The 70,548-nt window shown below is 45.7% G+C and overlaps 6 protein-coding genes across 7 annotated transcripts in view; 3 read left to right on the forward strand and 3 right to left on the reverse strand.

The window, feature by feature from the left end:
* Positions 1-3,553, reverse strand: part of LOC133890760 (myosin-1-like) — a 10,589-nt gene extending 7,036 nt beyond the window's left edge. The window contains exons 1-9 of one of the 2 annotated variants that reach the window (XM_062331284.1): positions 2,169-3,553; positions 1,419-1,520; positions 1,194-1,337; positions 868-1,018; positions 763-790; positions 516-681; positions 361-424; positions 235-248; positions 68-152 (exon numbers count right to left, since the gene is read on the reverse strand). In XM_062331284.1, coding sequence (XP_062187268.1) covers positions 68-152; positions 235-248; positions 361-424; positions 516-681; positions 763-790; positions 868-1,018; positions 1,194-1,337; positions 1,419-1,520; positions 2,169-2,663 — 1,249 coding nt within the window. In that variant the 5' untranslated portion in view covers positions 2,664-3,553. Of the gene's footprint in view, positions 1-67; positions 153-234; positions 249-360; positions 425-515; positions 682-762; positions 791-867; positions 1,019-1,193; positions 1,338-1,418; positions 1,521-2,161 lie in introns of both variants that reach the window. The other variant, XM_062331285.1, reaches the window with a different exon arrangement.
* Positions 3,554-12,364: 8,811 nt separating this feature from the next.
* Positions 12,365-17,839, forward strand: LOC133891712 (uncharacterized). Its single transcript, XM_062332450.1, has 3 exons — positions 12,365-12,578; positions 12,671-12,734; positions 17,576-17,839. Exons 1-3 carry the CDS (start codon positions 12,467-12,469, stop codon positions 17,733-17,735), a joined length of 336 nt encoding a protein of 111 aa, XP_062188434.1. The 5' UTR covers positions 12,365-12,466; the 3' UTR covers positions 17,736-17,839.
* Positions 17,840-30,100: 12,261 nt separating this feature from the next.
* On the forward strand, positions 30,101-31,709 carry LOC133890340 (uncharacterized). Its single transcript, XM_062330742.1, has 3 exons — positions 30,101-30,726; positions 30,805-31,042; positions 31,131-31,709. Exons 1-3 carry the CDS (start codon positions 30,101-30,103, stop codon positions 31,707-31,709), a joined length of 1,443 nt encoding a protein of 480 aa, XP_062186726.1.
* Positions 31,710-32,190: 481 nt separating this feature from the next.
* Positions 32,191-33,948, reverse strand: LOC133890101 (uncharacterized). The gene is made up of 2 exons (XM_062330551.1): positions 32,877-33,948; positions 32,191-32,803 (listed from the first exon to the last, which is right to left on the reverse strand). The coding sequence occupies exons 1-2, from the start codon at positions 33,213-33,215 to the stop codon at positions 32,249-32,251; spliced, it is 894 nt and encodes a 297-aa protein (XP_062186535.1). The 5' UTR covers positions 33,216-33,948; the 3' UTR covers positions 32,191-32,248.
* Positions 33,948-34,576, reverse strand: LOC133890102 (uncharacterized). Its single transcript, XM_062330552.1, has 2 exons — positions 34,230-34,576; positions 33,948-34,147 (listed from the first exon to the last, which is right to left on the reverse strand). Exons 1-2 carry the CDS (start codon positions 34,520-34,522, stop codon positions 33,973-33,975), a joined length of 468 nt encoding a protein of 155 aa, XP_062186536.1. The 5' UTR covers positions 34,523-34,576; the 3' UTR covers positions 33,948-33,972.
* A 3,759-nt stretch (positions 34,577-38,335) lies between these two features.
* On the forward strand, positions 38,336-45,787 carry LOC133891081 (sphingosine kinase 1-like). The gene is made up of 10 exons (XM_062331775.1): positions 38,336-38,821; positions 42,790-42,912; positions 43,006-43,106; positions 43,264-43,336; positions 43,577-43,663; positions 43,789-43,866; positions 44,014-44,084; positions 44,581-44,883; positions 45,036-45,158; positions 45,263-45,787. Exons 1-10 carry the CDS (start codon positions 38,473-38,475, stop codon positions 45,458-45,460), a joined length of 1,506 nt encoding a protein of 501 aa, XP_062187759.1. The 5' UTR covers positions 38,336-38,472; the 3' UTR covers positions 45,461-45,787.
* Positions 45,788-70,548: the final 24,761 nt, after the last annotated feature.

Here is a 70,548-nt window from a genome sequence, read left to right on the forward strand (position 1 = left end):
ATATCAGCAGAATGTGACATGCGTCCTCCTTGTAATATAGGCAGATCAAACATGACTGTATGATTACTTTTAAGAAGGGAAGGAGCTCCAGAGCACAGTTGATAGAAAATATGGTATGATCTCTCTCCTTGTGCCCTTTGAACCACCCTCGACTGCATGGGCAAGGAATAATATATTATACCTTTCAGAAATAATAAAATTTGGAGTTTTTAGCAATGCATGAAACTATTGTACCTTCTCAAGCAGGACTGCTCCATGAGATTCAGTCAGAGGTACATACATGCCCAAGGAAACAAGTTACAGGAAGTTTAAAGATATCATGACAAGCCATCCCAATAATACATGGTACAAAATGCTTACAGGTCTGGATTTTAGCACCACACATCTTCCCAGTTTCAGAAAAGTGTATTTCAATAAGTTTTCCCTACATCAAAATCGTCATGCATCTAAGAGCTACTCAAGAATAATTAACTGAAGAACAATAGTATAACAATTCTACATGAAGATAAACTCACGAATCGGCTCGAGTTATGGTTTCGTGATGTTTTTGCATTCCCTAATGCTTCCAGAATGACATTGGTCTGAAGAACCTCAGACTCCATTCCGCTAGCACCCCCTAGAGCAGCCAAATATTGCATTGCAATTTTAGCCGTCTCAGTTTTTCCTGCTCCACTTTCACCACTGAAATATGACAAGGGACAAAGAGAACATATTAAAAATTAGGAAACCCAGAGTTTAAAAATGTGGATGGGACATGCTAACCTTATTATTATAGATTGGTTTATGCCATCTGCAGAGTATCAGCACTTGCATTAGAAGGAAAATTTAGCAAAACAGTATAAACCCTCTATTCTCTTTAGCACCTACCTCGCAACATCTCATTAAAAGCCAAATCAGCAACTGCATACACATGTGGATCATCCTTGACCTTTTGCTTGTATTGCATAATGGAAGTTTTCCCATAGAGTGGAATTTCTTTCAATGGATTGACAGCAATCAGAACAGGTCCTGCTTTTGTCTACAAATAGAAAAGAATACAAATGAGGAGACATACAGTAGGCCATATATAGCATAGTAAGATTCCTATATTTTTTTTAGATACTGGAAACATCAATCTGGCCTCTACATCCGACTATGCACACAGCCACAAATTATTACAGAAACACATAGTGAGATTCCTGCATAGTGCTTACATAGATAACATCACGAGAATATCGCAACTGCAGATTGTAAAGAACTGAAGGTTCATTCAAGTAACTCATTTGGATCAAATCATCCACTCCATCAAGAATATCAGGGTTTGCAGGCAATAATCTTTCTGGTGACACTGTCAAAACCTATGCAAAGAAATCTTGAGTAAGAATGTTACATGAGTTTCCCCAAATAATTATACCATTATGGCAACATAAGACACTCACTTTTCCATTAGCCAGGAGTATTTCAGCATCATCTCCAGATATTGATTGAATCTGTCCAAGTTCCCACTTTGCATTTGGTGAAGAACACCAAACTCGCAGCTTCTGAAATAAAACGTTCAGAACTTAGGATTTTGAATGGTTTTTTCAACCAAGGTGGAAACTTAAAGGCATCATACTCAAATCATCAAAAGAAAGGATTTATAAGAGAACTAGTTCCTTGGGACCCATACTGTTGTAAGAAACAACACATTATGATTGTCCAGTATCCATACTTCTAAGGTTGCAAAACAACAAGCTCTGGTTATCCAATATCCATACTACTAAGGATTACAGTAACATGCAAAAGTATCCATTCATGTACTTGACAAACTGGCCAAAGAAAGTATGAAGTCTAAATCCCCTGACCAGGAAAAAGCATTAAGCAACAACTAACTGCATCTACAGCCAAATGCTAAACAATAATGAGTTCAGAATAAACCCAAAAATAACAGTGACTTGACATAAAAGTCTTAAGATACCATATAGAAGCGACCTTTAAGCAAGCAGGTGTATAATTTCAGCATATAAGCAAACACGTCTAAGCTTTAATTAGATTTACATTTCTTGTTCTAACTCATGAGTCATCTTTCCCCATAATGTCACAGCAAGAAGTCAGCCCACCTATATCCAAGTATGCAACCTACTTCCATTCGTTCACATGGCAATAAGATAAAGAAATCTTACAAATTCAAAAAGGAACAAACCTCTCACCTTCTGAAGCACATAATCCAAGATATCTGTACACCCTGTCTTCCCATTCATCTTAGCCGTTGCTGAGGAAACAGAAGGGGGACCCTTACACACTGTCGTCTCCTTCCTCTCCTCGTGAAATTTCTCAACATACGGCGACTCCTCCAGCACTTCTGCATTAGGGTACTTCCTCTTAGTACCAAAGATGCAAGCTTTCACCGACTTTTCCTCCTTGGCCTCCAGCCCAGCAATCTCCTTCTCAACATCTGGCTTCTTGCCAACCGCCATCATATCTGTGGCAGCGCCTTTCACCACATCATTCTCAAGCTTGAACCCGGAAGGCAGTGACGGTCGTCTTGTGGTGGGCAGTCGGCCACGGCATGTCGGTCGGGCTGGCAATGCCGGAGGCGCATCCTTGGGCTGCTCATCACGCTTCTTTATCGTCTCGAGCAAGACCTCGAGGGAGCTCTTCGGAGCGGCTAGTGCTGGTGCCATCACGGCTGCTGCAGACAGCATTACCACCGGGAAATCAACAAGCCACCAGCCCAAACCGGTGACCTACACCAAGGCTCACACGCCAACACGCCAAATCCAACAGCAGAATAGCATAGGGGCCAGAAATTTCCCCATTTCGCATCCAAAGTAGGCGTGAGAGACCCCAACTCACCAAAGGCTCGAAAGTGGCACCCCCCCCCCCCCCAAAACCCCAAATTCCACACCCAAAAATCTCAAAATTTCACAGTGGGAAGACTCAAAATTTACCCAAAAATCTCTGGAAATTTCACGCTCCCAGCTTCAACTGAGCACCAATCACAGGCGCGAACGAAAAAAATTGGTGCTGCCCGCACGAAGGGACGGGGTAAAAACCCAGACTTTGCGTGATTTTTGAAGGGGAAATAGCCGGGCCAAGCTTGGAATCGGCAAAGCGACTGCGAAAGCTGCAATCTTTGGCGAAAGAAAAAGGTGAAAGAACCCTAAACGAAAGCAAAGCCTGATCCCCCGAATCAAAGGGCCGGCGTACGCACTAGCAGCAGCACGCAGGAGGCCAAGAAATCATGAAACGAAACGCGTCAAGACGCGAGCACTAGAGAAACAGGATAATTCCTCCTCCCCCTCAAGCCGCCCCGCCGCAAGAGAAGCGAGCCCACTGCGAGCCGCTCCCAAATCGAAAAGGCAAAAACAAAGAACACGAAATTATTTTCCAGGGACTTTCGCTTCTCCCTCACATTTCAAACCTCCGCTCCCCCATATCTCCGTGTCCTTTTCCCCTCCCCTGGGCCCTTGATCCGTTACTTAGGGAGTGGGAAAAACATATTTAGGCCAAAGCAAGCGAAATGCCATGAATACCCTCGAGCTTAGTCGCTAATTACGTTGCCTCGACAGTGGCGTTTTGGTTAAATCCTGCGGTAATGGGGGGCTTACGGACGAGCGTTGCGGATTAGGGTCTTCGGTTTAAGACCGTTGGGTGCGAGCGGCTGCGGCTTCCGCTCCACGACTTCGCTTGAGGGTGAGAAGTTACGCAACTGCCCCTCGAGGTTAGTGCTCTGGCACCAAGCCATTTCTGTCCCTGTGTGTTCTTGGGAAAAGGGTGCTGGTTCTTAGTCCATTTTGTTATTGTTGTTGTTATCTTGTTTTGTTGTGATATAAGAAAAAAATTAGTAGGTTGTTATCTAGAAAAAAAATCATATGCGTGGACCTACTTGTGTCCGTATGACACCAGTTAAATTTTTATTTTTCAATAATCCATCAAATATAATAATAATACATGTGATAGCTTTTAACTCAACAAGTAGGATAATATGTGATAACTTTTAACTGTTAGTGGTGGGAGAAGTTTCGGTTTTTTTATGGAAGAGAAGCTTCAAGTCTTTCTTGTGTTGTGTGTGGTGTGGTCCATGGGAAGACCCATGATATCATGTTTTCCACAAATGACTTCCCCCTCTCCCCAAAAAAAGCAATGTTTTGTGTCATGGTCAATGAGGGTGGTAGTAGTATAATATTTATGGTTGGCGTCTTTTACGGGGTTTTGTTTTAATGGCTTTTGTTTAGCGAGAGTTTGGAAAGTTCTATGGACTTGGATGAGTGTGCTTATTGGTGGGCGTAAAATAAGAGTTGTTCCTATCATCTTAGCTAAAACTATGTATAGAGATCTCAAGCAGCAGCTGTAGTTACTCTGTTGTACTCTTGCCTCAACTTTGTGCTAGAAGTAGCCTTGTGAGGTCTAAAGTCTGCTGCCATTCTTAAGATCCTATGAGTGCACTCACTATTTTCAATGGAAAGTGTTTGTCAATCACATGGATCCTGAACCTACTTAACGCGTAGGATTCTCACATGAGTTTCACAGGTAACAACAGATCGATTTGTTCTTACGTGACTCGTTGATCTTTTTCCTAAGTTCCAAACTAGCCCTAGCTTATGTTGGAGTTGTTTTTTTTTTTCCCCTTTTTGCAGACAATGTATATCCTGACATCCTGTGAATGCACTGCCTGATACCAATCAAGGTGTGCGTACCGCACCGCGTTGCAAAATTCTATGGCCAACACAGGGACGTTCCATAAAGAAGTCACGGATTTTATAGGACCCTAACAGGAGCACGGCAGCACGGCTTATCTCCAACGCAAAAGAAAACGAAGCACGCGATGATCACTCGGATTAATGGCGTGATGCCAGTTTCTGGCTGGGTTAACATAGCAGTACGGCCTGAATTTTCATGGCCATCAAACAAACGAACGAAAAGGAGCCGAAACATCCCTGGCAAGCAGCAGTAACGCTGAAATTCCTGCTGGTGGCAGTACAATATCTTCCACCATGTCGAACATCAAACTGCCATATCACCGTCATCTAACTTCACTCCTGTAAAATTATGGCATGATTTTACTAACCGTCCAATCTATAATCGATCTATAATTGACATTTAAGGTTGAATCTCAAGTGTAACATTTTTTAATTAATTAGGTAATACTTTCTAGTTTCGTAACTAATTATGTAACATTTTTCTATTTGTAGTGAAATCACGCAAACTTTAAACGGTAAAATCATAGGATCCTATCCCAAACTACCCTCGCGGCCGGCCGGCCAACCGGCTCTCGTTCCCGGTGCAGAATATAAATTCTTGGCAGCTGGGAGATCGAAGCGGAGAACATGGCGTTCAGAGTACACTGGTAGGAGCACCCACATGAAGATGCGGGGTCTACGTATGTGTACGCATCTCCATCTCGTAATGGCCACCGTATTATGCTAGGCCCACGCGTACGTACGGTGGCGCCGGGCGGGCCCATATGCAGTGAGTGACCCGTGGCCGTTACGGGACGCGTATGCACACCAGACAGGCAAGGCGGCATGGGTGCGGCAGAGGCGCTAAAAGATGCGGCTGGAGACACTGATTAGGCTTCTTCAGCTTTGTGCGTCTTCCTTTTCTTTGCTTTTTTTTTCATTCATAATTCTTAGAATTACATTCTCGTATTACATCTAAACCCCAACAACAACTGAAAATTATAAAACAGGACTTCAAGGATCTTTCTGCAATCTTCACCATCTTCCTCGCCTTCCGCTGCCACTAGTGCTAGCAACTAAGAGTCATTAGCTCAACATGACAAGATGGCAACCAACCCGTCACTAGAATCCACGCATAGACCCAATCATTGTGAAGCCACAAAAGCCAATGACCAAAAACCATCGCTTAGTCGCATCTATACCACTGAATGAGAACCGGCAGCCTCGACATGGAATACCAGTAGGAAATAACACGGACTGGCACCACTGACCACTGGCTTGGTGGAGTCGAGGGTCCACTAACCTTGTCCGGAGCCGTCAAACAAAGATTCGACGATACAGAGATCCAGAGCAACAGCAAGGGGATTTGAGAAATCCCCCCCCCCCCCTCACACGCAACTTCAAACTACACACCCTCCTTGACCTTCGTCGAAAAAAACGTCCGCTGCCAACTCCAGAGAATCCAAGAAGGAAACAAAAGCCGTAGAAACTTTACTTACAGATTATGAAAAGACAGCACGGAACAAAAGATGCCAGTGACAATGAAACCAGCAACGTGAACGACGACCGCCTGTAACACAGTGGCGGTGACGAGCGCTCTCATGGCTAGCATCCTCCGCAACGAGGCACCTGCAACACATCACACGAAGAACACCTCATGCTCTCGCAGAAGCCACCCAATACGCTCCTTGGGGCCTCCACAGCAGCCTCCAGGACCACAGACAAGCCCAGCAGTCGGCCACCGGCACGAAAGTGGCCACACCCAGTCATCGGCGTCATGTGCGGAGGCCGAACTTAAACACTAAAAAACTAAACCCTACACTAGAAGAAAACTAGCTACAGGACTGCAGGACACAAGGGCCGCCCCGCCTCCCTCTCGCCGCCAATGACGAGGCCGGCGAGCGAGAGAGAAGGGGCCAGTTATGACCAGATTCAACGAACACCTACTTAGTCGCCTCTCTGCACTGTAGCAAATGGAAAGTTCTCATCTCTTACTTGACTTTGCTTTGTTACGGAGGCAAAGTAGTATGTAAATAGCTCCGGTGATTAGATTACGCGCTAGGACTCCTGTTGTCTTCTCCTGTCAAAAAAATCACTGTTTTATATTGCACGTGGTTAATACGTTTAAACTTTGATTATTAATATCTATTTAAATATTTCAATTATATTACATATTTGCTATTTTTTACATATACTTTATATGACTAATTTGTAGTTAAAGTAGCACGTCGGTGACCATGTCAATATCCAAATCACAATCTTTTGTGACTTGGGAGTACTTTTCTTGACGTGAACTAAGTACCAGCTGGAGCACTGCTCCTCTGGACACTCCCTGTGCCCAATGCAGAGCAGCGTCGTGATGGCGCGGGTGTGCGCACTCGCAGCTGCTTTTCTATTGGCTGCTCGGCGACGAGGAAACACACGAGCGCGGATCTGCTGGCCGCTGTCCCGTAGTTCAGGCCCGATGCCATGATGCGTGACTTGTGCTCTTCGGTTGCAGATCTCGAGGCAGATGTTGTATTCCGCAGCAACAAAAAGTCCAGGTGAGGTCCGCCGTTGGATTCATACGGTGGTGCGCGCGTGAGCTGAGCTCTCCTGTCCCGGCCGAGCAACATATCCTCATTGAGATAAAGCATGGTGAGCTCGCTCTTGATGCAATCTCGGCCAAACGTTAGTTCTCGCAGTGTCCCACCATGGATAGGGTGGTCCAAAGCATCCGTAATCCCAACGGCAAATCAGGTGTGTGTATAAATCAAGGTCCCTTCTACTTCAGGTGAACGGTCGATGACATGACCATTTTTTAAAGTTCACTATAACAGAAATAGTTATTCGAATCGGGTTATTAATATCGGCTAAGATAAAATCGTTATTGATGAAGTATCAATATCGGTTCATAACTTTTCACACTTGATGAAGCATCAATACCGGTTCGTAACTAAGTATCATTATCGGCTCTTGTCGAAGTATTGAGTAAGTGGTGTCCTGGCTAACAGGCCCCACTAGGGGTATGATGACCGGCGAGAGATATTTACTGAACCTTGACCCATCACGTGATCAGGTCAAAGCTCGCTCGACCAGTACGAGGCTTGCGCGATCAGCCTCCTTGCGATATATTATGATCCTACGAACAACCCTTGTTGATCGTGGGATTTCTATACATAACCTGTCTAATCATATTTATTGATTTCTACTCAAATATTTTTCTTCTCAAGACACCTCCCTTCAACGAACAAAGTCGTGATCGGTATAGATAGATAATGCCCCGTCCTATAGCATTAATTGCTATGGAGTGAGGTTTTGCAGACCGATTTGGCGTCGTGCGACGGATAGGATAGAGTCTGCAGAACGACCAAACAAGTAGACGAGTTCGCAGGTGGGCTCATGGAGGGCTGGGACATAACTGCTTAGTAGATAAGCTTGTAGCTCACTACGAGGGGATATACGGGGCTACTTAGGTAAAATAAAAAGTGAAGGCATCCGTGGGGATAAGATGGGCACCATAGTACCACCAGCGTAAGTATATCGCAAGCTCCGCGTGGTGATGACCTAAGAAAATAATATCCAACTAGATATAGGTCTATGGGAAGGGAACTATTTGTAAGTTCTCATTCTCTTATATATAAATAGGAGAATATGTCTTGGATTAGGAGGAGGATCTTATTTATAACCAGTTCAGAAAACGCTTATAACAAAATACATAGGACATATATTTATTATCCTTCGGGAGGTTTAAATCTGAATAACCCTTAGTATTCATAAGTTCTAACAGATATACACCTGTTTAAGACGCTGATCACGCATCCATCGACCGGTACATCCCAGAATTATTGTCAGGACTAACCCTCGACAACTCTTGATATATATCGGCATTGATACTATCAATATCAGTTTTTGATTCGAACTAACACTGATGGGAGAATTGGACTCGAAATTTTCATTGAAGCGGTTTTTGCTCACCCTCGTATCCGCTGATTTTTACTAAGTCCTCACGCATTCACGGTTCACTCTCAGCCCCTCACATCCTCTCCCCACCTCCTTCATGCGTGTGCGCGAGGCAACTTCTTGCTCATGCGCCCTGTGCTGGGCCACCCAGGCCCTATCTTGCCCTGGCACGTTGTTGGCTCCTTTGCCTGCCTCCATTGCCACTCGCTGTCGTCATCGGCGCTCGCGGTCTCCAGCCGATCCAGCCACACCCGGCACCTCTGCACCTGTAGCTCCTCCGCCCGCGCGCCCTTCTACATGTTGCAAAGTTGGATTTATTTTTGTTCTCCATTCTATTGTGTTGTGAAATTAATCCCCTATCTCTCTCTCATCGTTTAAGATTACTGATGTGATTGGATGAGCAGAGCAGGGCCACGGATGCGCTGGCGTCAATGCAAATATTTGTTTGTGTAAATGTTTGTGATTACCGATGAGATTCTCCTCGTTTAGGATTATTGGTCCGTGCAATTGTTTGTGATAATCGGAACTCATCTGTGCAAATGTTTGTTCTGTGTTTGATTTGTGCAAGTGTTTGTGATAATCATAACTCATATGTGCAATTGTTTGTGCAAAGTGTTCGTGATAATCAAAACTCATCTGTGCAAGTGCATCCGATTTGTGTTTGTAATATTTTCTGTTTTAGAACCGGCATTGATACTTGTTTCCTATAGATTTTTTTTTCCTCTGAAAAACAATAACACTGTCGGCTAAACTTATGGATTGACACTGATATTCATTATCAGTGTCGGTTTTTATAAACCGACATTGATAGTCATAGACTATCAGTACTAAGTAATTAATATCGGTTAAAAAACAACAGTGATAGCGTATTGAGCTGACACTGATAAAACTTTATGTACTACTAGTGGTTAGTGCTCCGAACCTTTTGATCACTCTACTAGATGCAAGCCTTTAGATCCAGCGGAGGATGCAAAGCAACCACTTAGGTCTTATCCACCTCTCTATTTTCTCTTCCTCTTTCTCTTCTTTTTCATCTCTCATATCTATGACAAAAAAATATATTGGAAGACCATTAATTTCTTTCTCTTAATTAAAAATTATTGGGTGCGAAGCATAAGGGGATCCTTGGATCCGCCCCTGTTTTGATCATTTCTTTCTCTTAAAAAGATTAATACAATACTGGGCTCAACTAATAGAGAATTTGAGCCACCACTAGCAAGCTTAATGATCAACAGATCATAGTGGCCACGTCATGATGAAGATCCACCTCGTATGGGCATTGAACCCAATTGCCATCTTGAACAGATGATTAGGCGTAGCAAAGCTCGGTCAGGATCATGAGGGGCACGCCATCATTGCAGGCCTTGCTTGCAAGCGAGGGCGCACTGGGACGGCAAGGGCAGGGGAGGGGAAGGGGACAGCCAATGAGCCAACCAACCATGCATCCAATGCGCCAGTCCTACTTCACTTCTACAGCTCTGCAACCATCGTAAGTCAGAAAAAGAAAAATGCTAGTACTATATTCTGGCGATTTTTTTATTACTCCTACATACTTTGCTGGTTCCTTGACTCCAGAAGGTTTTCTATTTTGTAAATCTTGAAATAAAGAGTTTCTGTACATGTTGATAAAGGAGAGTTGTTAGTTTTCCATCGTAGCAGAGTTGAAAATACACCATAAACTAACAAATCATACTGGCGACGAATGAGCGAGAGAAAGCTAAAGAGCCTCATTTAGAGTACAGGAAATCAACTAAAAATATACTTTTCAAAAATAAAAAACCTTTATATCACTGTATAAGAAAAGAGAAAACTGATATATCAATAAAAACAAGGCCTAAAATATATTACCATTTGCGTTTTGGTTTTATACATGATTAGCAATCAATAAGAGTGTCTAACAAAGAAACGTGCTCGGGAAAACCAAAAGGTACTTCTATCTGGCAGGCGAAACAAACTCTCAGCTTAATGATATCCGTGTTGGACCTGAGTTGACACGTAAACTTGATTATAAATAATTAAAAATTCCTATAAATTCAGCTTTGCATTTTCCTACAATCTTGATCCACTAAATTATCTTCCAAAATCCTCTCCTGCAATGCAAGATATCTATCCTACACAGTGGCGAAGCCACATTGAGTCAAAGAGTCAAAGTGGTACATCCTCTCCTGCAATGCAAGCTAGAAATTTTTTAGCACCAAATAATTTATTTTGACCACTACAATAACTAAAATCGATAATATTACTTTAAAATTATATATCTGTGCACCACCGTCAATTTTCTTCTAGCTTCTCCCGTGGCAGAAAGAAAGACGTGCGTACGCTCAAACGAAAACGACGGGAGATCTCCCTATCACGCGCCCTGCCGCCGCGGTTTTTCTATGGCTTTTATCACATGCGTTGCTGCTCGGACGACACAGGTGCATCCGTGCATGCTTAGCTTTGCCGGTTACCCTTGTCGCGGCCGGCCGGCCGGCCGGCCAGCGGCGCGCCCCGGAATGCGCGCCACGTCGCGTGCTACGTATCCATCCTTCTCCTGCAGCAGCTGCAGGTTTGGTGAAGCCGGCCGATCAAGACGCGCCGGTCCTCAGCGAAAGCGGCGCGGCGTGCGCTGCTTGGCGGTGGAAGAGCAGCGCAGTCACTGGTCCAGAACGAAAGGCAGGTGGATCACTCGCTGCAGACTTGCAGAGCAGTTGTCTGAAAGACTGCACTGGATGGCACCAAGTGGACGGAAGGGCTGCTGCACGTTCGACGACTCTGATCGAGCCATGCCGTGGCTGCGGTTTTCGTCGGGGCATGTGGTGGAGGGAGTTGATTGAGACACATGGCTTGGATTTGTCAGCCATGGACGTCGGATCTTGCTGATCCGTCGTTATTTTTTTTCCTGGTGATGTATCGATGCAACAGCGCCGTTCTGGGTGCTGAAAATTCAGAAAACGTTGTGGCGTGCGTTGGAGCTCGGACGGGGCAGCTGCGCGGCCAACATGTCTGACCTCGATGGTTGTCCGGGGCGCCGCCTGGATGATTGTTTCTCCCAGTCTCCCTTTTTTCTGGTTCAGATTTCACAACCTTTTGCCATGTGGACATCTATGGAGAGGAGTCAGCCACCAACTGAAAATATTTTTCATGTTTCCCGTGGAATCGTGTAACGCGATCCACGGTATACGAGTGGCGGCAGAATTGCTCAGGTCTCTTTGGAACACAACTAGAAAACGCAGTGACAGAATGGCCTGTACAATTGAATCCGACAGTATATTCCAGAATCCACCGCCTTCAGTTCGGTGGTACAGTTGTGAGACCATCCTCCGTTAGATTCAGGTGGTACAGTTGTGACACCAGGTTTCACATTCTTTGCATTTTTTAGAAACATGGGGTCATCGTCCGTTAGATTTAAGAAACAATTGTTCAGGCGTTCAGATTCATACATGCTCACGTGTTAAATTCTTAATATATTATTTCTTTTAGATAATAGGAGTACAACTTTTAACCTTTACATCAACTAGACGTCCTTGACATTCATGATGCACACAATTATAATCTTAAGTAAGTATAATTTTAAACGTGTTCTAGAGCACACCACCAGATACGTGATTGGGTGCGTGTCTTCAATCTATCATAGTAAGTTTCAGACACATTCGAAGTACTGACACACTCTTTTTTTAAGTACAAGAAGGGGAAAAAAGAAAAGGAAAATAAAAGGAAATGGTTTGGCACATGCCCAATCTATAGTATATCCGGACGCTATCGGCCCATGGGCCAAAACCTCATTATACGCACCAACTCCTGATCGCAAGACGCAGCTTCCGGCCTCCCGCTTCCTAGACCACCAGAGCCCCGGGAAACCCTAGGAGTGCGGAAGAGGAGAAGGGCGAGCCGGCGGCGCAGCCATGGCGAAGAACCGGAACAAGAAGAACAAGGCCAATAACGGCGGCGCCGCCGCAGCCATGGACACTTCCGAGGGCGGCCCCGCTGCCTCCACGGCCGCGGAAGCTCCACAGCGTAATTTTTGCCTTCCAGTGGTTTCTTGGTGTTTGCCTCTTTGGCTTCTAAGATGGCTCGGTTCCATGTTTTGTCTCCTCTTTGCTCCGCAGCGATGGATACGTCCGTGGGGGAGCAGCCTTCGTCGACGTCGGCGGCGCTCAGTTCGATCAGTAGGTAAGCAAAAGGACTACATCTGCTGCTACTCTTCTTTTCTTTGGGAGTGCCTAGTCTTAATTAACTTGCTCGGTTATTATGGTAATTGAATAAGAAGAATTCGACCTAACACGAGTAACATGCTGCCGTGGGATGGGATGATAATTTGTATCCTGCCGTTTTATGCTGACTAGTAATGTGCCGTGCGTTGCTACGGTCCTCAAATCGTGCACCCAATATTGTATTTTTATGCCCACTAATCTATGCAGCTTCCAACTGATTTAATTTAGATGAGTGAAACATGCCAAATAACACAAGCCCATATGCATATAGGGACAAAATTATAAAAAAATGTTTTCCCATAAACTACAACACCATAAGTCCATAACTTATGTCTTGAAGAGAATAGACCACAAGCACAAGTTTATCCAACTTGTACTGCTCAAACCTAAAAAATCTTTACCTAGCAGAACCCCTGGAGAAATATATAGTCTGGCGTCCCAACAGTCGAGAAAGCCTGTGTGACAACATAAATTTGAAGTAAGAAAAGCTGCCACGAAAGGTTGAGGTTGTACAGTATAAACACATGATACTATATGTTCTAACAAGTGTCTGTGCAAGATATTATGCAAGCAGAAGAAAAATTATACTAGATCGATATGACGCCCAATATGTAAAATGTAAAGCAAATATACAAATTTTCTCCTGTTTATCTGCCAGTGCTGAAGCTGTTCGTGTTGACTTCTCCATCTTCTACCCTTTGTAGTTTCAGTCAAATAACTATCAACATCCATTGATTCCCTCAAGTTGTCTTCACCCATAGGTTCATCTTCATTCAAGGTTGAGAGCTTTGAACTATCGATTTGCCTGCATAGCCCAAAGTTTGACAGCTTCATATGACCATTCTTGTCTAGAGACAGGTTGTCAGGCTTAATATCTCTGCAAATGATAACAAACCGGATACATAAATAAGCAAAATAAAGAACTAAAATCTATTAGATGTTTTAAACAAAGATACGTAACATGTGGATGTAGTTATGTTTATGAATGAATTCAATAGCAATAATTGTCTTAGCAATGTAGAATTGAGCCACATGTTCTGTTAAGGTATCCTCCGAGGCTTCCAACGAGAGAGACTGGGACATATGCAACTATTAGAAAGGACCGTCAGATATGCATAACCATGGTATGCTCTGACTTAGAAAAGAGAAATTGTTTTACCTGGAGCATAGCAAATTGTTTTTTGATGCCCTGAAATTCCAACTCTAGTAATGTATCCTGCATTCATATATCAATAGCCAATAGGATCAAACAAACTTAAGCAAAAAAAGAAGAAGAAAGAAATGAAGCAGAAAAGCAACAAGTCTTTGCACAATATATCTACTAACATGCAAACTGTACTGACAAGCAAGGGCAATGTAGCTTATTTTCCCCATAGAACCAGGAGGAAGGTCAACATGGTGTTGCATCAGTGCATTTTCAAGTACAGTGTGCAAAATAGTCGCCAATATAAAGTTGTGTACACTAACTATAGACTATGGATGGCAGAATCAGAAAGCTTCAGCAAGATATTAAACAAATTGAGATGCAACAAAAAAAAGTAAATCACACATGCAAAAAATCTACAGAAGTATTACCCCAAAAATTAAATAGCACAACTATTTGCAAGTTTTGTTCGTATAGTCCTAAACAACACTATTGTTGCTTTAGTAAATAAGATACCTTCTTCTCTATCCTAAAATGTGTAATAAGAATTTATTTGACTTAAAAATAAAGATGAGTTAAGGTACATGTTTCAACTTTAGATGCACAATCTAAACGCTAGCAAACTTTACTACGATAAGCTACCTATTCTTTTATAGAAGGGTAGGGAAGACCATTCTAATGTGTTTTCTAAGAAGAAAATCTTTAAAGATCTCCTTGCACGTGTAATGGCCAATGGCCACAAGACCTCCAATTTTTTAATGGACGGTCATGAGTACATATTGTTCCTAAGGAAAGGAGATGCTTATACTGAGATACAGAAAAGGAGAAGGATATAAGGCTTACTTCCTATTCAAGATATCATCTCAGTAAATTGCCATTCACCGATGAAAGAAGATGCTGCATATCATTGTCACTTGTTTGATCTAGATAATAATCAAGATCTCCTCCACGATTACTCCTCACCCTGCTTAATCCATAAGCCAATCTTGCATAGATTATCTGCATAGTAAAAGTGCACTTTGTCAGTGAAATGCTAAGCATTCCCTCAAATTACCTTGAGAAACTCTGCTTATGATACTTCTTGTAGAAGCCAAACATATCGATACAAGGCCAGTCCACAGATAAATCAAAATTGCTGCTTAATTAATAGAGAAGATTAGGGATTCTTACCTTTCCATCGAGTTGTATCACTATCCTAATAACATTCAAACTGCAATTTTGGGCCAAACTATGGAATTGCCTCAAATGATAAACCAACAGCTTCATAGGGCTTCTGATAAAAACAAATATACAAAGTAAACAAATCAGATATTCGAGTTTAGTTGGTGTTCGACATAAGTTCATTTTTTTTGGGGCAATGACCAAACCCAGAACCACATATCTTGCATAGTTATGCTGCTTCTTTCTCGGAATTTACGTCGACATAAAAGGTGTAATCGATTGTCAACTTAAACAATTTACATTAATGATACAATACCTTTTCAATATCTTCAACTGAAGAACCATGTTTCTTCAGCGTTGCTTGTGCCTGGTAGTTGTTTTGGGTTTCCCAAAGTGCAAGCCATGGCATCCTGGACAAAAAATGGAAATGCAGACCGTTATATAAAATGTACCTAGCGACATACAAGGCATACATGCGGCTGATGATAAAAAATGAAAATTGAGAAAACCCTGATAATCCACACATTCATGCATCAAAATTCCCAACCAAAACTAGGACAAGAACTATGCATGCATACACCTTCGAGGACCAGCGCACATGCTCACGCACCATCATTGTGAGTATAAGTTGCATGCTCCGGGAGAGCTTTACCATGTTCTGCAGTATGTGACAGGTGAGATGCATCATGCATGAACTCCGTTGCGCTCCATCATCGCCAATGGAACTGTGGGGATGGGTAGTGAGGAGCAAGGGGTGGAGAGGCGGCAGACGCGTGGTTCCAGCGGCGCATCATTGACTCCAAGATTACATGTACAAGATCGCAATATGTCAAATACAAAACCCTCGATAGCAGCAATGCGACCACCCACGGAGCTAGGCAAGACGGCGCAGGATCAGAGAAGCCCACCTGAGGCAGCGAGGAAGGCAGTCACGATGGTCTGGTAGGTAGCGAGTCTCAACGGCAAGGTGCGAGGGATCCCACGAGGGCCTCGAGTTCCATGTGGGCCGTAAGCCTGTGGTGGCGGTGCGCCGACAGTTCCTAGACCTCGGCAACGGCGAGGAGGAGGATGAAATGCATTGAGTTCTCCGCCGCTACCATGGCGAGGGATCTCCAATGAACATTGCGTGGACGTGAGTAGGCCGGCAAGAGTGAGTAGATGGGAGGAGACTGCATGTGCGGGAAAGGGCGGCGAGCAGGGGCATGAGGAGAGGAACGGTGTACCATGAAGACGGCGGTAGCTGGGCGTGGCATGGCGTTGGCTGGGGAAAATCTAGCGCACCCTTCGTTATGGAGGGGATTGGGAATTGCGGGAGGAGATTGAGAGGAGAGACAGGAGGAGATTGTGAGAGGGCACTCTCCGCTATGGAGCACACCCTCGGGCCGACGACATTCGTGGTGCAGGGGAGGGGGTGATGGGGACGAGAGAAGCGGGAGAGGGGGTGATTTGGATAGGGGCACGAGGAGAGGGGGCGTAGAGGAGGGAATGCGGAAGGCCGAGCGGGGTTGGCGTGCGTGTGGATGGGGGAGCGGAACAAGGGATGGGAGCGGAACGGATGCGTGAAGATACGATGCAGTAGAGATTTTTTAAGTAGTAGAGATTAGTTTGATTTCATAGGTAGGGAAACCTTTTGGTATGATTAACGTGATGGATTATGTAAGCATTTATGTGATTGTTCTTGCGATGATCTTTATATACGTGTCGAAGGCGCAATTGATTGCTACAAGGAACACATGGGCAGGAACTACCTCCACATTTGTATGTGGAATCATGTTAGCCACGAATAGTTTCTGAATTCTGAATGTTGTCTTCCCTTGAATGTGATAATATATCTACGAGGGTTGAGAAATTTCAAACTTATCCCTCCAGCAACTGAACTTCTGACCTCTTAGCTTATGGAATATGTTAGTATAATATGTTCCATTCTTTGTTGTCTGGCAGCAGTCATCAGGTTTGATTGTTGGTAATTGTCATCGTCGCAGCCGGCTACATGAAATCTTTTAAGTTATTCGAGTCACATGGTGTTTGGCTATCTTTTCTGCAATAAATGAATTAAATAAATATAGCCAGCTTATTGGAAGTATATGGAAAAGTCAAGCTGTCAGAGGTTAAACAAAAGCAAAATAATTGGCATTCAACAAAGTTTTTTTACCATGGTCATGACTGAGGAGATGTTCAAGCAGTTTCCACGTGTAGGCTTGTACCTAAATGTCATTGATATCATAAAGGTGCCCCCTGCATTACTTATTTCAGGGCTTCTGAGAGCTACTGAAGTTCCATTTAAATGATTATTCATCAGTTTCCTACCCCCTTCCGAAACCGTATGTTAAAGTTTTAGTAGATGTTAACAGAGAATCAGTAAAAGTTTCAAAGTAACGTGGTTGACTTTTGCTATGACTTAGTTGTCTTCCTCGTAATCTGCTTTGTTGCGGCTAGATAAATGTTTTCAGTTTGCGTTGAATATTTCTTTACTCAAGTTCTGCCTCTTTGACCAGGAAAATAAAAAAAGGAGTGCAGGTAAAAAGGTCCAAAAACGTGAGGAAAGTGAAAGCAATTGCCAGGGCCATATCAAAAAATGAAAAGTCTGAGGAGAAGATCCAGAAAGCGAAAAGCAAGAAGACAAGGATTCAATCTGCCAAGTCTTTGTATGATTGAAGGTTCAGCAGTAAGCAGAGTTTTCTGTACCCATAGGTTTCTGTCCTGTATTGGAACCAAATCTATTTATTTCAAAAAAGGAAAAAGGGCATGCTTGACCTGCATAGATTGTTCTGAGCTTCGTTCCATGATCTCTGGAATCGCCTGTGCCATGCTGCCTGGTAATAGCAGCACATATCAAGTTTGTTGGGTGTTTAGGTCGTATTCTTTGAAATTGGTCTTAAAAAAGCGATCAAATGCAAGTCAGTTCGAAAACTCTAATTTCATTTGCCGTAGCAGAAACAGATTTCTGCACCCCACTAAATTATTTTCAGTGCCGAAGCGTCTTTTTTATGTGCCCTGCAACCTGCATAATCGTAGGCAAACCTGGGTCATGGCTCACCATTGAGCTGATTCTGTGAACCTGGAAGGTGATCTGGTGCGTAAGCATATTCCTGATGGGATATGTCATATGCTATTCGCTGAAATCTTAATTTGGTTCCCGGTACAAACAGCTTTGAGCAAAGATATATCTGCTGAAATGGCTTGTTGCGACGAAAAAAGTAAAACAATGATGGGATAAGTCTCTGTGCTGCATATGGTCTTTATGGGGCTGCTTCAGATGGTTCTTGGCTGATCTTTGTGGTCCTTTCTAGGGCTACAGCATCTAGGACAGCATCTTAGCATCTAGGACAGCATCTAAGACAGCATCTTAGCATCTAGGACAGTATCTTAGCATCTAGGACAGCTAGGACAGCATCTAGGACAGTATCTTAGCATCTAGGACAGTTAGGACAGCATCTAGGACAGCATCTTAGCATATGCTTGGCTGGCTAGCAGCCTATAAATATGTATCCCCAACCCCTCAGGTTGGTATGGCATTTGTGTGAGAAATAAACCAGAAAAAATTGCCCCAACTCCTAGTGTCATCCTCTCTCGATGAGAGTAAGAATTCAGCTACTACCAAGAGTAAGAATTCAGCGACTAACAAGTGGTATTAGAGCCGTAGTATCCTGTAGCCTGAGCATCTCCTGCTCACCTCCTTTCCCAGCCGCGCAACAGCCCCAGCTGGGAGCAGCAGCAGCTCCGGCCGCTCCTGCTCACTTCTCTCCCTCTGCGCAGACGAGCAGCAGCTCGTCTGAAGCAGCCCTCTCCCCACGCAGCAGCCCCCGGGTAGCGCGTCATGTCCGCAGGGCAGTCTCAGCGCTCGGTCGCCTCGAGCACGCGGCGTCGGCAGGAGGCCGAACTTGCCGCGGCAGAGGAACGCGAGCGAGCGGCGGCAGAGACCGCTGCAGCGGCGGCAAGGGCGTCGAGGCTGGCAGCGGCGGAGCTGGCAGCAGTCAGAGCGGAGGCGGAAGCAGCGCGTGCGGCGGCAGCAGAGGTCGAGGCTCTGCGCGGCAGCATCAGCAGCTCCGTTTCTGCTAACGACAGCGCCGACGCGGACCTCGAGTTGCTGGGGAGGGAGGCAGCCCGAGCGCGGGCGGCGCAGTGGGCAGCCGCGCACGCCCACGAGCGCGGTGGCAGCCCAGACAGACGTGGACGCGCCGGCGGCGCTCCTGGAGGAGGCGCGCACGGCGGTGACGCTCCTGGAGGAGGCGAGCACGGCGGTGGCGCTCCTGGAGGGGGCGAGCACGGCAACGGTGGCGGACGGGCCGATGGAGAGCGCGGCCTTCACAGGCAGCGTGGCTCTCTCTCCCCGGATCGGTACCGTGGTTACCACGGGCTCCAGGCTGTTGTCAGGGACGTCGGCCCCGGCGGTGGGTGGCCTACCCTCACTAAGACCAACTATGTCGAGTGGGCTGCGGTGATGAGGGTAAAGCTCCAGGTGCGGCACATGTGGGAGGCAGTCCGGTACGGCGACGTCGACTACGACCAGGATCGACGGGCGCTGGATGCCCTCATCGCTGCAGTCCCGTCCGAGATGCAGTTCTCGCTTACCAATAAGCGGACTGCCAAGGAGGCTTGGGATGCCATCGCTGCGGCACGCATCGGCAGCGACCGCGCCCGCAAGTCCACACTGCAGGCACTTCGCAAGGAGTGGGAGAACCTGGCCTTCAAGCCAGGTGAGGACGTTGATGACTTTGCTCTCCATCTCAACACTCTGTTGCAGAAGATGGTGCAGTTCGGCGATGACACCTACGGCGAGGAGAGAGCTGTCGAAAAGCTCTTCCGTTGCGTCCCCGAGAAGTACAAGCAGATGGCTCGCTCGATCGAGTCCCTGCTGGATCTCTCCACGATGTCGATCGAGAGGCGATAGGTCGACTCAAGGTCGTCGACAGCGATGAGCCACAGTCTCTCTCGGGGCCCATCACCACTGGCGGGAAGCTCCTTCTCACTCGGGAGCAGTGGGCTGCCTGCCAAGGTGACCGGAAGAAGGGGGAGCCTTCTTCCGCGACAGGCGGCCGCAAGCGTGGCAAGCCGCGCAAGGCGCGCAGAGACGCCCAGGCCGGGGCGCGAGGACGTGCCGAGGGTGATGCCCGCGGAGGCGCCCAGGGCGGTGCCGCTGGCAAGTACAAGCCAGCACGAGACGACACCTGCCGCAACTGCGGCCAGCTTGGCCATTGGGCCAAGGACTGTCGACAGCCACGACGCGGCCAGGCCCATGTCGCACAGGCGGAGGAGGAGGAGCCGGCTCTGTTCATGGCACATGCAAGCATCGAGCTACCTCCAGCGGCACCGGCCGCAGCGGCTCTCCTCCACCTTGACGAGCCAAAAGCACACGCCCTCCTCGGCGACGGCTCCGGCAACGACAAGACTGACGGGTGGTGCCTCGACACCGGCGCCACCCATCACATGACCGGTCGACGGGAGTTCTTCACCGAGCTTGACTCTAGCGTCCAAGGCTCCGTCAAGTTTGGGGATGCCTCCGGCGTGGAGATCAAAGGCGTCGGCTCCGTCATCTTCACCGCCGTGTCTGGTGAGCACAGGCTGCTCACCGGAGTCTACTACATCCCCGCGTTGAGGAACTCTATCATCAGCTTGGGACAGCTGGATGAGAACGGTTTGCGCGTGGTGGTTAAGGATGGAGTCATGAGGATTTGGGATCGCCGTCGTCGCCTTCTTGTCAAGGTAACCAGAAGCGCAAATCGACTCTACGTCCTTAACGTGCAGGTGGCACAACCCCTCTGTCTCGCTACTCGTCGGGATGACGAGGCGTGGCAGTGGCACGAGCGCTTCGGGCACCTTCACTTCGAGGCCCTGAAGCGGCTCAGTGCCACGGAGATGGTGCGAGGCCTGCCGTGCCTCGACCATGTGGAGCAGCTCTGCGACGTCTGCGTATTAACGAAGCAGAGGCGACTCCCCTTTCCCCAGCGGGCGAGCTTTCGAGCCAAGGAGAGGCTCGAGCTTGTGCACAGGGACTTGTGTGGTCCGGTGACACCGGCCACACCGGGAGGACGACGCTACTTCCTGCTGCTCATCGACGACCTCTCCCGCTACATGTGGGTGATGGTCCTCGGCAGCAAGGGAGAGGCTGCGGACGCCATCAGGCGTGCGCAGGCTGCTGCAGAGGCGGAGTGCGGCCGCAAGCTGCGCATGCTGCGCATCGACAATGGCGGCGAATTCACGGCGGCTGAATTCGCGTCGTACTGCGCTGATAAGGGCATTCAGCGCCACTACTCCGCGCCATACAGCCCGCAGCAGAACGGCGTCGTCGAGCGACGCAACCAGACGGTTGTGGGGATGGCTCGGGCCCTTCTCAAACAGAGGGGGATGCCGGCTGTCTTCTGGGGAGAGGCGGTGGTGTCGGCCGTCTACATCCTCAACCGCTCGCCTACCAAGGCGCTCGACGGCAGGACGCCGTACGAGGCTTGGCATGGGCGCAAGCCGGCGGTCTCCCACTTGCGAGTCTTCGGCTGCCTCGCGTTCGCCAAGGAGCTTGGCCACATCAGCAAGCTCGACGACAGGAGCACTCCGGGAGTGTTCATCGGCTACGCGGAGGGCTCGAAGGCCTACCGCATCCTCGACCCGAAGACACAGCGTGTGCGCACGGCGCGCGACGTTGTGTTCAACGAAGGGCGAGGATGGGCGTGGGACAAGGCGGTGGACGACGGCTCTGCTCCAACGTACGACGACTTCACTGTCGAGTACGTCCACTTCGAGGAAGCTGGGGGAGTAGGCAGCTCTTCTTCGACGAGCACGTCTACCCCAGTCCCCGAGCCTTCACCGACCCCGGCGCCTGCTACTCCGAAGCACCACACTCTCCAGCCAGGACCTCGGCTGCGATGAGTTCTTCGCTGGCTCCACCACAGCTGGCACCAGCACCGACAGGCACCTCTCCGGGCACGTCTACTCCAACACCAGCTCGTGTCGAGCACAACCCGGTTGAGCTCGCTACTCCGCTCTCTCACGACGAGGAGCGCATCGACGCGTACCACGACGGCGAGCCGTTGCGGTACCGTACGATAGAGAACCTTCTCGGCGACCAGCCGGTGCCGGGACTGGTGCCTCACGACCTGGAGGCGCAGTTGCACCTTGCGTGTGACAACGGCGAGCCTCGGTCGTTTGCAGAGGCCGAGAGACACGCGGCATGGCGCGCCGCGATGCAGTTGGAGATGGATGCGGTTGAGAAGAACCGCACCTGGGAGCTTGCTGACCTTCCTCGTGGTCACCGCGCGATCACCCTTAAGTGGGTGTACAAGCTGAAGAGGGATGAAGCCGGCGCCATCGTCAAGCACAAGGCTCGCTTGGTGGCACGAGGCTTCGTGCAACAGGAGGGGGTCGACTTCGACGACGCCTTCGCTCCCGTGGCACGGATGGAGTCCGTGCGACTCCTCCTTGCGCTAGCTGCCCAGGAGGGCTGGCGTGTTCATCACATGGACGTCAAGTCGGCGTTCCTTAACGGCGACTTGAAGGAGGAGGTCTACGTGCACCAGCCGCCGGGATTTGCGATCCCCGGCAAGGAGGGCAAGGTGCTCCGCCTGCGCAAGGCCCTCTACGGCTTGCGGCAGGCGCCGAGGGCGTGGAATGCCAAGTTGGATTCCACGCTAAAGGGGATGGGCTTCGAGCAAAGCCCGCACGAGGCGGCCATCTACCGACGGGGCAGTGGAGGAAATGCTCTGCTGGTGGGTGTCTACGTCGACGACTTGGTGATCACCGGCACTAAGGATGCGGAGGTGGCGGCATTCAAGGAAGAGATGAAGGCCACTTTCCAGATGAGTGACCTGGGGCCTCTCTCCTTCTACCTGGGAATCGAGGTGCACCAGGATGACTCCGGGATCACGCTTCGACAGACCGCCTACGCCAAGCGCGTCGTTGAGCTAGCTGGGCTCACCGACTGCAACCCAGCTCTCACTCCGATGGAGGAGAGGCTGAAGCTGAGCCGCGACAGCACGACGGAGGAGGTGGACGCTACGCAGTACCGGCGTCTTGTGGGGAGCCTTCGCTACCTCGCCCACACACGGCCGGACTTGGCATTCTCCGTCGGCTACGTCAGTCGGTTCATGCAGCGACCGACGACGGAGCACCAGCAGGCTGTGAAGAGAATCACCCGCTACGTTGCGGGGACTCTCGACCACGGCCTCTACTACCCTAGGTGCCCTGGGGCGGCACACTTCGTCGGGTACAGCGACAGTGACCACGCCGGCGACATCGACACCAGCAAGAGCACGAGCGGGATCCTCTTCCTCCTCGGTAAGTGCCTCGTTAGCTGGCAGTCGGTCAAGCAGCAGGTGGTGGCCCTGTCCAGCTGCGAGGCCGAGTACATAGCGGCCTCCACCGCTTCAACTCAGGCGCTCTGGCTCGCTCGACTGCTTGGTGATCTCCTCGGCAGAGACACTAGAGCGGTGGAGCTCAGGATGGACAACAAGTCCGCTCTGGCCCTGGCAAAGAACCCCATTTTCCATGAACGGAGTAAGCACATCCGGGTGAGGTACCACTTCATCCGAGGCTGTTTGGAGGAAGGGAGCATCAAGGCGAGCTACATCAACACCAAGGACCAGCTCGCGGACCTGCTTACCAAGCCTCTTGGGAGGATCAAGTTCCTTGAGCTCTGCTCCAGGACTGGGATGGTTCAACTTTCCCACAAGACGACGCACAAGACTTAGGGGGAGAATGATGGGATAAGTCTCTGTGCTGCATATGGTCTTTGTGGGGCTGCTTCAGATGGTCCTTGGCTGGTCTTTGTGGTCCTTTCTAGGGCTACAGCATCTAGGACAGCATCTTAGCATCTAGGACAGCTAGGACAGCATCTAGGACAGCATCTTAGCATCTAGGACAGCTAGGACAGCATCTAGGACAGCATCTTAGCATCTAGGACAGCATCTTAGCATCTAGGACAGCTAGGACAGCATCTAGGACAGCATCTTAGCATATGCTTGGCTGGCTAGCAGCCTATAAATATGTATCCCCAACCCCTCAGGTTGGCATGGCATTTGTGTGAGAAATAAACCAGAAAAAATTGCCTCAACTCCTAGTGTCATCCTCTCTTGATAAGAGTAAGAATTCAGCTACTACCAAGAGTAAGAATTCAGCGACTAACAAACAAATCTCCTTGTGTTCCCTTTTCCTTTCGGCTAAGAATCCAAAGATTTTTCCGTTGAAGTCGTTGAAGATTTTTATCTGCATCTGGGATAGAAGCACAAGGGGTGGCTTGCTCTTGACGCCAATTTGGTTTTAGTTTATTTATCGACTGTCGACTGCCATTGGCTACGTCATTTGTATGTACTGTATACTGTGCACTTGCTCTGATCGACTTGGATAGTTGGTAGCTCAACTAGTTGGTTCATGAGGAAATGAAGTGAGTGTTCCTCTCGACCTTTTTTCAGATCCAGTTCTTACGCAAAAGAGAACTCACTCTCAAGGCAAACGACCATATATGTACTGCACCTCTAGCAGAGTTCGAAATCATCTATTTTGACAGGCCTGTTTCATTTAGAGGGAAACTATATACATAAAAAAGACGCAAAAGTCAATCGTTTGAAAATCGATTAGTTTCTCATCTATTTACTCCGATCCAGAATCCAAAACAAATGTCATTCTCCGATGCGTCACACGGATCCAAAATAGATGTCCTTACAATTTGGCTCAGAGCCCATGAGGACTCGAACAATCCGGATCAAAAGATTCGTGGAGCGAAAGGTCTTCCGTCATTTGCTTAAATCCTGCGACATGACATCAGGAATCACGTATGGGTCGGCGCATACGAGACGCGCCGTCTCCTTGTTCCCTTGGAGAGCGCCTCGTCGTGTCGCTCGTAGCAAGTTTGTGAAGCTACGGCGGCGGCAACCATGGCGCCGTTTTCGTTATGCTCACGGCGGAGATCGCCGCGTTCGGTTGGTGGAGACAAGAATGAAATAAACGGGGGCTCATTTATTAGTGCTAACCTGAGACAAATAGATCAAATATAACTATAACTATTTTAATGGGCAAACAATTAAGTAACAAATTGAAAGCTATCACAATTCACAACCACACACTCATTCATGTCTATTCTCACTTATTCCTTCTATTTCAGACCAAAATATCTTTAATCATCAATAAAGACCGATGAACTAGAGATATGTGCACAAATATAGAGGGTGACCGCTGCCTGATCCACCCCTGCCTATGGAAGAATGCGACTTCTTTCCTTTCCATCTTGATTTTTTCTTCTGTGAATGATGACAAATTGACAACTGACCGGTGAGTGATTATGCGGCAATGAAAAAAAAATCACTTGACAACCACTAGCTCCACGTCTCGTTTCACCGTTAATCCGCTCGCTTAGAGCAGACTCGATACTGGTGTCTCTTTATCTCGTTTGACGACGGCTGCCTCGCAGTGCGGCTGTGGAGTTTCACGTCGTCGTCGTGTCTCATTTTGGGCACGGGAATTTTCAAATCCTGTGAGTATAGAGTTTAATTTCTGCTTCCAAACAGATTCAAAAAGTTGTTTTTGTCCTCTGAAAATTTATTTGGGAAAAGAGAGGGTCGAGCTCAGTTTTGGATGCAGAGCTGGCGTGCAGTTTACCGGTCCACCACCCGGTGTGCGACTTCTATGGCTCGCCGCGTGCCCAATTAATGTGCTGATCATGCGCGGCTAAGCAGGTTAACCATAGGTCTACTCCCTTCGATCTTTGAGATTAAATCCCAATACGGTGACTTTTGGTCAGCACGGGAGCGGCCCCCACAGCGACTTTTTTTTTTGTCCTTTCCGAGAAACTAAATTGAGATGTGTCTTAATTTATCTTACGTGATGAGTGATTGATATTAATGTGGTTTTTATTGGTTAGCATATGCATGGTTATATACTGTAATATTGATTTTGTCTAATCAAACTTGAAAAGAATTGAAGTTTATATCGTTGTCTCGGTGCAAGAAGCTTACACTCACTGAATAGTCCGGTGTGAGAATTTTTGACCTCATCGGATAGTCCGGTGTGTGGTAGATGTGAGTCCGGAGCTTTTCAGCGTAGAGGCAGAGACAAATTTATTCACCGGAAGGTCCGGTGTGGATGAAAGTGAGCACCTGACTAATTTTTCCATAGAATGGTGCAAATGTGAAAGCCTGATGCGGTAGCCTCACCGGATGGTCCGATGTGTGCACGGGTGATCATTGAAGGTTTCACCGGACAAAGATTTTCAGAGAGGTTGGAAATCTAAGTTCCAGTGATGATGTACTCACCGGATAGTTCGGTGATAGACGTGTGAACACCGGAGAGTATCATTGGAGCCTTTCAGTTCTGAGACAAATATTGAGGTGTTCACCGGATTGTCCGGTGTTGGGATTTTATAATCACTGAACTAATTTTTCCAGAGAGGAATGCAAACCGGGTTCCAGTGGAGTTGTACTCATCGATGGTCCGGTGTTGCACTGGTGTGAACGCCGGACCATCCGGTGTTCACACTTTTGTTACGTCTGATCTTTTTCAACTTGATTTTGATTTGGACTAACATTTGATGATGCTATATGATTCTGGAGATGCATGTTTGCTGGTCTCATGATATACAGATAATGGATGTAACTTGACGGTCAATGGTGGGTGATCGAAGCTAAGCGGGGTGCTTGTTGTCGGACGATCAATGAGGTCAGGCGAAATCAATGATGATCCTAGTAGTACATATGGAGGTCAAGTAAGGCAAGAGATGAAGATTGATGAAGGCGGCGTGTTGATAAAGTAAAAAAAAAAGGATACCAGTGTAAGTGACAAGACGGGCCGAGGGATCGGAAGTGAAAAAGACTTACCGGTGGTCAAGATCGTAAGACGGAAGACACATGTCAATATCGGAAGACTTGCTTGAGATCAAAGCAAGCAGTGGTGAGTCATACCTTAAGAAGCGTGCGAGTCAGTTTCTCGGTTTGGCCACAAAACCGCGGGTGGATGGAGTGCGTGTGGCATCATCACGAAACTTACATCGATACAAACCTAAGTTGTGAAGGCGCCATAGTCATCCGATGGATGAAGGAGAAAATATACCAAAATATCTCCAATGATAAGTAAGAGCGTAATATAAGAGAGGGGTATTTTAGTAACAGCCAAGAAAATTTAGAGGTCAAGTTTACTAGGCTATGAATAAAGGGTATGGCTAGTTGAGAAGAGTCCTCTTGAAACATCCATATAAGAGTTTTGTGCTAGGGTTTTAGAGGAGCGAAAGAGGAATGCTCAGTCTATATAATAGTTGAGAGTTTGAAGAGATAAATCTTTTTAATCGGTTTAAAATAGGCCTGACATCTTTAAGTAATGAAGTATAAGTTTTTGCATATGCTTGAATTCCCATTCTTTTAATTTCTTTCTATTGTTTTTCTTGCTTGTAAGTTCTTGGTGTTTTGTTATGATTTTTATTTTCTTTTTTGAGCTAAAATTTCAACACATTAGAAAGTTGTTTTTCTTAGATGCTAGAGGTATAGAATTCACATACACATGCATATATTATAGGATTTTAAATTCACTTACCTCTAGACTATTATGTTGGAGAGCTTACTTGTTTGGTAATCTTGTCTCGGTTTCATTCATCTTCAAAGTTCTGAGTTTTTGTACATAAAAACACATGAAATGGTTTTAAATAAAACTTATGGTTCATATTCTATCGTAGAGTCATTATTGCTTAAAACTTTCTATCTTACTTTGTCTCTCTGAGTATTTTGCTTCCGCTCAAGATTTAAAGTGCGTTAAGTGATTAAAAATAAGAGAAGATCATCTATTTCGTAAGAAATTATTGAGACACCTATTTACTCATCTAGTTACTACTTTCAATCCTACACTCTTCAAAGTTTTTTTTTTCAAAGAGGTCTAATGGAACCTTTGTTTGGATTGTGTTATGCCTAGCTCCGTCAAAACCCTGGCTTGTTTAAGATTGACGAGCAATTTTATCAGCTCAATTTACCAACGCATGGATACAAAAATAAACTGCGCTTCTCAATGCTGATCTGAGCGAGCCAACAATTGACGCTCAATTATTTGAGCGAGCCAATGAATTGCACATATCCACTTGAAGGGACATACAATATTTCAAGAACAACCATTTCCTACAACTACACAATAACCATCCAAGTAATTTCAATTGGGTCGTATGAGAGTGGCATGCAAATTACTGTATACATGCGTTAGTCTACAATTAAAGGGTAAATTTGGGAATTTAGACAACATACGTGACCGTATTTGCGAAAATAGACAACATGTCGACGTTTTTGCAAATCTAGCACTCATATTCGGTATCTCAAATACCGAAATTTGAATTTCGGAAACTGAAAATCCGAAAACACCGTATTCGGCAACTGAGGTGCCGAATACGGCCCACAGTGCCGTATTCGGCACCTCAGTTGCCGAATACGCCGGCCGACCGATTTGCCACCGATTTTGCTGCGTCGCATCAATCTCTTTTACGTCACATCAATCATTTTTCCCTTCCCTCCCGTGATGCTTTCGGCCGGTGCATGCATTTGTTGTTTTGGCGCCACACGCGGAGAGATCGCTGCTCTGCGGAATAAATTGAGGTCGCAGCAGCAGCAGAGCAGAGAAGGGAGAAGAGAAGGGAGCAGAGGAACGCGAGAAGCATCAGCAGAAGAGGAGCAACGCAAGCACTTAATTAGCTTTCGTACCGGTTAGTCCTTATATTACCTATTTAATACTTAGGTTAGTAATATTATTTAGAGTAATTAGCTTATTTGGTTAGTCCGTTTCGAAGTAGATTAGTTTTTCAAGAGTAGATTGTTTAATCCGTTCAATTACATTTTTTTAATTATATTAATTTGATAAATTAGAGTACTTTGATTATATAAATTAGATTATTTAATTACGTTATTAGAGTACGTAGAGTTTAATTAGAGTACTTAGTTTATTTAATTAGAGTACTTAGATTATACAAATTAGATTATTTAATTACGTTATTAGATTACTTAGATTAATTAATTAGAGTACTTAGTTTATTTAATTAGATTAAATGAATTAAATTATTTGATAAATTAGAGTACTTAGATTAATTAATTACGATGCTTAGTTTGATTATATGAATTTGATTAGTCTATATAATTATATTATTTAATTAGTTTGATATCATGAATTTCTTTCAACATTGTAATTAGATTGTGTCCTTAGTATAATTATATGAATGTCCTTATCCGGTAAAATTAGAAAAAATTACGTGTACCTTTGTTTAGCAGATACAATATTATGAAGCTTGTAATATATTCTAATTTGTTGTTCACCTATTTGTTGAACCATGAAGCCTTAAATTATTATCATGGCTCATGGTGGTCTTCCCGAGCTTCTTCAGCAGCGGTACGACGAGAACCATAGGGGAAGGATGATATTCACAGGACAACAGGTACCACGTTTATATGTGCTATTTCATTGGTACGAGAATTTTGAACTAACGCTGTACATGTATTGGATAACTCATGCAGTTGGGTCCGTTACGAGCCCGGAGTGTGCACAAGATTAAGGAGTTGGACCCTCGATTCCACGAGCCACTCGCACGGGCGGGACTACTACCTTCCGCTCTCATGATGGCCGGAGCTCCCATGGAGGTCGGTGGTAGGACACCTCTCCCGGCAATTGATGAGGCACTGCTCACAGGTCTCGTCGACCGCTGGCGTCCTGAGACACACACTTTCCACTTTCCTTTTGGTGAGATGGCAGTAACACTGCGGGACGTGGCCATGCTGACCGGGCTGCCAATAAGAGGTGCCCCGTTAATAGTTTCGCGACCCGCAAGGGAGCAGTGGAAGGGTTATGTTGCAGATAGGTAATTATTTGTTATGTAATGCATTTAAAATATTACAGTGCTATTAAAGCGTCATTGACCATCTGCATCTTATAGGTTTGGTGTGCAATACGACGGGAAGGATGCTGGCCTCTCCATGTCCTGGGTTCATGGGCTGACACAGTTCGGTCCATGCCCACTGGATGTAGACGAGAATACACTTATGCAACACTATGAGGTGTACTTATACGTCCTGCTCGGGGGCATCATGTTCTGCAACACGGCAGGCGATTATGTCGTCCCACATATTGTATGGTTAGCAGCCCACCTCGCGTCACATCCTTATGAGCCTACATCTTACAGTTGGGGATCTGCAGTGTTGGCTGCAACCTACAGAGGATTGTGTGATGCAACCCAGCGAACAAAGAGGAAGGCAACCATTACAGGGTGCTTACATCTCTTACAGTTATGGAGTTGGGAGTACCTCCCGATTTCCAGACCTTGGGTGCTCAAGTGCTACTACCCAGTTCACATCTCTGATGGCATTGCAGATGACATAAGGCCAACGATGGGGTATCGGTGGATTCATGCCAGGCTAAGATGGAGTCAGCAGCAAGACCATGGTAACTACTCCAGGGTGATAAGTGACCTGGACATCCTTAGCGCTGATCTAGTGGATTGGGATCCATGGCGTATGGCACGAGTAAAAGAAATTGCAGATGGTGGACTCCTGGCATCCTCTTGTAGCCATGACGCAGACTTATGGTTGACCACATGCTTCTTGTTGTACATGAACTGCGTGGAAGTATATTCTCCAGAACGTGTACAGAGGCAGTTCGGGTACCGACAGGTGGTGCCTGTTCCAGCACCACGAGACGCCGGACGGGCGCACGAGTAAGTGTGTTATTGTATGTTGCCTTAGTACATTGGTTATCCATGTTAACAAATTATAACTGTTTATGTCACGTACAGGTGGAGCTCAAAGGGGGGCGGAGGCACGCAGGACTGGGCATCCAAGAATGCCGAGTACATACGGAGGTGGACAGAATCAGCTGCGGTGGATGTCATCATTACTGCTGGACAATACGACGAGGCCACGTACTGGGACTACCTTGCTTGGTACCGTCCGCGCACGCGTGCCACCTTACTCAGCGGACCTGTACAGCCGGGCCCCAGACCCTTCCCCGAGGATCGTGCCCGCCTACTTCATGTTGTGGTAAGTGATGCGTTACTTATATTGGTTTTCTTTGGAAAATCTGTGTATTACTGACATGTCCCTCATCTTATACAGACTGAAGAGGCATATGAGATGCATACGCAAGCGGATCAACCTTTTGGGGGAACCAAGCAGGTCATCATCGCAGAGGGATCGTAACCCTCTCCGGGAGTACATGAGGACAAGAGGATCCCGCTTCCTAAACGCTATACGTGGTCTAGGTGGGTGTGCCCCGCAATGGAGGGGGTACGACCAACATGCTATGGACCCGTCTCGTGCCTCCCACAGCAGGCGGTCCTCCCACAGCAGGCGGTCATCCAGTGCTCGTGAGGAACCCGTCCGGTCAGAATCACGACATACATCTTCAGCTTTGGCGCGTCATGTCTCATGTTCCGGTGCTGAGGCCGAGGAGTGCACGCAGCCTCCTGCGCCCGAGCAGGTTACGCTGGGTTCACTAGCACCTCCGGCTACAATGACACCTCCGGCTGCAGCATCTACTCATCAGGAGGACGTCGTTGACTACACGCAGCAGACCCCTTGCTGGAGCGACCCTAATGCTTTTGACTGGGGTGCTGCAATGCATGCGACCGCCACCTTCACTGATCTACTCGGCGGACAGTCCTCCCATGATCTCAATGAACCTGGAAGTTCACATTGGTAACAGCATGGCGAGCCTTCGGCACACTGGACTCCATCGGAGCACGTTCTAGGGCCGTCCACACTTCCGCACGAGGATCCTTCGGCATGGTACATGCAGAGCCGAGTAAGCGGGGCGGGATACACGTTCGGTGGGGTTCCCACAGGGCAGGCAGATGATGATGAAGACGACCAAGGGCACGCAAGGCAGGGGCCTGCGCAGGCTGCTGGGATGAGAGCCACACACCCGCCAGACGCTTACACGCCTGGAGATTGTGTGAGGCATCGTCGCCGTTGAGTAGCCAGGACAATTTGTCATGACACATGTATTATTGATTTTAATGTCGAGGTCATCCCTATTATGTCTTATTCACTGTATTGTTAATTTAATAAATTCTCAGTACAGAGGAAACAATAGTAGTTGTAAAGCATAAGTAGCATGGAACCCGGTACAGAGGTTACACATAAAGAGCGAACAACAACAAACATTATCATGTACGATACGCCTAAAGAACATAATATCATGCCTTAAGGGAATAAAATATATAGGGTTACAATAGATGCTTAGGGCGAAGGAAAGTGGCGACGCAAATTAGCGTAAGAATTCCAGGTGCGATGGTCAAAGCTATCCGGGTAAGATGGTTGTCGTCTCCGAGGTGGTTCTGGGAAGTTGTAAAAATGAGTACGAGCAAATCCATCATCATTTTCAGGGTCATCGGTGTCCTCCGGAGATGGAAGCCTCGGAGGGCGGGGTCGTTGTGGCATGAAATCGTCGTCGTCGTCATCATCTTGAGGTTTATCCGAGGTGGTACCACGTCCTATTTCCCTATCAGTTGTATGGCATCTCGATGTTGTGCGTGAACGTCCTCTTGCAGTGTTCGTAGAACTTTCTCCTGTATTTCTGTTCGAACGTCTAGGCATGGGGGGCATGAAATCGTCATCGTCTTCATCCTCGTCATTATCTGGATGATTCGTAGAGGTCGCCTCTGTACCCCTTTGATTCGCTGACTGTCGTCGTCTTCTACGCGAACCAGGCATCACACCCCCGCCGAAGAGCATACACATCGTCAAGAAGTGTGAGATTTCTTTGTTGATCAACTGTTCGTCTTCCGGGAAAGCCTGACGCAGAAGAGGACCGTTCGAATCAATGAAAATAAGATAAGTAGGGTGACCAAATGTTTATATGACAAACCTGAATATGGGATGCATACTGGTCTGGCGACATTACTATCGTTCTTTGCCTCCTAGAGAAACCTATCACAGAAGGATGGTCGGCCAGTTCGCGGACCCTCAGATACATTTGACGCCGGTGATACAAGAGGGCCCTAAGGTCCTCGGTGGTTACACATTGGAGTGGCGCGGTTAACCTAGAACATATGGGTCTTGCATGCAATTTCGCCACGGCTTGGATTATGTTGTTCTCCTTTAACGGATCATCGTTTCCTTCGCGCACAACCTGTAAGGAGGCATTAAGTGCTATAGTGATCGTTGCAGGTGTCCATGGAAAGCCTGTACTAGAGGATCCCGCCATAGATTTCTTGCTCACTGACTACCTACGCTCTGTCTCTGCATCAAAACACGGATCCATGAATATTTAAGAAACACGAAATAAATAAATAAAATTACATTTACAATACAATGGTCACTTCTTGTCTAAAGGGGTACAGTGCAAACCACATAATGCACAATAAGTAGTACAACTAACAGGTGAATAACATTTTACAATACAAAGTCTCTAAGACAGTTCAGTTTGACAGTGGGCTGATAGTTTACTGACGGGTCGGGCAAGTCCTCCTGTCATGTCCAGGTTGTTTGCAAAGTTTGCACCTGCGAAGGCCATCAACAGCATCTGCTTCATCCATGTCACCTTGCAGCCTCGTAGATCTAGGCCTTCCAGGATCTGTGCGTCGTGCTCGTGGATAAGGTACCCACTTAGGGCCCTCGATCGATTTGTAGTTGGTTCCGATGTTAAAGGACCGCATCTTTGGAAGCCATGTGCTCCTCAATGCATCGATCGTGAAGTACGGTGATACGTACTGTGATCCGTCATTGCCACCTATGTCCCTGCAAGCGGCTAAGACATGCGAGCACGGGATATGGTGCAGTTTTGGCTTATTGCATGTGCACTTCACCTCGTTAGGTCCAAGTTGACATTGCTGCACGGTGTCCCCGGCGCTATACCCTGAAGCATACCTACGGCGGCACATGACCTCAAAGTCATTGTTGGCCAAGTCGTAGATCCTCGATCGATGAAAGTGTGCCTTGCTCCTCCTTCTTGATATGATTTGCTACACCTTAGGTGAAAACCGTGTGCTGCACTTCATAGCAGCATTACCACGGTCTCGAAAGTAGTCCGCCGTTCTGTAGAATGTGAGCTCAATAATGGCACACAACGGGAGGCCCCGTACTCCCTTCAGGACATTGTTGAACGCCTCCGCTATGTTCGTTGTCATGATGGAGTACCTAACATGGGATACAATAATTTTAGAATGGCTATTTGCATAAGAATCGGTACAATATGATCATTACAATTCTATGCGCTAACCTGGCACCATGAGTGTCATGGATAAGGGCCCAACGCTCCGCCGGCTTCCCCGCTATCCACTGGCTAAATGTACCACGTGAACGACTAACGATAGTTTGGCCCCCAACCATTTGCGCCCGCAGTTGATCCTCCCATGCTTGCTGGTCTGCCATCATCTTGCGAGTGGTCTCATTTAACTCTCTCCATATCTCGTTGAACTTCGCCTGCTGGTTCTGAAGACATAGCCCTTTGAATCTCTTTACAAGCGACTTGCTGCGGTACCTTGTATACAGGTTCGCGCCCAAGTGTCGCATGCACCATCTTCTCTCCACATCAGGCCATGCAATGGAGCAGTTTGTGCTATCATGCAGCACGTCCAACGCATGCAGAAGACCCTTGTTGCGGTCTGAGATAACGCAAACTCGTTCCCTATTTCCCACGACATGTGTCCTTACCAAGGTGAGGAACCACAGCCAATTATCATTGTTTTCACTCTCAACCATTGCAAATGCGAGAGGAATGATCTGATTATTTGCATCCGCCGCCATTGCTGTCATAAGGGTACCATGGAACTTGCCGCTTAGAAATGTGGCATCCACGCATACAATCGGCCTACAATGCCTGAATGCTTCGATGCATTGTCCAAAGGACCAGAATAACCTAATGAGGTATCGGTCAGTGGTGCTATATGACCCATCATCTAGCCTGATCGGCTCATCCGCCATGGCCCACTGAGTCCCTGGATTCGTCATGGCAATCTTCTGCAGCAGTCTCGGAGCATTGTTGTATGACTCTTCGAAGCTTCCAAACAGCATCTTCAACGCCTTCTGCTTCGCTCGCCACGCGGTGTGGTAATTGATAAGCATGCCAGTCTTAGTGTGCACCTCCCCCATAATCGATTTTGGCGACAAACAAATTTCTGTGCCAATAAGCGTGATGAGGAGTTGGGCTACGAACCTCGCATCAACGGCGTGGCTCACATTCCTAATAGCCTCTTCGCTGCATGTATGTGGGGTGTGTCTACTAATCACAAAATAGTTCTCATATTTCGGCTGATGTGCTCGTACGAAGTAAGGGCAATTCGGGTGCTTCGTACACCTGACCTCATACTCCGTAGGGTTAGACCGGACGCACTTGTGGTCCCTTCTTGTTATTACAGCATAGTTGCTAATAAAGTGGATGACCTCCCCTCTGTTACGAAACTGTTGCCCGACCTGAATGTCGCTATTCTGGTATCCCCAGTTAGATAAGGTGTTATACTCAACGACGACACACTCCAGGAGCCCAGTACCACGAAAGTACTGGATCGCCGGGACCGGGTCATCATTGTCAGCAGCTTCTTCATCCCCACTACCACCGTCTTCATTATCCATGCATCCTGCATCGACCTCACCAGGGTCCACTCTACCTCCCTCTCTACTGGAACTGCCCTCCCCGACATGCCCTCCATCCTCTTCATGCATCACCTCCTGGCTTGAGCCTTCCACAGTGGTCACTGCATCACCTTGCACCAGTCGTGACACTATGTTTACGTACACCGCCATATCAAAGTTCTCCTCCAATGCCTTGCGTGAGTACAAAGCCCATGCGTTGTTCCTACTCATCTCGAACAACGTATGGACAATGACCGAGCTATTTGGAACAAGCCGCGGCCGTACACCCTCTAAGACAACAGTATGGGACTGCTGGTTCACACGCAAAAGGCGCATAATATGTGATTTCAGGCCATCTAGATCAATAGGTACCTCAACCGAACTCTCTATGTGCTGGCAGTTCTGAATTGTTACAAGTCTCTCGTGCAAAACTGTGGGACGTTCTCCATAATAAATATGGAAAATCATACCGTATCTCCTAAATAAATATACATGTAATAAATAATAAGTACAAAAATAATACTAATTAAATAGTGCAATATACAACTAATATGCATCTTTGTTGCTACTGGACACTATCTTCTACGGTTCTACCAAACCTAAGCGATTAAACTAATTAATCAAGTTAATTGATTAATTATATTACTTTAATAAAACTAATTACCTAGATTAAATCACGTAAATTCATGTTACTATATTAAGTAAAGAATCTAATCACACTTACTAATAAAAATTATATAACCCAACTAAATCATTAATTTAAATACTCTAATTTACCAAAATAATATAATTAATCAAATGTACTTGAATAAATTTAACAATATACTGACGAAATGACTAATATACTTCTGAACGAACTAAGAAAAATCTAATTATAATTACTAATTAACTACGTAATTATATTACTTTAATAAAACTAATTACCTAGATTAAATCCCGTAAATTCATGTTACTATATTAAGTAAAGAATCTAATCACACTTACTAATAAAAATTATATAACCCAACTAAATCATTAATTTAAATACTCTAATTTACCAAAATAATATAATTAATCAAATGTACTTGAATGAATTTAACAATATACTGACGAAATGATTAATATACTTCTGAACGAACTAAGAAAAATCTAATTATAATTACTAATTAACTACGTAATCTAAAAACTTACCTTAAGGAAATTGAGCGCGGCTGCTGCTCGCGTTGATCCTCTCCGGCTGCCCCCTCTGCTCGAGCTACTTCTCCTAGCGTTGCTCCGCTGTTGCTCTCTTCTCTCCACTGCTGCTCTATTTTCTTCTCCCTTCTCTCCTTTGCTGCTCTCTTCTCTTCTCCCTTCTCTCCTTTGCTGCTCTCTTCTCTTCTCCCTTCTCTCTTCTGCGAGCCAGGGCTTTTATTAAGCGCAAAAGCAGCATCCCGCTGGCACGCACACACCGAAAGCATCGACAGGACGTGAAAGTGACATGATGCACTGAATTCGGCAACTGAGGTGCCGAATACGGCACTGTGAGCCGTATTCGGCACCTCAGTTGCCGAATACAGCAGAGTACAGGGTGTATTCGGCAACTGAGGTGCCGAATACAGCCCACAGTGCCGTATTCGGCACCTCAGTTGCCGAATACGGTGTTTTCGGATTTTCAGTTTCCGAAATTCAAATTTCGGTATTTGAGATACCGAATACGAGTGCTAGATTTGCAAATACGTCGACATGTTGTCTAATTTCGCAAATACGGTCGCGTATGTTGTCTAAATTTCCAAATTTGCCCAATTAAAGAGAAGACAAACGCTACTTTAACAGTCCCATCCGAAGAATTCCACGCAGTAGCCTACGCCGCTACACGTGCTTCTAGAAGCTCTCGGATAATTGTCAAGAAATGCACCCTGTGATCCTACGCACCAATATGCTTAAACAACAGGATCTCTTTACAAAACAACCACATCTCGAATCGATATTACACCTTCCGCATTAGTATCCATATTTTAAAATAAATATACGTACAGGTTTAATATCCTCAAATACTAATATAAATCGGATTGATCGATCCGAATCTGAATCAAATATCTATTTACTTCGATTGAATATAATATCCTATAACTTTTAACAACAAATTCTAGAACAAGTATTTATATAACATGAGCCCGACGATGATTCAAAACCACTTATTTTAGTTGTTCACATATTTTATAAGCCATGGTTAATAAAAAATTAACATTTAATAATATATATAACTATATGTCAAATGATTATTGGCTATTAATATGAACTAATATTTCTTTTTTACCTTTATTATATAACTAAGAAACCACTGACAAGTAAGTAGTACTTCAAACCCACAAAGCAACATGTTGCGATCAGGAGTAGCACCTTTAACCTATGGGAAGTGAAACCTTTAACATATGAGGAGTGAAACATGCAGTGAAGAAACTAGGTGAGAGAACAAGATAAAATAATAGAATATACCAGCTAATTAGATTTCAGTGAGATATTTCTATATATTCAAATACAAATATTATTTAAATTTGTATCCATATTCATCAAGATTTTACATACTACATCCATATATATATAGGGAGGGAAAATTAAGATATATCTATATTCATATTGATTTGTTAATTAGATGTAGATTTTTCTCACTATATTTACATTTTACCAGATACAGATATTAAATTACTGCTACCTATTTTCCACCCTCACAAAAAAAAAACGTACAAATACAACACGTGCACATACATACGTTTGCACGGACCCCACCACAAAAAGGCGCCAATGACAACTTCTTCCTCAGTTACTCCTCCCAAACCTCGGCTGCCTTCGCTTCGCTTCCAACCCCATCGACACTTCCCAGCACGCTAGCTAGATCCTCCTCCGCCCCCGTCTCCTCCATCCATCCATCCATGGCCGATACCCAGTCCCAACCCGAGGTCCTGGCGGAGTCCGTGCGGATCAACGGCGCTGCGGCGGAGGCCACGCTCTCGGGCGGCGAGCTGGCCTGGCGGCCCGGCGATGGCGGAGGGATCCAGCGGCAGCTGGAGCTGGAGTCGGAGGTGCTCGGGTGCCGGGTGGAGGGGAGGAAGCTCAAAGTCGCGATCTTCGCGAGCAGTGGTGGAGATGGAGACGGCGGCGGGGCCAAAGGGGGAGGGGAAGGGACGAGGAGGCGGAGGGGAGAGGTGGTGTTGGAGATGGAGAGCGAGGACGCCGCAGCGCGGTGGGGGGACGCCATGAGAGATCGCCTCGCCTCGCTTGGTAATTCAGTATTCACTACTATGCTAGTAGTAATTCCATTATTTCCCCTGCACTTGGGAGTTGGGAGTAGTGTTTGACTCGTGGTGTGTGTGATCGATTTGGTTACACAAATATTGCTTTTTCAACTCAATCTTGTGGTTGGAGTGTTGGCGGCTTGGTTCTTTTTGTGGTGGTTGCGTCGCGGACTTTGTTGAATTCGTTGACTCGATTGAATTGTTGGGCGAGAAGCCGAGAAATGCTGGGGGTAGCAGAAACCGAGCGTTAGCTTGGTGGGAGGATCCTTCCGGTTCTGGGTTCGATTCCTGAGCTCAGGATTTTTCATTTGGCTTTGCTTGTAGGGTGAAGTGAGTTTATTTATGGTGTTCAATAAAAATGGGGCAGTGACAAATATTAGTTTTTTTTAAAAAAAGCTGGGTAGTGAGGAAAACCCCCAAACCAAAAGTATCTTCCACATGTTTTTGATTCGATTCAATGATGATAACTTGGAGTAATCGATCCAATGGTCGTAGGCATGCACAGTGCTGGCTCAGAATCTTTCTTGGTAAGCGTGCAACTGTGCGGTTGGTGACTGTTCTGGCCTCTGGGATGCACTTGTGAAACATGGAACAAAATTCAAAAATAGACAACATATGACAATAAATTTAACAAAATAAACAATATATTTATATATTTTCAAATTTAGCATATGTATTTGACATCTCGTTTATTGAAAGCCTGATTGCAGAACGTGAGGCACCAAAAAGGGTGTACCCGTTAGATTTCGGCGCCTGAGATGCTGAATATGGTACTATGCACCGTATTTGGCATCTCAGATGTTGAAAATGAGCTGTATTCAATACCTCAGGTGCCGAATATGTGCACAATATCATATTCGGTACGCATGGACAGTGACGGTAGAAAGGATGGGAAGAAAGCTATCAGTCATTGTACACGTGTGTTCATGTTATTTATTTAATTCTTGATTTTATTTAGGAGTATAAAAATAGTCTAAAAATTCTAAACATTTTTATAAGCAAACTAGAGTTCACTAGCAACCCATTTTAATTAGTTTGATCCAAAAAGTCTGAGCTAATATTTAATTACAATTTTGTAAATAAGCCTATTTTTATAAATTTTAGCAATTTTTAATGCCTCTAATAAATTCTCAAAAATCTAGAAAAATTCACTAATATTCTTTTCATGTGATGTACTAATTTATAAAAATATTTTCAACCCTAGGTTATTTGGTGAAAAATTAAATTCCTTTGTAATACTTTATTTATATGTATTTTTATCATTTCATATGATATTCTCTTTTAAATTCAATTTGAATAAAAATAAATTCAAACATGCACAAAACCCACAATCAAGGGGCAAGTTCACCAAAAAATCATCATAACCATGTGTTGTTCCTACTCATCTCGAACAACGTATGGACAACAATCGAGTTGTTTGGAACAAGCCGTGGCCGTACACCTTCCAGGACAATAATATGGGACTGCTGGTTCACACGCAAAAGACTCATAATATATGATTTCAGGCCATCTAGGTCAATAGGCACATCAACCGAACTCTCTATGTGCTGACAATTCTGAATTCTTACGAACTTTTCATGCAAAACTACGGGACGTTCTCCATAATAAATATGGAAAGTCATACTATATATGGTAAACAAACGTACATGTAATAAAATAACTACTTCGATGTATGCACTATACACTTGCTAAATATTTAAGTAATTAACATTCTAATTAAATCATCAATATTGAATTCAAATGAAATAATTAATATTCAATATTGAATTAAAATATTATTTAAACTTACATGAAAGTTATATTGAGCAAATATTCAATCTCATTATAAATTGACAATGCACTATTAACCTATTCATATATTTTTTATACTGAGTGAGCTGAAGGAAGTAATGGACTAGTCTACGGTGAGTAGAAGACACTAAAACATTCCTCTATTTTACTTCATAGCTGCTTCTTTTATTTAACTAAGGTCAGGAGTTCCTGTGCGCACCACTACTTTAATTGAATTAAAATACTAACTTTTCGGTCTACGGTGAGTAGAAGACACTAAAAACATTCCTCTATTTTACTTCATAGCTGTTTCTTTTATTTAACTAAGGCCAGGAGTTCCTGAGCGCACCACTACTTTAATTGAATTAAAATACTAACTTTTCGGTGCATTGTGATTTTAATTGCATCTTTTTGTCCAACCTAAGTTTTTTTTGAATCTTTCTAAAAATTTTCCCCTTTTTTCTTTCTTTTTCCTCTCTTTTCTCTCGTTGCAATGACACCCTACTTATATCTATGGAGACCATGTTATTAAACTACTTACCCTAGGCAATCACCCTACGTCACTACTACAGCATACTGCCACCACTAGGCCATCATGTTATTAAACTAATTATATAATATAATTACACTGACTAATCAAATTCACACTAATTACTATTATACAATCTACTTACCTAAGCAAATAATTACTATTACACAATATCACGCTAATTACTATTACATTGACTAAGCAAATAATCAAATTCATATAATCAAACTAACAAAATAATTGAACAAATGTAATTAAACAGATTAAAAAATCTACTTACTCTAATTACTATTAATGCTGAAAGTATTAATTAAAAACATAATTTAAGTATTTACTGTATCTCGCGCTGCTGCTCCTCCTCGTCTCGGGCTGCTTCTCCTCTCCTCGCGCTGTTGCTACTTCTCATCGCGCGCTGCTTCTCCTCTCCTCTCCACGCGCTGTGCTACTGTTTCTCCTCTCCTCTGCTCCTTTACTCGCGCTTCTGCTCTCTTCTTACGCTGTGCCTTGTGCATGCGCTACTGCTACTCCTCGCGAGCGTGTTCTCATCTTATAGCGAAACACGGCAACGCGGGGCTCTCTAAAACTAGCAAAAGCGAAATGACACGACACAACGTGATCGGGGCCCGCCGAAAGCAAAGACACGACGCGACGGCCGCAACACGCCAGGTCATATTCGGCACCTCAGGTGCCGAATACAGCATTGTGCACCGTATTCGGTACAGGGAATTTTCGGCACCTGAGGCACCGAATATGGTGAACAGTGTCGTATTTCGGCACCTTAGGTGCCGAATACAAGCCGGGCCCATCGTTTTCGGTGCCTCAGGTACCGGATTCTAGTTTTTGGAATTTGAGGTACCGAATATGAGTGCTAGATTTGTAAATACGTCGATATGTTGTCTATTTTGACAAATACGGTGGTGTTTGTTGCCTGTTTTTGGATTTTTGCCGTCAAACTTTCGAATGTACTACAATATGCAACTTTTCTTGCAGAAACATTTTTTCTCCGAGTTGTCCTGGCAAACAATTTTTACTAGAATTTGGAATTGTCCATAGATTTTTTGTTTTCCATGTTTGGTCTGTTCATTTTTTACACTTTCAATCAAAAGGACAAGTTGGTGATGGCATACAATACTTTGCACTTCAACTGTTGTTGTGTCACCGTGAGCTGTCTTTCAGTTTGATGCTTAGGTCAAGGAATCATATCTATCTATATGATGCCTTATGCCCGTTTCATTTAGTGCTAATGCAAGGTGAATATTTTTGTTCTAATGCTATGTGTACCTTTTTATAGCTCCATTTGTGATATTTGTTCAACTGTTGTTCTCAGTGTCATTATTTCCATTCAATGTCACCCTAGAGTTTTAGTAGTTCTCAACGAAAAAAATATTCCTCGTGGGATTGAAATCATTGGTTCGGTTCACCTCTTTTTTAAGCACTTGACCAAGCTGACTCTTTGTGTGCTCATTTATTTATCATAGTTTGATTGTGCTGATCCAACTGTTCCTCGTCCTGCATAAATTCTAGTTTATTGGTAGTAGGTATTCATGCTTCTATACTGTCCTTCAGAAAAGCATATACTAGATTAACAACACAATTAGAACAATAGTTTAACCTATTCATGACTTCTTATCTATTCCTCCTGCTATATGCCAAAGGCCGGCCAAAGAGATTGTTCATTATAGTGAACCCATATGGTGGGAAGAGAAGCGGGAGGAGTATTTTCCAAACCGAGGTCCTGCCTCTCATTGAAGCTGCTGGCATTCTTTACACAATCCAAGGTTGTGATCTATGTTTATTTATCATACGTCTGGAATTATAACTGTGATGCCCCATTAAGCTGCATCTAATTTCAATTTGTGAAATTTGTTTAGAAACCAATCATCGCCTTCATGCTCAAGAGATTTCCCGTTCACTGGATCTTAGGAAATATGATGGGATAATTTGTGTCAGTGGAGATGGTGTCCTAGTAGAGGTTAGCAAAATAAATAATTCCCATATGCAAATGCAATTCAATGCAAATTACACTCTGAAAATCTCCTTTTTCAGAAATTTCGAGGTTTGCTGATTCTATTTGCCTCCTTGATGTATTTTGGTTCGATCTCTTAAATATTATTTGATTTTGACTTTAGGTGGTTAATGGTCTTCTGCAAAGGAAGGACTGGGAAACAGCAATAAAAGTGCCACTTGGGATCATCCCAGCAGGTATATAATCATAGCAATTCTCTTATCCTAGTGATGTAATGTTGCACACTGGTGAGTAGTACTATGTCTTATGTTCATTTCTTTCTGAAATCATTGGAAAAACATTGTGCCCAAGATTAGTTATGCTCCACTAGGAGGTAGCTTGTAATTTTTTCTGTTTTTTGTTCAGATTGTAGCATTTGTGCACTTTATTATCATTAGTACTCTGTGTAGAGTTTTCACATGTTACATGTGCAACAGGTACTGGAAATGGAATGGCAAAATCTCTATTGCATGCCGCTGGTGAACCCTTCTCTATATCTAATGCTGTGTTTGCAATAATCAGAGGTCAGTCCTTTTCTCCTCGATTTTTTTGTCAGTGTCCATCTGGGGATACACGTCATCTATCTTCAGAATCACCTCCGTTTGATTTGTTTGAGCAATTGTTCATGCAGCTTCTTTCTGTTACACAGGTCATAAACGTGCACTTGATGTTACTTCTGTTGTGCAGGGGAAGACAAAGTTTTTCAGTGTCCTGATGCTTACATGGGGTATGTAGTGTATTGGCTTGATGCTAACTCTTTCCAAACCACAGCTGATAACATAGTCCACCTTCCTCAGAGATTGATCTGTCACTTTCTCTTATGTAGTAATAAAAAATTTAATTCACAAGCCTGAAAATGATCTATGAACTGCAGGCCTGCTAGCTGATGTTGATATTGAATCAGAGAAGTATAGGTGGATGGGAAGTGCTCGCCTTGACTTTTATGTATGCCTTCTACCCTAAAAGCTTATGTCAAGCACTTGATTTTGTTTGCGTCTATATGTCCTCTCTTTCTCTCTTCCTTTTGTCATCATGGACTGCTGGCATCGCCGCATAACACATACAGGTGCTTCAGAAATTAGATGCCCTAAAGTAACAGTGTGATGGCATACAAACAGATGCATCTCATACTTTACTACTTAGTTCCATATTCCAACCGTGGAAAATGGCCTTTTCATTCTTGTAAATGGTGTATAAGTATATATACATACATGTGCATGCATTGTCGTCCTAAAAGAAATCATGCATTATATACCTGAAAGAATGAAACTACAGTGATATACTGTTTGAGTTTTAATCTGTACGCAGAATAGACGCAGAGGATGTGAAATCGTATTGCATATGTTGCTGTGTAGCATCTTTATGTTCTCTTTCGCACGGTCTTTTGGATCTGTAAAATTTCACACTGTGGTCTATCATGTGCAATACAACTTCATTTCAGTTCCTGTTCCGCACGCTCAACCTGCGACAGTACAATGGGCGTGTCCTTTTTGTTCCAGCCCCAGGATATGAAGAATTTGGTGATCCTGTAGAGCAACATACCAGCAGTAAATCCAACGGGGTTAAGAATGGTGTCCAAGAAGACAAAGAAAATGACAGTAATGGCGAAACGTGTGGTTATGCAGGCCCATCGATCGAAGAAGCTGATCTACAATGGAGATCACTGAACGGTCCATTTGTTTCAGTTTGGCTCGGCAATGTTTCTTTCGCTAGTGAAGATGCCATGGCAGCACCAAAAGCAGAGGTTAATCTCTCTCCATTTCGGTTTACTTATTTGGCTATTCCTATGTTGTTTATCTAATAACTAAAGGCTGGTAGACTCTTCATGATCAAGTTAGAAATCCGCTTCCGGGTTCCCTTGCTCCATAGCTTGATCCTTCTTCACCCTCCGTGCAGTTTGCAGATGGCTACTTGGATGCAGCTATAATCAGGGACTGCCCGCGGTGGGATGTTCTTGGGCTGATGTTCCAGATGAAGGACGGCGCCTACGTTAACTCGCCATACGTGGAGTACTTCAAGGTGTGTCACTTACCCCCATGCATTCTACGCACTCTGTCCCTGAACTCTGCTAACACATAACGACATGTACTGGAACGCCGCCTCTGCACTTGCTGTAACGACAGGTGAAGGCTTTCCAGATCGAGCCAGGCCTGCGTGTCGGCAGCAGCACCAAAGGCGGCATCATCGATTCCGACGGGGAGGTCATCGCGAGGGGCGACGGGTCCCACGCCGGGCATGAGCTGGAGCATCCGATGGCCTACGGCCCACCGATCCAGCTGACGGTGGATCAGGGGCTGGCAACCATCTTCTCCCCGAGATGACGATTCTTTCTGTTCCGCAAAGCTGCGATTTTACACCCTTGATTTCATCCTGTTCTTGCCTCCTCGCGTCTGAAACCGTCTGAAAATACTCACACCACAATGCAAGAGCCAATGTCTGTCGAGATTCGTTATTTCTACACGTACAGTGTACTGATGGTGTGAGAAATGAGAACTGCGCGATAATCCTGATTAGAATACATGATTTTCTTTTTGCAACCTGCATAAGAATTGAATCTCCTCCTGTTAAATTCGTGTGTAAATTGCATTACTGGGTCCAAAACAGACCTCAGTGCAAATAAACACTTGTGAGCTAGGCTTCTCAAAGAAGAGACTCCACCTATGTTTTGGGAAGTGGGGCTTCTCTTTTTCCTCACGCTCACGCAGCAGTGGGGCACGTGAGGGATAAGTGAAGGGCGCATGGAATTGAATTGCCAGGGCCCAGAACGCATCGCATCGATTGCCTTGGCCTGGTGATGCCAGTGAATGGTGAATTGGTGGTGGCTTGGCGCCACCCTTTCTTTCTCCTGTCGCAGAGGGAAACGAACGGGGGAGCTGGGGCCTCGTGATGCGATGCGGAGGCTTTGGCGTCACGCGGGGTGGCAGCGTTGCGTGCCTTTAGAAGAAAATTGGATTATATGTACAAAAGTTGATTCATTTTTTAACAAACTTTAGCATTCACCTATCATATCCATTTTTGGGGGGGGGGGGGGGGGAGACGGGAATGTTACCATGTTAGCCCTCATTCGTTGACTTCAGTCATAACGGTCAATCCCAAAGTCGAAGTAGCAAAGTATTATCAAGACAAAGATGTTTTACTTTATACTATGCAGGAGTTAAGACTGAGGATGTATAGCTGTAGCGAAGCCTGGGCATGAGAATTGAAGGGTGCAAGTGGCAACAGAGTCCAAAGAACGAAACCTAGAGGCGAGGACCAAATGACAAAGGGATACAACGAAGCCCGGATGATGAAGGGTACAAAGAAGCCTTGAAGACGAAGGGAGGCGACGCAAGGACCTTTGACAAGAGAGCAAAGCCTAATCTAAGAAGGAGCCCGCGGGTTAATCAGAACATGGCCAGAAGATGACTGGAGGGAGCTCGTCAATAGCCCCGAAGGAGGGCTCAATGCAGGTCACTTAAGACACGTATCTGGATTAGATAGAATGGAAAGCCATATGTGTACAATGACTGCATGCTCCGGGGATATCCTAGGATATCCTGGGATATTCCCTAGTGCTAGAGGTAACACTCATATGGATAAGGGGCATAAATATAATGATGATAGGGTGGTTGATGTATGGTTATAAATACTTCCACATGACTAGTATAATAACAAGAAAGAAATAATTATTATACTCACCATTACGAGTACTGCTCATGGTGTTGCCATCACGATCCCAACATTTGGCGCCGGCTGTGGGGATCGAACCCATGACCATGTGATGATCTCATGCCACTGAATACCAGGAAAGAAAAAGCATAATGATCTACAGACACTGAGGGGGGTTCGGAGGCAACGTCATAGCAAGGAGAAGCCATGGCGACCAAAGGAGCCGGGGCTTTAGGTGAGGTCCTTAGGGTTGAGATAGCTGGGCTCGGCATGGCTACAGAAGGCAGAACGAAGGCATTCAGGGTGATCACTTCGAGCACCCAGAAGGGTCGGACAACCGTGTAAGATGTCCAGGAGAATCGCTTGGCCGCCCACATGCCCAAGGGGACCACATTGTAGAAGCTCACGAAGGCAACACTACGTAGTACAAGCATTAGGTGGAGGAGGCCAACAAGCATATTTGAAAGCTATGCGAAGAGCTCAGGTCCCTCCGTAAGTTCATCTCCTCTCAGCAGGGGCCTTCGAGGGGACTTAGTGACAGTAGGGACCCAGAGCTAACTCATCATCGAGGGTCGGAGGAACCCTATTGGCTGCGAATGGTAGATCAAGCTTCTCCGCTATCCGTAGGCCTACAAATGCGGTTGTGGCCACCGGGGTTCAAGATGTCTCAGCTACACTTATACAACAGCGAGACTGATCCGAAGGAGTTCGTGGTGAGCTTTGAGCCCATAGTGGAGTTCGCAAGGGGAGATGAAGCAACTATGGCTAAGGCTTTTGTCCTAGCCATTAAGAGGATTTCACTCTCGTGGTACACCTCCCTCCTAGCGAGGATGATATTCTCATGGGAGTAGCTCCAGGAGGAGCTTTTCTCACACTTCTAGTGGCACTATGTTGCCTCAATCACCGTCAGAGACCTGTTCGTAGTAAAACAGAAGGAGGGCAAGAGCTTGAAGGAGTTCACCCAGTGTTTCGTGCGAGTTCACCCAAGCGAAGGGCCTCAGCAACAACATGGTGATAGACGTTGCGCGACAAGGCCTCCAGACAGGGGCTCTGGCATCATGCCTGGCACAGAAGCTAGCCAAGGACGTGTACGAGTTGTCCACCAAGATGGATGAGTATTCGAGGGCTGAAGAGGATGAGCTTAGGAGGCACGCCAACTGGCCAACCTCAAATACCCAAAGCTACAGGATAGGAGAGGAAAAAACATCTCATGGGAAGGAGAATGAAGGGTGTCCGAGGGAGACCCACTGGTCCTCAGACAAGCACAAGTCCCACTACCGTCATTTTCACCAGTCGTAGCTCATCGAGGAGAGGAGTGCTCCTTGCTTCTGGCCGAGCAAGGAGTTGGTTTGATAATGGTGGTTCATGTGGTGGGATTATGGATACGTTCCAAGAAAAGGTGTTAGGTTTTGTTGGTTATTTCCCTGTTGGATAGTCTTTGCCCAAATGTCACATATAAGGACTGGTTCGAGGAGCGACAACCCAAGAAATACCGTTTGAACATGAGGTCGATATAGGTAAGGCTTAGCATATCAATTAGACATCTGGCTAGCATTCGTTGGGGTACCAGGACCTAATTGATGGACAATGCTTCGTAGTGATCTCCTAGCGGCACACCACTGGCGTGTGTTAAGTGTCTAGCTAACACGGCAACATAGATATCATGACTCGTGGCTAAAAGTTGGACAACCTCTGTAGAGTGTAAAACTGTTATAACAGTCGTGCCCTCGGTTATAGGAGACTTGGATCATCACTTGATTAAATAGTTATGGTATAATACAGGAGTACTAGTTTGTTATGGTTTATGGGATGGTTAACCTTGGAGGGTTTGTTATCGGGTTGTTGGGGTATATTCACTTAATAACTGCTTAATGCTTTTGAATTACACTACTATTTTCTTTACTCGCACTTACACAAATATACCATGTGTTAGCCTATTCTTATTGTAAGCCTACATGTCATTATCTTTCCCACGCTTGCTGAGCGCGTTATCTGCTCACACTTGCTATTTTTTCTATGTCATGCAACATGTGTGTTGCTGCTCAGTGAGAGAAGATGGTGAATACTATCGAGACGAGGTTGTCACGTTATAGGCGCGTGTCCCCCGGTCGGTTGCCTGCAGTGTTGTTAGGCACCAGTTCTTCTGTTCCGCTGCAAATATCTTCATAGAAGATAATATATGTCAATTGCTGTAAGAATTAACGTTTATTCTATAAAAGTATTGCTTTTGTTACTTCACCTGTGATGTCCTTAGATGTGTTAAACATCTTGGGCACACATAAGTCGCATCTGATTTTGGACGTTAAAACCGGGTGTGACAGTTAGGTTGGTGGCGTCTAGGGAAACAATTGGCATGGTTTTCCATTCGGTGGCGACCAGCGCTCGATCCGAATTAAGGCTTACGGTTGGTGCTCACCACATAAGTAAACAGACAAAGTAACTAGCAACATGAAAAAAATAGGAAAAATGGACTACATAATCTAAACTGCCCTAGTCCCCAATCGTCTGGCCGGCAAAAAATCTGCTAACCAAGTGGTCAAGCCTATGAACCGGAAAAACTTACAAATTAGTGGGAGACTGTTCCTTTTTGGGAAATCCTACAAAACAAAGAGTTTGGTTTTTTAATTTGAAAACTTACAAGCTATGTTCCACGCTTGTTCGAAAGATATTACAAAATAGAGAAATAGGTTCGTCTTCGAGTAACCCTACACATAGAACCTGTGCAACTGAGCTATATTCCAGGATTGTGTAATTCATGGTCGTCCTGCATGGCTAACTTGACTGCACCACATCAAGTAATATCAACCACCTTGTAGGGCCCCTCCTACTTTGGGGAGATCTTATTCCGGCTTGCCTTATATTGGATTTGCCTAAGGACAATGTCGCCTACGACCAGTGTCCACTTTTACACCTTGCGGTCATAATAGCTCTGAAGCTTTGCTGATATTGAGCTGCTCGAATTAGAGCATGATCGTGGAACTCTTTGATCAGGTTTATGTCACCCTCTCATCGGACCATCTAGTCATCGTTTGAGTAGCTCATCACTTGAGGAGACTGAAGGGTGATCTTAGAGGGGAGCAATGCTTTTGTGCCAAAGACCAGGAAGAAGGGAGTTTCAGCCATGGCCCTACTGGGGGTTGTTCACAGAGACTAGAGTACTATGGGGAGCTCATCCCCGGTGTTCACTGGAAGTGATTGTTTTTCTTCAGAAAAGTTTGAAGAGCGGTAACCCATTTTATCCTAGCCTCAAGATGAACCTGCTTAAAGCTACTACACATCCTGTTAGTTTCTGGATTTCCTTTAACCTAGTCGGGGATCTCATCTAGTTGATGACCTTGATCTTGTTGGGGTTCACTTCTATTCCTCAGCTAGATACGAGGAAGCCGAGCAATTTCCCCGATGATACCCCGAACGTGCATTTTTCTGGGTTCATCCTCATGTGGTACTTTTGAAGGTTATCGAACGTTTCCTTAAGGCACATGACCAGGTCGTCCTTGGTCCTACTTTTCACGACCACATCATCCACATACGCCTCAACATTTCTACCAAGTTGTGGTCATAGAACGAGATGAATACAATATTGGTAAGTGACACTGGTGCTTTTCAAACTAAAAGATATTTTTACATAGCAAAAGACCCTAAAGGGTGTTACAAAAGCTGTCTTTTCCTCATCTTCCTTATACATGCTAATCTAATGGTACCCAAGCTTAGCAGATTGTTGCCTGCAGTTGAGTTAACTAGCTGGTTAATTCAGGGTAGAGGGAAGAGATCTTTCGGGCACATCTTGTTGAGGTCAGTGAAGTCGACCTACATCCTCCACATACCATTGGGCTTCTGGATCATGACTGGGTTAGCCGACCACTCCACTTACTGCACCTCTCGGCTAGGAGCTTGTCAATCTCCTCACGAAGTGCTTTTCTATTCGATTGGGTGTGAACCAATATGCCTTTTGCTTTATTGGTCGTATGTCAGGTCGCACCAACAACTTGTTCTTGATCACGTCCCTAGGGACTCCAGACACATCAAACGGACTCTAAGAAAAGACATCCGCATTCGTCCGGAGGAAAGTGATGAGCACGAGTTTCTATTTGGGGTCCAGGTCGGCCTCTATCTGGACCGACTTGGATGGGTCGAAGTTGTTTAGCTAAACTGCATTGAGCCGATCGTCTGGACTAGTGACAACACGGACCTTCACCGGGCGACCACTGGGCCCGACATTTTTGGGCTAAGACTCGGGAGTCAGCTCAACCAAGTCAAGGCTCCTCTTATCGTAGTGCAGGGTCATCGTTGTGTTGCCAAAAACGGTGATGGCCCCTGCCGAACCAAGGATCTTGATTGCCTGGTAAGTGTAGTGGGCGATGGCCACGAACTGGGCTATCGTTGGTCGCCCCAGGAGTATGTTGTAAGCGGTTGTGAAGTCTGTCACATCAAACAGGACCCTTTCGGTCTTGAAGTTACTCATCGAGCCGAAGGTGACGAGTAGCTCAATTTGCCCCAATGGCTTAGCTGAGGAGCCAGGGTAATACCGAAGAAGGGAGGAGATGGTTTCAACGTGCTCCTCAGAATCTGCAGGGTATCTAGCGTGTCGGTGAAGAGGATGATGGAGCTCCCTCCATCGACCAGTATGCAACCTAGTTGGATGTTCTGTACCGTGGGTTCGACCACGATGGGATAGCGACCAAGGCGTCTAACACATGAGGGGTGGTTTGCCTGGCTGAAGGCGAGGAGTACCTCTGACCACTTCAGGCGTGGGCTTGGGCCTGGCATGGTCTCCCGTACCTCAAGGACCACCGATTTGTATTCCCTGTTTGAGGAATACGTTGCAGCGCCCCCAAAGATATGGTGGACCATATGATCGACCTGCTGGAAACTCAGCATTGACTGGTTTGGGTCAGCACTCAGCATCGTCGCACTTGGGTTTACGCTCCCCAAGCTCCTTGTCGATCATGCCCCACATGACCTTACATTTAGTCAAGTCGTGGGCGTCTATGTGGTGGATCGGGTAGTAGCCTCGGCCCTTCTTTCCGTCCTTTTTCTCAAAGAGCCAGCACGGTTGACCGGTTTGGTCGACCGCCATGACGTCGGGTGGTCCTGCCTTGTGTTTGGTCTTTTTCTCATTCTGACCAACCCCTTTGAAAGAGACGAGCTAGTTAGAGGTTGGCTGTGGCTTTAGGACACTTTGGCTCTCTCGGGCCTTAGCGGTCTGTGCGCACTTGTCCGTGAGCTCGAAGAGCTTGGTGGTACTCTCTGCTTCCTTGGTGGTCAGCTTTTCGATCATCTTTTGGTTTTTGACCTGCCTCTGTAATGATATGACCATGGACTCACCCTTGATCCTTGGAATGGTATACTGGCATTTGGTGAAACACCGGATGTAGTCTCGCAGTGACTCGCCTTGTCGCTTCCTGACTTGGTACAGGTCGTCCTCGACCCTTGGTCGGGCGTAGGTCTCTTGGAAGTTGGCGACAAACTAGTCGCACAAGTCCTCCCAGGAGTGAACTGACCCGCGAGGAGGTTCATAAGCCAGGACCATGCTGACCAAGCCAAGGTGGTCGGGAAATAGTTGGCCATGACCATGGTGGTGTAAATCTGTAGGAACTCCTCGAGATTGGTCAAGCCATCATATTTTTCAGCTAGGACTGGCCAAAACATGTCCAGCCAGCACACCTCTCGTAGGCGGGCAGACAAGGCGTTGCACGTCGTGCCATAATGGGGAGTCACTCGCTGATGGGTGGTGGCGCGTGCTCGGGGAGAGAGACAGCAGTCTTGTGGCCCTAGTGATTGGGTGGAGGAGTCCGACGCCTCGCTGCGATTGGGGGTGAGTTGTATGGCTGCTTACCCCCTTTTCTGCTCTCGACGAGCATGATCTTCTTGCTCTCGGTCGGCCCTGAAGCCTTGGATCACACCGCAGAGGTCGCGTTGGTGAAGAGAGTTGCGTAGGTCAGTGGGTTGGCCGTCCCGACGTGGCGGAGGTCTCCGAGTACTTCCTGTCATGGAGGGAGCACGGGATCTTTCCTACCGCATGGCCTGCTATGATTCTTGGCAGTCGCAACCTTGACCAGTCCTTGCAACGGACATGGTCTTTTCCATCATGGTTTGGAATTTGGCGGTCTCTACAAATAGGGCGAGATCGCGTAGCCATGGTGCTACCGGAAAACCCTTCAACACGGTCACCGACTGGTGGCTGAGAAGCATTCGTATTGTCTGCAGATTTTTCATGGGCGTCATGGCCTCATAGTTGAGCTGCTGAGCATGGAGCATTGAAATATTGCGAAGAGGAGAGTCTACATCGCTCTCGTGGTGTGACAGTTTCGATGACGATGCCACCAAGGACTGCGCCCTATGCGAGGGCTATATCGGAGGCTCTCCCTATTCGGTGCCATGCTAGTTTCCCTCTGGGTGCAAGGCCTAAGGCTCACCAACAGTGCCTGGGATATGAGGGCCTCCACTGCTCTCTGTTGCATGGTCTACCACGCAAACTTCATATTGAGTCTTGGAGCCTTTGGACTCTGATTCGGTGTCCCAAACTTAGAGCACACGGGTCATCTAGGTTGTACCCCATGACGAACACCTCACGACGACCGAGGTCCTCAGAACGGGACTCAGCGGTTGCTGTGGATCTGACCATGGGTAGCCCAATCGAGTTATCAACACTTATCGGAACATGGAAACACACCCCTACCTGGCTCGCCAACTATCGAGGGTTAATCCCCGATGATGTATCTGGGGTATGCCAGATGATGGTTATATGATCAACGTTTCAAGCCTCCCTCGACATAATAGCCCTGTGCCCTGTGTATTTTCTTATGGGTTGGATGAACTTATCCAGAGTCTCTTCCTTTACAAGCCAGGTCCTCCCCCTTTATATAGTAGGAGACGGGGTGTACCGTGTACATACAGGCAAATGGTGCCACATACGGTGGTTGATCTATATATGAAAAAATAGCTACTCTTGTGCTATCATTATAGGAGGGTGGGCACACCCGACCCGTCCTAGTCATCCTGCACGCCATGTCCTGTCCACAAACACCGTCACGGCCACTACACGCTCGTCATGCTTGCCTACTAGGCCATCCTGTAGCATTAAATAATATAGGACGGGTCACACCGTCTTCGCGTCCGTCCACGACTTTGCTTGTCAAAAGGGTGACTAGGGAAGGAAAATGCATGAGTAGATGGCATTAAATGGATTAGATTGGTTACATCACCGCACGTAGGACGAATCCTAAAGTGACATGTCCTGCCGCATGGGGCCCGTAATGTCCGTGTCATATTTGCATGGTAAAAAATCATGGGACGTGGGAGGGACACGTCACGAAAATGGGGGACCCGCATGGTGCCTAGGAACCTCCCACGTAGTCGTACGATGCCATAACTTTGTGCGGTTGAGGTACTATGATGCCTGAGATTCCGTCGGGAATCACAACTGTTGCCACTTAACTCCAAACGACATGTTACTGTTTGCCTCTTAAAACTGGCATAATCTGCCACCTATATGAAACTCACCGCCATGACTCTCCCATAACATTCACACTCGCTCAGCTTTCCCCTTCCGCCCTTTAGCCACCGGCCTTCAAACTAGCCAAGTCTCGCCAAAGGTAGTCATGGATAGGGATGGAATCGAGCTGAGCAGAGCCGAGCTCAGCTCAGCTCATGTTAACTCAGTGATCTGCAGGCTTGTCTTAGTTCGGCTTGGTTTGCAAACTGAGCTAAAATGCTAGCTCGACTCGGCTTGATTGTTGGCTTGAGCTAGCTTGTGAGCCTGCAGACCATCAATCCATCACTACTGACAACACTGATGTCATGTCCTCTATTCACATGCAGTCAAGCTGAAGCATGCCTATGGGACACAGATTGAACAAGTACCAAATCAAATATTCATAGATTTAACAGGCTAACATCTTGCGAACCAATGCTAATTGCAGTAGCCAGCAGGAACTGACCTACCAATCTACCATGTACCGATAGTACCATGTATGAGTTTTGACAACAAAAACCATCAGTCCATCACCAATAAACAAGATCAACCAATATCAGTACCACACCTAAAACCCCTTCCAAGTTCTAGTAAGGAAGTAAGGATGGACAGATCAACTAAAACAAATAAGATTCAAACCAAACCCTACAAATCTTGCGAGGATAGATGGGAGATCAGAGTGCAAACTACTTTGGGGCTTAGGCTCTGGCTCCTAGACTCCTGGTGGCATGTGGGCGTGTGACTTTTGCTCCTGGACTCCTGGCATGGTGCAACCTACAGGTCCTGGACTCCTAGTGACGTGAGAGCGTGTAGCTCCATCACCTCCGCGTGGGAACTAGGGAGGGAGAGGAATGAGTCACCCAAGGAAGAAGAACCCAATTGCTCTCCACTGGACCAGCGAGAGGAGCGATGCTATGGTCGTGGAATGGGTAGAGATCGAGTGGGGTGCCGTCAAGGGAGGAAGAGGGGGAGGGGATAGGGAGGAGCGGAGTCCAAAGTCCAAATGACAAACGAGCTAGCAATGTGGCTCGGGCTTGGCTCATTTGGACAATGATTTGAGCCGAGCAAAGACGAGCCCGAGCTAGCTCGTGAACCGTGAGCTTTTTGTCCAGCCCTGGTCATGGACTAGGTGGAACTCTCGTTGCCCACCCTTCAATACATTGTCGTTTGTTTTGATGAGTCAAGGTATGCCGTGTCCTTCAGGGCAGTCTACACCTAATGGCACACCAACATCCGTCATAAAGATCATTCGTAGTTTACCCCGTGGGTGCTCCAGAGTGATGAAGTCCACCAGTCGAGCGAGGTCTCCTTCTACTTAATGGCGGAGGAAAAACTTCTCATCATACACGTCCTAGCATTTGCGAGGCGTAGAACGAGGGTTCAAACTTTTGAGGGAATCTACCTCATAGGGTTCAACTACCACGATGACTCCACGAAGATCACAAACTTGCTGACGGGAGAAACCTTCGTTCTAACACAGCTCCCAGAATGGGCTCAGTACCAGTCCCCGAGGGGTATCTTCGTGCGCCAAAAGTTGGCAGCTAAACCGGGAGCCATCGTTGTCATCTACCCGTACCACAACCTCCACCTGACAACGGGGGAACGCTTCAAGGAAGCATTAGGGTGGTAGATTGGCAGCGCAGACGGTTGGGTCTCAGAGCTAACGAAGGACTTATGTGCGCTTCTGGGTGAACATATGGCCCGAAGGGGGAAGGGAGCTACGCAAATCATCCAAGCAGGGGGCCATGTGCTCCTCCTCCAAAGCGACAAGTTGTAGGTTCCACCACCCGAGAATACCCACTAGGTCCCACCTCCGTGAGCACCGCACAACTTCGTAGACCAAAACATGCTTAATGACGGGTATTGGAACCTTGCAAGTCGTGTAGGCTGGCATCAAACCTCAGAGCTTCATGGAAAGGTCATATTGCAAAGTTGGGACGACACATGGTACATTCTCTCAGGAGAAAGAACCTTGCAGGCCTTTGCAAGGACTGCTACTTCCTCACCTGGCTCGATCACCACAGCATGGCTGAGTACCACATCTGGGGATGGGACATCGCAACGAATGTCCTAGCAATCATCAAGACCGTTCTCGTGGCATCTCAGTGGGCACCATGCACTTGGTTCATACCAAGCCTGAAGTAGGATAGTTCATGACAAGGGGACGGTAGTTTAGTATACATATCACACATAGCTATCTTGTATAGGTCATGCGAAGGACATATTTTGGCAATACCCACTAATGACCATATAGTTAAGTTGTCGTGTGAAGGGTGTATTTTGTACTCATTGCATGATGAAGAAAGAGTGTGCTATCGTTCAATATATAATATATATATTGTAGCATCTAAGCCCCTAGGTAAGTGGTAAGAGTTTCGGTGATTAATAACAACCGTATCATTGTGACTAATATATGTGTTTTGAACGGTATCAAAGAAAAAGAAAAACTTAGTTCACAATGATGCTTTGATACTCTTGGTCCTTTAAGCGCTTATATGGACGATCAAAGGACATGTGCATGAAGATTAAGGATCTTCTAGTTCTAAGTGTCACAAGGAGATGAAGGACACTTAGAGTAGTATAGGTTCTATTTCTTTTTATTCTTTTGACCGTACTATAAAGGGGGTTAAGAGTTGTAGCTTGACCTAAGTGAGTCTAGACATAGTTGATGCACACTTGTGAAGTTCTAGAGCTAGGTAGCTCATACAAGCTTTTGGTTGAGTGTCCAAGAAGTTAGAACTCAATATTGTTTGAATTGGATGAATTCAGCGAAAATTCAACACACTGGATGATCCTCTGTATGAAGAGTGTATTCACCGGAGTTTATTTTGGTCGAGGATAGCAAAGATCTTTAGCTTGGTCAGGTTGGTCCGGTGCCAAAATTGTTGTCAGCACCGGAGCAATTTCCTAAGAGTTCTGAGTTGAAAAATTGTTGAAGTCCACGCCGGATGGTTCGGCGTTCGAGTGGTGAGATCGCCGGAGCAATCTTTGCAGTGCAGTCTCGGCGTGATTCTACACGCAGGATGGTCCGACGTACTGAAGAGTATTCGCCGGAGTTTTTTCTTTTACACAGAGAGAGTCGGCGTATATGCACTGGATGGTCCGGCGTATGGTCGGATAAACACTGGATGATTTTATACAGAAAGGTTGCAAACGATCATCTGGCCGATTTCAATACGTTGGATGATCCGGCGTTAGTCCGGATGAAACGCCGGAGCTTTAACGGCTAATGGAACAGTTAACAGCTATTCAGTCGGGGGTATTAGCACCGGATATTCCGGTGTGGAGAGAGTTATTCACACCGGACCTTCCGGCGTTAAGAAAAATTCTGGGTTGTTAGGCAACGGATAATTCTTGATCCTTAGCCTATAAATACCTACTCATTTGGTCTCATATTACGCTCTTGCGACCCTGTAGCAGCTTATACACTTGGTGTGTCATTTAGAAGCAAGAGAGAGCACTTGTGTTAATTCCAAGTTCTTAGTTGAAGATTAAGGATATCTTTAGTGCTTGGAGAGTAACAAGTGTACATCTAGCTGTTGTCTAAGCTTGGTCTTTGTTAAGTAAAGCTTTAAGCTTGTTACTCTTGGTGGTTGGCAACACCTAGACAGTCTTGGTGATTGGAGGTGTTCTCGGTGAGCTCTTGGACGACTTGTGGGAGCCCTGGGAAGAGATGATGTACTTGGTTTGATGCCCGCCAATCTGGAGATGGAGAAGGGGCAATCAAGAGGGAGCACTTGAGTCTTGGTGACTCAAGGGGGAGCTACATCCTTGGTGGATGCTCCAATGAGGACTAGGGGGAAGTGCCAACTTCTCGAAACCTCGGGAAAAAAAATTGGTGTTCTCTTCTCCAACTATTTAAATTCCCGCAATTTACTTTGAGTATCTTTGTTCTTGCAAGTCTTTCTTTACCGCTCTCTCTCTTAGTTATCTTGCTTGTTTAGTTGCCTTGTCCTAGTTTAAATCATATAGTTGCATTTCCTTTTATATAGGCTAAGTTTGTTATTTGTTTTAGAAAGCGGTAGAAGTTTTAATTAGTGCCCAATTCACCCCCCTCTTGGGCCATTCGATTCTTTCAATTGGTATCAGAGTCTCATGCTCTTGATAGGCTTAAAATCCTAGAGAAATGGCCCTGGGGAGTGGAAGTAGCGTGCCAAGGTTCGAGAGAAAAAACTTTGCCTATTGGAAAGTTCGCATGGCGAGCTATCTTGAGGCTATTTCCCCCGAGTGTTGGCAAGCCACCTCTATTGGGTTTGATCAACCTTTTACCGAATAAGAAGTTAGGTGGAATGCTAAGGCAAAGAATGTTATATTTGAGGGAATTAGTGAAGAAGTTTTCTCTAGAGTTAGAAGCAAAGAATTCGCTCATGACATTTGGACCGCTCTTTGTGAAATTCATGAGGGTTCTAGAAGAATTCGTGAGGAAAGATATCATGTGCTTATGAATGCTCTTAATCAATTCAAGATGTTTCCAAATGAATTATGCAATGACATGTATTCTCGTATGAACATGCTTGTGGAAGAAATCAATTCCCTTGAACTCACCCAATTGTCCGATGGGGACATTGTTCGTAGGATTTTGATGGTGCTTCCCAAGCCGCAATACAACATTGTCATCTCTCTTCTTCATGAAAGGGACATCAATGACATGACCATCACCGATGCCGTGGAAAAGATATGTACTCAAGAGATGTTCTTGTTTGGAGATCATGAGTCTTCATCCAAGAAAAACCTTACTTTCAAAGCAAAGATGGTTGACAAGAAGAAGAAGAAGATGAAGCTTCCATCATCAAGTGAAAGCAATGAAGATGATGATAATGATGAAGATGATGATGATGACTCCGACACCGAGCTTGCTCTTCTCATGAGAAGAACCACAATGATGATCTCTAAGTTTCAAAAGAAGGGCTACAACTATGATCCCAAGAAGAACAAATTTCGCTCAAAGAAATTTGACAAGTTCGGTGGCGGAGACAAGAAGAAGTGCTACAATTGTGGTAACCTTGGCCACATATCATATGATTGCCCTCATCCCGACAAGAGAAACAAGAACAAGTCCAATAAGTTTGATGTAATTGAGGATGAGGACAAGCACAAGAAGAAGGATCAAGACAAGAGGAAGAAGAAGCTCTTCAACAAGAAGGGTGGAGGACGCAAGGCCTACATTGTTGGTGAATGGGTCTCCGGTGAAAGCTCAAGTGATGATTCAAGTGATGATGAAGACAACAACTTCGCGGGCCTCGCCATCGTCAATGATGATCCACCTCTACCTCCACCACCTATGTGCCTCATGGCAAAAGGTAACAACAAGGTGAGTAGTGAGCAAGATGATAGTAGTGATGATGATGGTCTTTCTCCTAATGATCTATCTAAGCTAATGAATGACTATGCTACTATTATCAAAAGGCAAAAGGCTAAAATCAAGTCTCTTGAAAATGCTAATTCTATGCTTAGTTCTAGTCATGATGAGTTGCTTGCTAAATACAATAATGTACTTAAGAAACATGATGAAGTAGTTGCATCTAGCAAGTCTCTTGAGGCTAGTAACTACAAGCTAAAACTTGAGCATAATGGCTTGATATACAAACACCAAGAACTTGAGTATGCTTATGATGCCATTGATCGTAGCTTGAATGAATTGGTTGATATTGATGTTGTTAAGGTCAATGCATCTACCTCTTGTGATGACCTTCTTGATATACCATGCTCCTGTTCATGTGATGTTACATCATCCTCTGAGACTAACCATGCAAGGGAGCAAGAGCTTGAGAGTGAGGTTGCAAGTCTCATGTCTTGTGTGGCCCGGTTGACTAAGGAGGAGTACAAGCACAAGGAAATTCTCATAAAGAATGCTTTATACTACAACAAGAGAGGACTTGGATGCTTCCCTAACCCGGTAAAAAGGGTTATGAAGACACCGGAGATCAAGAATTGTTTCATCAAGGAAGTTGGTTCATATTGCCAACATTGTCAAGTCACCGAACACCACACGAGGGAGTGTCCAATTCCTACTAAACCCCTTCCTATTTTGCCTTCTAAATACAAGTCCACGTTTAATGATCTTCATTTTCTATTGCATAAGCTTAAAAGTGGTAAAATCATAGCAAAATTCATTAGAACTCAAGCTAAGGGCAAGCTTCCTAGGCAACTTTGGGTGCCTAAATCTCTTGTGTCTCACATGAAAGGTACCAAACTTGGTTGGGTACCTAAACAAAAAGCTTGATCACATGTGTGTAGGTGAACTACAAAGCCGGTGGAAAACATTGGGTGCTTGATAGCGGATGTACACAACATATGACCGGCAATGTAACGATGTTCAACTCTCTAGAAGATGAAGTGGGTGATCCTAGATATCCTAATCATGTTTATAGGTTGGTCAAGGCGCTTTATGGACTCAAGCAAGCCCCACGAGCTTGGTATGAACGCCTATTTGACTTCCTCCTCAACCAAGGATTTAAGATCGGGAGGGTGGACACCATATTGTTCACAAAGATCATCGACAATGAGCTTTTCTTGTGTCAAATTTATGTTGATGATATAATATTTGGTTCAACTAACAAAGAGTTTTGCAAGGAATTTGGTGACATGATGTCTAGGGAGTTCGAGATGCCGATGATTGGCAGCTAAACTACTTCCTTGGATTTCAAATCAAGCAATTGAAGGAAGGGACATTCATCCATCAAGAGAAGTACATGAGGGACATCCTCAAGAAGTTTAAGATGGATGATTGCAAGCCAATCAAGACCCCCATGCCTACAAATGGACATTTCGACTTGGATGAAACGGGTAAATCGATTGACCAAAAACTTTATTGTTCTATGATTGGGTCACTCCTTTACCTTACCGCATCTAGGTCCGATATTATGTTTAGTGTATGCATGTGCGCTCGCTTTCAAGCTAATCCTAAGGAATCACATCTTAGCGCGGTAAAAAGAATCCTTAAATACCTAAAGCATACACCTAGCATAGGCTTGTGGTACCCGAAAGGCGCTAGTTTCCTACTCTGGGATACTCGGTCGGACTTTGCCGGATGCCGTGTGGATCGCAAGAGTACTTCGGGTGGGTGCCACTTGCTAGGGCGATCCCTAATCTCTTGGAGTTCTAAGAAGGAAAACTCGGTAGCCTTGTCCACAGCGGAAGCGGAATACATTGCCGCCGGAGCATGTTGTGCTCAAATCCTCTATATGAAGCAAACCTTGTTAGACTTTGGTGTTCGTCTAGAGAAGGTTCCACTCCTTTGTGATAATGAGAGTGCCGTAAAAATTGCTAACAATCCCGTTCAACACTCTTGCACAAAGCACATTGATATCCGTCATCACTTCCTAAGAGACCATGTGGCTAATAATGATATCTCTCTTAGTAGTGTTCGATCGGAAGATCAATTAGCGGATATCTTCACTAAACCTCTAGATGAAGCCACTTTTAGTAGATTGCGAAATGAACTAAATGTGATCGATGCTTCTAATGTCATGTGATGCCTTGTCATGTAGATGCATTCATGATAGGAGCTTGTCTGACCTTCTCAAGATAGTGGTGAACGTGGGTTTTGCTTGAGATGATGGTTCTCTAGTTTTTCTCAAGGCATGTTGTAGGGTTCACCATGAAGAAGCTTGAGAAGGGAAGTAATATGACAAGATAGATTAATTTTATGCCTCGCATTCACATGTCATATAATATGTACTCATGTTTACTTTCATGCATATGTCTTGCATTGCATAAGCATTAGCGGTAGAGAGATCACAAAGGAGAATATCACTCTTTGAGTTTGTTGTTCGTTCTTGATGTGAACATACAACTCTATAAGTGTGCTTAAATTGATATAAGTGCTTAATGCCTATTGAGTCATGACCTAACGAATTTAAAGCCTTAATCTTTAAGTTCATAGGTAATGTGACTCAAACATTTCCTTTGGAATTTTCTCCCTCTTTCTTTGGTCCTTAGTTGCCTATTTCGAAAAATTATATATGGTAAAGCCTTTTGGCATATATTTGCAAATGAGTGTTTGAGAGGGTAAAGATTTCACTCAAACTGGTCCAAATATGTGTTTTTGTTGAGTGGTTATTTGAAATTTGGACGCAGTGAGAGTTTTTAGTTCAGCTCAGTTTTTTTTATCACCGAATGATCCGACGTCTGCTCGAAGTCATCACCGGACCTTCCGGCCAGTTTAATGAAAACGAGCTCAAAAGGTCCGGCGTTCAGTACATGCCTCAGAGAAACTTCCGGCGTGCAGAAGATGTTTTTGGGCAGTATGGAGTGCTCTCTGGAAAGTTTGTTCCGACGTCTATCCGGTGTTCAGTGCCCTCGTCACCGGACTATCCGGCGTTCACGACCTGGGTTGGATGCTCTCGGGAATTTTTGATCCGGTGTCTTTCCGGCGTTCAGATCCTAAATCAGGGGACCTTCCGGCGTTCGCAAATTTGAGCGGGCCTCGCCTGTCATATGAGAGTTCGATCGGTCGGCTCTCCTCTGTTTTCTCCCTCGTCGCCGCTCGTACTCGCCGACTCGCCGTCGAGCTGAGCTCCCACGCCTCCCTGAGCACCACCACCACCACTCGTCGCCGATCACCACCTCCAGCACGTCGCCGCGCCGCCCCCTCTCTCCACCACAGCACGTCACCTCCCGTCGCCCTAGCGTCGTCGCTGCCTTCCTCTCCGCGCCGCCGTGCTCCAGCGCCGCCGGCCATCGTCTCCGACGAGCTTCTCCCTCACCGCCGGCTTCTACATCTATTAAGCAGTGGTGAGCACAAATTTCAATCGAAATTTCAAAAATGTGCAAAACCCTAGATCAATTGAATGCAAATTTGTCTAAATTTGTTCAAATTTCTTTCAAATCTTGATCAATCTGAGGCAAACTTTGTATCATTGGCTTCTATTCCCACTTATTGTCATGAATTGAGTACATGTTCATCGATTTGTGCTAAATTTGGTCAAATTCATGCAAATCCAAGCAAATTCATGCAAATCTCATCCATATTCATGCAAATTCGAGTCAAATTCTTGCAATTTGTGGCAATTGACTTTCAATTATCATAAATTGAGGACATGTTCATAATTTTTGAGCTTCAATTGCTAAATTCGTCAAGTTCATCCAATATTGCCTTAAATTCATGCCTTTTATTGCTCAAATTCGGCTCAAATACTCTACAAATTGATCAATTCCCTTGTGTCGTAATCCTAATCCTAGCATGTTTGTTGATTTTCACATCTTTTACATGCTTAGGGTAAGTTTGGGTTTCTTTTCTTGTAAATTTCATAAACCCAATGCGTTCGCTCATCTCGTCATTATCTTTCATCTATTCAGATGGGTCGTGAGCGCACTGACAAGGGCAAGGGCAAGGTTGTTGAGAAGGCTAAGAGGACTCCGACTGAGAAGGAGTGGGAGAGAGCAAATGCAGCAGTGGATGCCTACAATAGGCAGCAGCAGGGGCATGGGTTTGAGATCAGAGACACCGCTACTCCTGTGCGTCGATCCACCCGCTCCCGTTCCGCTAGAGGGGTGAGCTCAACGCCTTCTGGCCAGTCAGGCAGCCGGAAGAGGGCTCGTCAGGAGCCAGAGCCCGAGGAGGAGGAGCAGCAGCAGCAGCAGTCAGGGGAGCCTCAGCCGCGGGCAGAGAGACGTTTGCGTGACTTGACCTCCTACAAGTCACCAAAGGTCAAGAAGCTGCGATTTGTACCTATTGACGAGTGGTTTCCTGAGGAGAAAGAAGAGGGAGCAGACTCGAGGTTCCATACCCTCCTGCAGGAGAGCTTCTTTGTTTCGTATCAAAAGCTGAAGGTCAGCTTGAGCGTTCACAAGACGCTCAACTGGAGGTATATGGGGGTAGCCGCAGGGGGAGCAGATGTGAGGCACCACTTTGACTCGATTCCAGGCCTTACAAATTTGCTGACAGATGTAGACCACTATGTTGAGGATTGGGTGAGAGTCTTCTATGCTACAGCTTGGATCGCAGAGGACAGATCCTTTATGCAGTTCATGTTCCAGGGTGAGTTTCAGAGTCTGTACAGGAGCGACATTCTCGAGGCTTTGAGGCTGCAGGAGTCTGACAGGAGTTTGCACGAGATTGTCTATCCAGGCGCCAGCGCCCCTCGCCGTGGTCTGACTGGAGGGATCTTCCCGATGGATGACCTGATCCGACCTCTGTTCAGGCCACCGTTCCCTCCCGGTTCTCGAAGACTGCCAGATATGCTGATACTGGAGGTGCGAGTCATTCACAATGCTATGAGGCATAGCTTGCTACCGAGGATCATGAATGCAGAGTCGATCACCAGTCTTCAGCAGTGGCTGATCCTATCCATCTTCACTCACCAGCCGTTTGATATTGTGGACTTCATTATGTGTGAGATCGAGGATGTGATCGCCGATGGGATGACGATGGTCAGACAGCAGCCATATGCTCATATCATATCTTTCTTACTTGCTCAAACCACCAGACCCCCAGAGTTCTTTGAGGTTTACGAGTCTTCTCGGTCCTTCAAGGTGTATGCTCCAGCTCCTCCTACTGACAGACGTCGTGGTCAGCGAGCGATGGCTCACGCTCAGGAGCAGATCCCACCTGAGGAGAGAGAGAGAGTGGCTGCTGAGGATGAGGCCCTTGCAGAGGCCAAGGCTGAGTTACCACAGGCGTTCTTCGACATAGTCTCTGACAGTGACTCAGACTCCGAGGACCAGGAGTTCTTGCCGCCTCTCCCACGTCGTCACGACCGCGAGGCAGGTGGGTATACTCAGGGTGCACAGCCTTCAGCGTCTCTTCCTTCAGCACCTGAGATGACCCCCCAGTGCCACCACCTGCTGCACAGTCTTCAGAGTTTTCTCAATTTTTGCAGCAGATGCAGCAGCAGCAGATGATGCAACAACAGCAGCAGATGTTGGTGCAGCAGCAGCAGCAGATGATCATACAGCAGCAGGCAACCCAGGAGGAGAGGCAGTTGAAGTATCAGACTAATTCCGTTCGCTAGCAGGAGCAGCATACACTGATTATCCAGTCTCTCCAGCAGCAGCAGCATGCCATGTTTGCAGCCCTTCAGCAGCAGCAGCAGGCTCTGTTGGCCAACAGGGAGAACAACACTCGGTTATTCTCATTCTTGCTTCAGCAGCCAGGGCAGCAGTTGCCAGCACCAGCTCCAGCCCCCAGTCCCCTCCTTGGCAGCAGCACTAGTCTGCTCAGTACTCCGGAGTCTGGCTTTCCACTCTCAGCTCTTTTGGCCACCAGAGTTCTCTCAAAGCCTGTCAGGACGTCTCAGAGGCTAGTGTTACCGTCATTGACTTCACCTCTACCCACTGGTCCTCTGCGCTTCGAGGATACTCCACAGCCGACAGTTACCAAGCAGCAGCAGCCAATCGTGCCTCCTCCAGTCGCTGAGCCTGCACTTGATGAGCCAGATGTTACTCTTCAGTCAGTGCAGCATCAGATTGACGAGGTGACAGCAGCTGCGGGTCACAGTCCGTCTAGCTCAGACTCCGAGGTCGACGGTTCTCAGTTCGTCGTGGCACCTTCTTCGGCAGCGTCGGGTCCTCAGTCTCCTCTAGCTCCGGATGCTTAGTCGTGTCCTAGTTTTCTCTTTTTGGTGCTTAGATGCCAAAGGGGGAGAGCCTAGTGATAGGGGGAGTTGGTAGAGAGAGAGTAGCTGGAGAGTCCAGTGAGTTTTTTATTCTGGGGGAGCTTAGGTTTTTGGGTAGTTAGGTTCGGATTGTTGGATCTTATGGTTTTTGATGTAATGACAGGCTATTTGGTTCTGTATATGGATGTGTTTCGCTTGTCACTACATTGTGTTTATTTTCATGCGCACATAAATCTTATTTATACTAGCATGACAGGTCATTGTAGCGCTACACTTTCTCTTGCTTAATTGATATATGCCGATAATTGCATAGTATGGTAGGGTGCTCTTCAATTTCACATATGTACTTCTCGTATGTGTTGTCATCAATCACCAAAAAGGGGGAGATTGTAGCATCTAGGCCCCTAGGTAAGTGGTAAGAGTTTCGGTGATTAATGACAACTGTATCATTGTGACTAATATATGTGTTTTGAACGGTATCAAAGAAAAAGAAAAACTTAGTTCACAATGATGCTTTGATACTCTTGGTCCTTTAAGCGCTTATATGGACGATCAAAGGACATGTGCATGAAGATTAAGGATCTTCTAGTTCTAAGTGTCACAAGGAGATGAAGGACACTTAGAGTAGTATAGGTTCTATTTCTTTTTAGTCTTTTGACCGTACTATAAAGGGGGTTAAGAGTTGTAGCTTGACCTAGGTGAGTCTAGACATAGTTGATGCACACTTGTGAAGTTCTAGAGCTAGGTAGCTCATACAAGCTTTTGGTTGAGTGTCCAAGAAGTTAGAACTCAATATTGTTTGAATTGGATGAATTCAGTGAAAATTCAACACACCGGATGAAGAGTGTATTCACCGGAGTTTATTTTGGTCGAGGATAGCAAAGATCTTTAGCTTGGTCAGGTTGGTCCGGTGCCAAAATTGTTGTCAGCACCGGAGCAATTTCCTAAGAATTCTGAGTTGAAAAATTGTTGAAGTCCACGCCGGATGGTTCGGCGTTCGAGTGGTGAGATCGCCGAAGCAATCTTTGCAGTGCAGTCTCGGCGTGATTCTACACGCTAGATGGTCCGACGTACTGAAGAGTATTCGCCGGAGTTTTTTTTTTACACAGAGAGAGTCGGCGTATATGCACCGGATGGTCCGGCGTACCGGATGATTTTATACAGAAAGGTTGCAAACGATCATCTGGCCAATTTCAATACGCCTGATGATCCGGCGTTAGTCCGGATGAAACGCCGGAGCTTTAACGGCTAATGGAACAGTTAACGGCTATTCTGTCAGGGGTATTAGCACCGGATATTCCGGTGTGGAGAGAGTTATTCACATCGGACCTTCTGGCTTTAAGAAAAATTCTGGGTTGTTAGGCAACGAATAATTCTTGATCCTTAGCCTATAAATACCTACTCATTTGGTCTCATATTGCGCTCTTGCGACCCTGTAGCAGTTTATACACTTGGTGTGTCATTTAGAAGCAAGAGAGAGCACTTGTGTTAATTCCAAGTTCTTAGTTGAAGATTAAGGACATATTTAGTGCTTGGAGAGTAACAAGTGTGCATCTAGCTGTTGTCTAGGCTTGGTCTTTGTCAAGTGAAGCTTGAAGCTTGTTACTCTTGATGGTTGGCAACACCTAGACGGTCTTGGTGATCGGAGGTGTTCTCGGTGAGCTCTTGGAGGACTTGTGGGAGCCCCGGGAAGAGATGATGTACTTAGTTTGATGCCCGCCAATCCGGAGATGGAGAAGGGGCAATCAAGAGGGAGCACTTGAGTCTTGGTGACTCAAGGGGGAGCTACATCCTTGGTGGATGCTCCAACGAGGACTAGGGGGAAGTGCCAACTTCTCGAAACCTCGAGAAAAAAATTTGGTGTTCTCTTCTCCAACTATTTACATTCCCGCAATTTACTTTGAGTATCTTTGTTCTTGCAAGTCTTTCTTTACCGCTCTCTCTCTTATTTATCTTGCTTGTTTAGTTGCCTTGTCCTAGTTTAAATCATGTAGTTGCATTTCCTTTTATATAGGCTAAGGTTGTTATTTGTTTTAGAAAGCGGTAGAAGTTTTAATTAGCGTCCAATTCACCCCCCTCTTGGGCCATTCGATCCTTTCATATATATATATATATATATGTGTGTGTGTGTGTGTGTGTGTGTGTGTGTGTGTGTGTGTGTCTTTTTCTTCTGAAACACAAGTTATCTTTGCCATTTTTGGGGATTGACTTCGGCCTGCCAAATGGGGGACTGAGAGAAGGGGTACACCCCACTGTCTATAGATTTTCAGCTTCGTTCACCCCAAAGTTAGGACCAAAACTACGAAGGGGCCACTGTTAGAGAAATGGTACCACGGTTGCCCCCATTCATTGACTTCGGCAATAACGGTCAATCCTAAAGGCAAAGTAGCAAAGATAATGTCAAGAAAAAGATGATTTCCTTTATACTCTGCAGGAGTTAAGCCTGAGGATGTAAGCGGCAACGAAGTCCAAAGGGCAAAACCCAGGCACGAGGACCGAAGGGTGCAAGTGGCAGTGGAGTCCAAAGGACGAAGTCCAGAAGCGAGGACTGAAGGACAAAGGGGTACAACAGAGCCTAGAGGACGAAGGGTACAACAAAGCCCTAAGGGAGAAGGGAGGCGGTGCAAGGACCTTTGATAAAAGAGTGAAGGCTAGTCCGAGAAGGAGCCTGCGGGTTAACCAAAATCTGGTCAGGAGATGACCGGAGGGAGCTCACCGATAGCCCCGAAGGAGGGCTCAATGCGGGTTCCCTTAGGACATGTGTCAAGGTTAGATAGAATGGAGCACTATAGGTGTACAATGACCGTCATGCCTTGGGGATATCCTGTAATATTTCCTAGTGCTAGAGGTAACGATACTATGGACAAGGGGCATAAATGTAATAATGATAGAGTGATTGAGGTATGGTTATAAATACCCCACCAGACTGGTATAATAACAAGAGAGGAACAATTATTACATTCACCATTACGAGAATTGTTCACTATGTTGCAATCATGATTCCAACAATTTTGTTACAAATTGGTTCTTGTAGGACATATGATCAAATGATAGTCTTCTTGGAATATATTATCAAATAATGATCAACTTTAGAACATATAATCAATTTTCTTATGAAGAATTCCTTTTCCTACAAGACAGTCGCCTAGGCCGCCAGGCGTGATGTCCTTCACCGCCTCCCCACCACGAAGGCACTCACTTGCCGCCTGACTCGACGACCGGAGCCCCGTTCGCGCCCCAGGATCTTTCCTCCTACCCTCTCACCCTAGAGCACATCGCCTCGCTGCCATGATGAGCCCCATAACACTGGGAGCCAAGCCCCCTCCAGCATCCCGACCCATGGCGAGACACTAGTGCACTTGCCTTCCTTCTAGTTAACTCGGAACATTATCATTAATTTGCTAATGGATCTGTAGTGTGTTCCGACTCCAATCTTCTAATTGATGAATGTTATGGTTTGGCTTGCTAGTTCAAACTTTGTTGAATTATTCTGGCCTATTGTGGACATTCCCTCATTTCCATTCCGGAGCATCTTAATCTTAAGTTTCCTATTTATCAAAGACTAATCTGTTGAATATAAGCACCACTGTCACAATTATTCTGTTAGTCCAATTATTTTGGTTTCTCATGACGCAAATGCTAGTTCAGTTCAGTTTTGTTCAGCTCTCGAATGTCAGTTCAGTTCAATTCATTTCTGGCAAGCTTTCTTATCCAATTGGCTTCTTCTTTTAACAAACCACTTGACAGTGGAAAAGATTGGACCTGAAGTTTTTCTTCTTTTTCTAGAAGATTCCAAGGAGCACCCTGCTCTTTGGTTCTTAAAAATGGCTATGTGAGCTATGCAATCAGGTAATCAATGGTTCTTGCAAGGTTCATTGCAATCTGGTGCTTGACAACTCGAACTTTGCAATTTGCAAAATTACATAAGCTCCACCAGTGCTGAAAATACATCTCTTAGTGTACCTTACTTAGGTGTTTCTTCAGTTTGCAGTCCTAGATTTTAGGCTGAGCTAAAAATTGATTTTAAGAGTCATTAAGAGGAATATTGTAGCAATTTCTTTTATACAGGTACCTAACAGTTAGTTACCCTTTGTCTATTAGAAAACTGATTGTGAATCAGCAAGTCAACTTTTTCAATTGACTGGTGTAGCCACACTATGATCAGATATTAGAGATACCGATACAGATATAGTGTAACGTGAAGATTTATCAGTTTCTTGTGCCGGTTTTTATCTCCTTTTTCTTTAGGGGTAAAGAAGATGCTGTTTTTTTTTCTGTAGTATGTGCATTCACATCATGTTATATTAATGACTTATGGGCATGAGGAAAGAGTCATTCGAGATTTGGTATGGCCAGGGTATTGTTTTCAGTTATGTGATGCAATTATAGACTTGAGGTTCAGATCTAAATTTTCCCTGGCTTATCTTTGCTGTCTGGTCTTATAACCTCTTGGACGTCGGCCATCTACTTTACTACAGTGCAGTATTGTACAATCTTCATCATTACTGGTTCATTTTCTTTGTTCACTATGTGAAATGATCGTTGTACCATATGTATAGTTGCTTTCTCTAACCCCCTCTCTGTGTAATTTAGGGTTTATTTGGCCAAACTCTAGCTCCAATTTTTTTCTTTGCTCCACAGTGAAGCAAATCTATCCGGAGTTAGAGCTGTCAGTGAACTGTTTGGCTAGGAGATTGGCTCCATATTCACGAATAAGGTGTAGGGTGAA

Source organism: Phragmites australis, chromosome 14 (assembly GCF_958298935.1).
Source record: "Phragmites australis chromosome 14, lpPhrAust1.1, whole genome shotgun sequence".
NCBI lineage: Eukaryota > Viridiplantae > Streptophyta > Magnoliopsida > Poales > Poaceae > Phragmites > Phragmites australis.

Bases quoted from the DNA above. Each gene is read 5' to 3' on its own strand.
- LOC133891712 (XM_062332450.1), top strand. From the start codon at position 12,467: ATGGCGAAGAACCGGAACAAGAAGAACAAGGCCAATAACGGCGGCGCC. The intron at 12,579-12,670 runs GTAATTTTTGCC...TTTGCTCCGCAG, and splicing joins GGCCGCGGAAGCTCCACAGC to CGATGGATACGTCCGTGGGG. The intron at 12,735-17,575 runs GTAAGCAAAAGG...CTCTTTGACCAG, and splicing joins GCGCTCAGTTCGATCAGTAG to GAAAATAAAAAAAGGAGTGC.
- LOC133890340 (XM_062330742.1), top strand. From the start codon at position 30,101: ATGTTCTGCAACACGGCAGGCGATTATGTCGTCCCACATATTGTATGG. The intron at 30,727-30,804 runs GTAAGTGTGTTA...TGTCACGTACAG, and splicing joins GACGCCGGACGGGCGCACGA to GTGGAGCTCAAAGGGGGGCG. The intron at 31,043-31,130 runs GTTGTGGTAAGT...TACAGACTGAAG, and splicing joins ATCGTGCCCGCCTACTTCAT to AGGCATATGAGATGCATACG.
- LOC133890101 (XM_062330551.1), bottom strand. From the start codon at position 33,215: ATGGCGGGATCCTCTAGTACAGGCTTTCCATGGACACCTGCAACGATC. The intron at 32,804-32,876 runs GTTTGTCATATA...CTTCTGCGTCAG, and splicing joins AGTATGCATCCCATATTCAG to GCTTTCCCGGAAGACGAACA.
- LOC133890102 (XM_062330552.1), bottom strand. From the start codon at position 34,522: ATGCGACACTTGGGCGCGAACCTGTATACAAGGTACCGCAGCAAGTCG. The intron at 34,148-34,229 runs GTTAGCGCATAG...ATCCCATGTTAG, and splicing joins CATGACACTCATGGTGCCAG to GTACTCCATCATGACAACGA.
- LOC133891081 (XM_062331775.1), top strand. From the start codon at position 38,473: ATGGCCGATACCCAGTCCCAACCCGAGGTCCTGGCGGAGTCCGTGCGG. The intron at 44,085-44,580 runs GTATGCCTTCTA...ACTTCATTTCAG, and splicing joins GTGCTCGCCTTGACTTTTAT to TTCCTGTTCCGCACGCTCAA. The intron at 45,159-45,262 runs GTGTGTCACTTA...CTGTAACGACAG, and splicing joins CATACGTGGAGTACTTCAAG to GTGAAGGCTTTCCAGATCGA.